At 33.5% G+C, this 72,089-nt stretch overlaps 5 protein-coding genes across 10 annotated transcripts in view; all 5 read left to right on the top strand.

Annotated features, from left to right (window-relative positions):
* The window catches only part of LOC132738591 (uncharacterized), a 29,663-nt gene extending 571 nt beyond the window's left edge, over window positions 1-29,092 (top strand). Inside the window, exons 1-3 of one of the 5 annotated variants that reach the window (XM_060726126.1) lie at window positions 3,193-3,643; window positions 24,762-24,870; window positions 25,063-29,092. In XM_060726126.1, the coding sequence (XP_060582109.1) occupies window positions 3,436-3,643; window positions 24,762-24,870; window positions 25,063-25,372 (627 nt within the window). In that variant the 5' untranslated portion in view covers window positions 3,193-3,435 and the 3' untranslated portion in view covers window positions 25,373-29,092. Of the gene's footprint in view, window positions 1-3,192; window positions 3,644-5,282; window positions 5,588-18,622; window positions 19,127-22,849; window positions 23,749-24,761; window positions 24,871-25,062 lie in introns of those variants that run through there. The other 4 variants (XM_060726125.1, XM_060726124.1, XM_060726123.1 and 1 more) reach the window with 4 other exon arrangements.
* A 7,326-nt stretch (window positions 29,093-36,418) lies between these two features.
* On the top strand, window positions 36,419-54,282 carry LOC132738590 (uncharacterized). 2 transcript variants are annotated; one of them, XM_060726122.1, is made up of 7 exons: window positions 36,419-36,560; window positions 44,406-44,521; window positions 45,387-45,498; window positions 46,175-46,246; window positions 47,438-47,590; window positions 49,906-49,966; window positions 53,842-54,282. In XM_060726122.1, exons 1-7 carry the CDS (start codon window positions 36,499-36,501, stop codon window positions 53,890-53,892), a joined length of 627 nt encoding a protein of 208 aa, XP_060582105.1. In that variant the 5' UTR covers window positions 36,419-36,498; the 3' UTR covers window positions 53,893-54,282. The 2 variants fall into 2 exon arrangements, with proteins under 2 accessions (XP_060582105.1, XP_060582104.1); XM_060726121.1 differs by having other exon boundaries at window positions 45,384-45,498.
* A 2,398-nt stretch (window positions 54,283-56,680) lies between these two features.
* On the top strand, window positions 56,681-58,820 carry LOC132738589 (atrial natriuretic peptide receptor 3-like). The gene is made up of 2 exons (XM_060726120.1): window positions 56,681-57,594; window positions 58,686-58,820. The coding sequence occupies exons 1-2, from the start codon at window positions 56,940-56,942 to the stop codon at window positions 58,799-58,801; spliced, it is 771 nt and encodes a 256-aa protein (XP_060582103.1). The 5' UTR covers window positions 56,681-56,939; the 3' UTR covers window positions 58,802-58,820.
* Window positions 58,821-59,656: 836 nt separating this feature from the next.
* Window positions 59,657-64,012, top strand: LOC132738584 (receptor-type guanylate cyclase gcy-28-like). Its single transcript, XM_060726114.1, has 5 exons — window positions 59,657-59,677; window positions 60,366-60,501; window positions 61,095-61,186; window positions 61,617-61,710; window positions 63,710-64,012. Exons 1-5 carry the CDS (start codon window positions 59,657-59,659, stop codon window positions 63,853-63,855), a joined length of 489 nt encoding a protein of 162 aa, XP_060582097.1. The 3' UTR covers window positions 63,856-64,012.
* Window positions 64,013-64,479: 467 nt separating this feature from the next.
* On the top strand, window positions 64,480-71,825 carry LOC132738588 (receptor-type guanylate cyclase gcy-28-like). Its single transcript, XM_060726119.1, has 7 exons — window positions 64,480-64,527; window positions 65,603-65,714; window positions 66,383-66,587; window positions 67,112-67,247; window positions 69,015-69,106; window positions 70,440-70,533; window positions 71,524-71,825. Exons 2-7 carry the CDS (start codon window positions 65,644-65,646, stop codon window positions 71,667-71,669), a joined length of 744 nt encoding a protein of 247 aa, XP_060582102.1. The 5' UTR covers window positions 64,480-64,527; window positions 65,603-65,643; the 3' UTR covers window positions 71,670-71,825.
* The last annotated feature ends 264 nt before the right edge of the window (window positions 71,826-72,089 follow it).

Genomic DNA, 72,089 nt, shown 5'->3' with positions numbered 1-72,089 from the left:
TCTAAATCGTGAATATAAGGTAAGCACTAGGGTAACCTTCAAATATGAATATATATCAATAACTACTATGATTTATGTTGACATTCAGCGACTCTTAATCATGTTTGGTGAAAAGGCAAGAAGGTATAATAAATTTGAGTTCAGTAATTATGTACATCAACAAATGAAGATGGGACATTTGAAATTTTTATTTCAAAACCCTTCTGGGTTTTATTTTAACACTGATATATACGACAGCATAGTATTTTAACATAGTGTACAAATATGTACATAACGTTACATAAAATACCATAATCAAAAGTCGCATAATGTTTATGTCAGGGGTTATGCCAATATTATCTGCATGGGATCCTTCCTTGTGGGTCTTTACTGGGACATGAGATTTTAACTCCTAGGTATGTCCAATGTGCGCTTATTGTTACTTCATAGAAAAATGTTCATGACTTTAAGACCGACCGTCTCTCTTGGTTGTATCATACGGACGGTCAGCAATGCTGCAAGAACACAGATTATATTAACATCTTTCTCCCAAAACGTTTGTAAAATATGTAAAGAAACAACCTGTTAATACAATCTAAGATACTAAACTTGAACAAACACTTGAAATGCCGTCATCTGAAAGAATAGATAATAACCTTGTATGTGACAGTGACATCATTCCAACCATATCAATACTGAGCTTTTAACGCTAAATGATAACGAAGGATAGGTCTAACATAGTTGAACATTCATCAGGGTTTATTAATTAAAAATGCAGTTTTTGGACTACACCAAGCAATAGTTGTATCATAGGTTGAAAAGCTTTCTATTGAAAATATGTCAAAGTTAAATCGCATACCGGTAAAGGTACCTGCACTCCAGAAACCGCACTGTCCGTCGGGGATACAAATGGTTTGGAGTTTACTTATTGTGACACCAGAGAAATGGATAACGGTAGAAAAATCATATGCATTGGCTGCATTTTTGTGGGGTCTCATATTGTGACGACAGGAAACGTGTTTTATTTTTGCCTATGATACAAAAGAGAACAAACATCAAAAACGCCCGGATATCTGGCAATCTGAAAATCGTACAAATCAGACAGAAACGTTTTTCAATGCTCATTCAATAACTTATAACCAATATATATCTGTAATGATATTTATACTTATTTCCCTCTGATATGTTTTAATTAGAAATGGAAACACAATATCTGCTCCAGATGAACTGTAAACAGGTAACTAGTTAGTTATAACCAACGGAAAACAAGGTTCGATTTTTACTTAAAAATTACATATATACATGTATATATGAGCCGCGTCACGACAAAACCAACATAGTGGGTTTGCGACCAGCATGGATCCAGACCAGCCTGCGCATCCGCGCGGTCTGATCAGGATCCATGCTGTTCGCTATCAGTTTCTCGACTTGTAATAGGGTTTGTAAGCGAACAGCATGGATCCTGATCAGACAAAATGTTCGTGTTTGCCGCTAATTAAACAGCACCTTTAGTGCCTTGATATGATTATGTTATCATGTAAAGTTTATTTTACATTTGATCATGTCACAGTTATGGAAAGAGCTCGAGACTGCTGATCAATGACTAATAAGACTAATTAACAAGTTTTCATATATACATGAATATATGATATAAAAAAATTAATGTCAACATGAACTATATTTTTTTTTCATTTAAAGTAATTAATGTATGAACATAGTAAGCAAAAAATAAACATAACGCATGTTCAAGCACATGAAATAACGAAAACCCGTAACCAATTTAAAACTTATGCAAACTAAGTAGGTTAACCACGACCAAGTACAAGTATCTTCTTTAAAGACGATTTTACGGTGTTCCGTGTAGTGTCACCATCGTATGCTGTCATTTGTTCTCAGAAAAAAACGTGCTGGCCCTAACGGAACGGAACACCGTAGATTTTAGATTTTGAATTTCTAGAAACTCTCATGAAATCTCTTTTACATAAAGTAAGTAAAGTAGTAGTCTGCATAAACGATAGGTAATGCAACGTCATCCTGAAATGACACTGTTACTTAAGTTACTTGTTAGTATGATATTTCCTGTAAAAAATAACCACTGTAATACTATGTATCTGCACGTACATTAAAATTTTGTCTTAAAGGGAGTCTACTGAGGTTTGTTTTGGTTGAAATAGCAAGATTGAAAATATTTTCACAATGAATGTTCCTTTTTTATGTTTGTCTAGACAAATAACTTGTGTACATTTCAGATCATTTTCTCACTCCTTTTCTCCAGAATTATTATTGTTCCTTTTAAAAATTACCAAAATTTGAAAAGCGTTGCAAAGCTTTTCGCTCAATACGGATTAAGAATAGCACAAAAAATACGATTTTCAAAATGCCAAAGCTGATCTATAGGAGAATTCATAATTTTATTTTAAGGCTTTTGGACCTCAGTGGTTTTCCTTTAATATTACAAAAAGGTCGCTGGTCTCTTAAAATATATAATCTATCTATTAGCAAAAAAGATGCACAACATAAATTAAACATTATCATGCGATACACTGACAAGTCATTCAGCATATTTTTACTTTATTTTATATCTGTAATATAAAACTTTTGACACAAGCATTAATGAAACTGGAGACTATTTATGCTTTTTATTTGGACGTAATCTAGAAAATAATAGTGTCTACATTGTAATCTGATGTGGTCACGTGACTTTTATTCCATATATTTTCAGTTTGTAACATTTATTCTTACATAGAATAATTTCTACAAACTTCTACATGTTCAGGCTAAGAAATTGATAAATAAAAAAGTAAGGTGTTATATAATTATCTTATAACTTCACAGAATCACTGAAATATAGGTAATGATATGATATGATTAAATCATTCATAGATAATATATAATAAATTAAAATGGACATATTTTAATTATAAAGTTATTAAACTTTACTCTATATCATATAAAATATAAAGAAGGCATGGCATGTTTAAATGCTGAGTTCCCGTTATCAGATAAAATATATACATGTATAAAAGCAATGAGTCTTATACGGACGTGACGGCAAATATTGCTGAATATATGATATATACATTGACTAGAAATATAAATATACAGTTAGGTATGTAATTAATGCAGACTCATTCTTACTTACTAGTACAAGGTTCATACATATGGCAGTCATTCACCTATCATTTATTCACGACAACATCGTCAGCCAGTTATGAAAATTATGAAAACGAATGACGTTCTCCATATGTGCCCTGAACATTGAAAGAAAACTTTAGGCAAGAACAGTGTAGACTTTAGGAAGGTTTTTATTGGATTATTTTTCAATATTGCTGCAATTATTTTGTATTAACGTATTCAGAAAGCTTTCTTTGTTCACATATGTTGGATTCTATTTACCATGTCTGTCCATGAGAAAATTAACTGAGTGATAATCTTCAAATCATATTAGTCCTAAGAATGTCTCAATATGATCACGTGTTCCGGTTGTTGTTGCTAGGAGATCATACTGTTGGGAAAACAGCAGTTATAAAATCGTTCCGTTCTGAAAACCTTGGAAATTTCAGAGGTCGTCGTAATTCTGTTCCATTGAGACCCTTTGTCACTGTAGATATAGAAATGTATCGTAGAAACAAACATTTGATGATAAAAGCTGTGGACACTGGAGGTAAGTACACCAACTCCTATACTAAGATCAAGAAAAAAATTAGACTGACAGTTGATATATTGTTACAGTTTCTGTATCTTGTTTAAATAGAATCGAAATTGTTTATTTTCACAGTTTTGGTCACAAGAATCGATGTGTGATGCTCTTTTGCGGGTATTTGCCCTATAGAATTTTAAGTATCTTTGCTCCTTGTCGCGTAATGCGTTGAATGTCGCGTGTCGGGTTAAGCAATAAAAGCCGAAAATCAAATATTCCTCTTCTTTGCGCTATATAATGTTAAGCATCCTTTCACTTTGTCGTGTGTTCCATCGACCCTCGTATGTTGCTTTGTTTGAACGACGACACTGATTCGTTGCGACATACGATACGACATACGATAAAAGACCGACGACAGTCAATTTTTACTGCAGTATCTTTCCAAAACTAGAAGCAACAATGCGACATTCAAGTCATCGAACAATGTGTTTCGTTTTCGTTTTGTGTGTCGTGCCGAATGCGCCTAATATCGAGTGTCGCCCAGGAGAAGGTGACGATACTCGATATTCAGTTTAGCGCTAACCGGATTCCGTAGTATTCAATGTAGCTCTTACCGTAGTTTTCAATAAATTAAAATTATCATTGTCATCGGAAAGATTCAGGGAACTTGTGTAAAAATTGTACCTGTTTTGAAGTCATATATTTAACTTGAAGTATCGCTTTATCACAATGTACATAAGTATTTATAATATTTGGTAAACATTCTCCTGATTTTCTTAAAGTTATTGAACACATAACTTTACAAGACTAGTTATTACAGTTTGCTTATTTACTTTTATTCTTATTTCTCAATTTAGGTGTTCTCTTTCGGTACCACATACGATTCTGTTTGTCCGTCTGTCTGTCCTGCCAACATATAGAGGTAGCATAATACCATATGTGTTCACCTTTTATCAACTAGTTATTGACAGACTTTGCCCCTTTTATACTTTATTTATTTGTGGTCACTTACTAAGGTTATGGCAGAACCAATTTGATGTTGACCCCGACACACAGACGGAAGAACAATACGATACTATTATACATACAAATGTTTGTTCCAATCGATCAATAAAGAAATAAAAATAAGTTAAGTCGCGATAACAAGCCTCTTTAATTTCAATAGAATTATCATTTTGTGAGTATGTGTACTCAACAATGTACATGTCTCTGTTTGCAAAATTTCTTCTGTTTTGTATAATTTCGTCGTTAAACATGGTTCTAAGAAGGTTAGAAAGATTATAAAATGTCGTAATGTCACAATATAACAATGCCCCACTACCGTATGGGGGCACCTTGTTACATTTTTTTATTTGTCTTTTGATAATTTAAATACAGAAACCATTACTTTACTAGTATTACATATAAAAGTTTATGAAAGTGAGTTTAATTTGAACAAAAGATCGAAAATAAAATAGGTTGATTTACATAAAAAGGTGTATAAATAGAGCAAACGCACCTGTTAAATACAATAGTTAAAGTTTACAATAGGATACCTTGTACAGATAACATTGTGGAAAAACCCAAGTTTATATAAGTAGAATTCAACTGAAATGACAGTAGTGCGTAAACATTTTTCAACTTGGATAAATTTATCATTGATTTATCAATAATAAAAAAAAGACATCAATGCAAGGACGTTACTCGCTAGTTGTTTTCTCATGTGGAATTATCATATATGTATATTAATTCAACATTGACTCTGTTTCAAATCGTTCACCATGTCTCATTGTGAACACGTGCTCCGAATACCTGTGCTAGGGGATTATAACGTCGGTAAAACTACCGTTGTTAATTCATTCCGTCAACGGTATAGAGGAAGTCAAAGACACCGCCGTCATTCTGACGTAGTAACGTCGTTTGTTCCTACAGAAATACAAATGCATCGTAAAAACAAACATCTGATTTTAAAGATAATTGATACTGGGGGTATGTACATTAACTTTAAAATATTTCTTTTTGTGTCACTCTCAATGCCGTTTTTTTTCTTTTTTCTAATTTTTCTATCATTTTAAACAAGATTACTATACATACCTTACACTTTAATCTAATTTTAAATACTTATGCTACATAAATTAATAAATGTACAATATTTGGTAAAAAGGTATAGGGGTTAAAATTAATATCTATGACCTTTCATATTTTGAACAGGAAAACATTGTGCTCAAACGATTAGTTTCAGTAAGCAGAAAGAAAATAAGATTCTATTATTATATACCGGTAGTCGATCATCATTATGTAATGAGTCTTAAATGATTTTGAATAAGGCGCATGATTTACTGCGGAATGACACGATTTACTTTGCGATTCGTCAATAAAAACAAGAGTACATTAAAAACATTCACATACACCAGCTTTACACTTCATGAACAATTCTAAATTCAGGGTTTGTTGCAAAACATTTTTATTCAAATTTTCTTTAAATTGAAAGACAATTTTTTCGTATCCGGAACTGTTTCGCATTTGGACAAAACGCATCGGTGTAAAATCTTTTGCATTGCACTGAAATGAAACATCTGCATTTTCCAATATATCCATTTGTTAACACTGTGAAACTAGGACCTTTTAAAGTTTTTGTATTTTCTTTTGAGATGATTTGGATAGTACGGACATAGTTCTGGTTTTTCAAAAAACTTAAATAGCCGCCTTTTATATAGTAAAGCGAGATCACACGTGTGCTGTTTTATTTTGGTTCGATTTAGTAACGGGTCATTGCCTTTAATGTCTTATATACTACATTTATGCTGACCATTCATTCGTAGCCATTTTACGCGTGCGTAAAACCTCGCTTGATACTCTATACAACGATGAATGTATAGTTATTAATGCATTTCCTATTCCGAAGATAATTAAGGCTACTGTGTATTTAAATGTGGGAGAGAAAGACAACAACAATAACAACAATAACAACAACAACAAAATAACATCTTAAAGGTTATATGAGCCTTTATACTGAATTGTTTTATCAACGGTATATTATAAATCAATAAAAATCTCGTGACTATGAAAATGCAAGTTTGGTGATTCATTCACCTTGTGACCATCTGATGGGCGGGTCAGTGTCTGATAAGAATTTGTTTACACTCCACGTGCACGTACGTTTTTACTGTAAATTCTCATTTAACTTCAAATATTTACAAATATTTAGAAAAACAAATTAAGCAACGCTTTATTTCAGTGATTTTTTGCTTGTTTAGGCTTATTTTTCGACTTGTCTTTTCACCTTTCAATGTTTATTAGATGATATCGATTATATCTAAAAATAAACGCGATCTACAGCCTATGTGAAAATAAGCCGGTATGCTATCCAAAATCATTTTCATTGCGTTCAAAAAGGCCCAGCAACTAACCTTCTGTTCGAAGCATCCATAACTGTTCTACAAATCCCAGTGAACACAATTTTGAAATTCGACAAATTATTAAAGAAAAAGAAAAAAAGAAGTAAATCATATAGTACATTTGGTTAGCATTCACAATTAGATGATTTGGATAGTACTGTGTGGAGGTGACACGTGTGCTTTTTGATCTTGGTTAAATTTGGTAAAGTGTCTAATGCCTTTAATGTCTTATGTATGAGCTGCGTCATGACAAAACGAACATAATGGGTTTGCGACCAGCATGGATCCAGACCAGCCTGCGCGTCCGCGCAGGCTGATCAGGATCCATGCTGTTCGCTACCAGTTTCTCTACTTGTTATAGGGTTTGCAAGCGAACAGCATGGATCCTGATCAGACTGCGCGGATGCTCAGGATGGTCTGGATCCATGCTGGTCGCAAACGCACTATGTTGGTTTTGTCATGACGCGTCTCATATTATGTTTGTGCTCAAATTTGGTGTTTTATTGTTGGCCATTTGCTTATTAAAATTTTACTTATCGTTGAATCGGTTTATAATTAATTAATCTCCAAGGCATTAGGATAAACCACTAATTTACCACAGGGTTTCGCACATTACGAAACTGTACCCGTCTGTCACAGTATAAAACGAGTACGGACGTACTGTAAATTTTGTGTAGTAACGATTCCCCTTTAATTTCAACGAACATGGCAATTTATTTGGTTCTTCTTAAGGTATGGAGTGCATAGCTGGCTATTCCTTCGCAGTCGTTTTGCGCGTGCGTAAAACCTCGCTTTTTATGACATAAATTGTATTTACTCATATTTAAAATCTGGGTCCTCGATTTTAACCCGAGTACAGTCTTTACTATAGCCAGTCTAACCTGTATTCTCGTCAATTACTGTCGCGATAAAATGTAAAATTGACTACCAATTTGTATTTTGTGAAAATGTTTACAGTTGTAAAATAATATAATGTATTGTATACCTGCATCTATTTTATTTCAAAATCTGATCTTGAACTTCGCGTTTTTTTTTGTTAAAGTTTATTTTTGGCTACATATCATGACTTAACAATTTAGTTCTATACATGTATGTGGAAAACCTTGGAGATGGGCGTCTCGATCTTAAAGTACGTGATTTCATCAACAAATACATCCAACAAAGGCGTAATTCATTTTGAATAGCTTAAGCAAAACTTTGATGAATCTTAAAGATTTTTACGCTTATCGTTTGCAATCTGAAGAGCACTTAACATGTGATAACACAAGTCATAAATATCCACTGAATTCACCACAATAACTGATAAGCCGCTACCAAAGTTAGGTGCTTATCTAACTTGTTAGGTCATTGACAGATATAAAAGATGTCTTTGCCCATGTTATCATTACAAAGTTAGATAAAGGTTGTATATTTAAATTTATTTGAAGGTCAATGTTGGTAAAGCTGAAACGACTCACGACAAAACCAACATAGTGCGTTTGCGACCAGCATGGATCCAGACCAGCCTGCGCTTCCGCGCAGTCTGATCAGGATTCATGCTGTTTGCTTACAAACCCTATAACAAGTAGAGAAACTGAAAACGAACAGCATGGATCCTGATCAGACTGTGCAGGTGCGCAGGCTGGTCTGGATCCATGCTGTTCGCAAACGCACTATGTTGGTTTTGTCATGGTGCGGCTCATATTTAGTAAGTCCTGTAAAAGGCTTATAGTGGAACATCTGCTGACGTCAAGCGTGTGTGTCTTGTTTATTAATTGACCATTACTCGTGCTATAAATGGAAGAACAAAACTGTTGAACTTGAGACTGAGTTTACGAAATGTACTTGTTTTAAATCTTAATTTCGGCTTGACAGTTAAGACTTCAACATGCTTGGTAGTCTTCTTGTCACTTGTTTCAATTTCATAAGTTGGTCCTTCCAGGAAAGTATGATATGGCATGATTTGCTATGACATAAGCGTTGTGATGTTTTATTGTTAATGTGCCATTTTTATATACGTTTTTTGTGTATCACATATCATATTTTTACTTTATGTAAATATTTGAGTGGTACATACCATGTGTTATTACCTTTTAAGCTGTATTATTTGATATATCACAACAAAAACAAAGCGCCAACCGCAAGCGGGGGCCTCGCTCTACTTTTGCAAACAAATCGGAGTAAGAATATTGATGTGAACGGTTTTTAATGGCTACTTTTTAAAAGAGACAATTAAATTTTCTTAATTGAACTTGGCGGCCAGGGTTATTTTAAGGTCAAATTCATACTTAAATAATTCAACATGTCGGTTTATCATAAGTTTGTATTGTTCAAGTATTACCCACATCCTTAAATAAATGAAAAAGTTCTGACAATTCAAGCAAAATCTAATAATTGATGACAATTTAAGCAAAATCTAATAATTGATGACAATTCAAGCAAAATCTAATAATTGATGACAATTCAAGCAAAATCTAATAATTGATGACAATTCAAGCAAAATCTAATAATTGATGACAATTCAAGCAAAATCTAATACTTGATGACAATTCAAGCAAAATCTAATAATTGATGACAATTCAAGCAAAATCTAATAATTGATGACAATTCAAGCAAAATCTAATACTTGATGACAATTCAAGCAAAATCTAATACTTGATGACAATTCAAGCAAAATCTAATACTTGATGACAATTCAAGCAAAATCTAATAATTGATGACAATTCAAGCAAAATCTAATACTTGATGACAATCAAGCAAAATCTAATACTTGATGACAATTCAAGCAAAATCTAATAATTGATGATCAATTCAAGCAAAATCTAATAATTGATGACAATTCAAGCAAAATCTAATAATTGATGACAATTCAAGCAAAATCTAATAATTGATGATCAAGGTCATACTTGAATAATTCCATAATTATGCTAGTTTTGTCATAAGTGGTTGTATTTTTTATGAACAAGCCGACTCCATCAATTCATAACAAACTTACGGCAATTTTAGCACAATTTGACTGTCAAGGCCATTTATAGATCAATGTCATACTTGAATTAAACAACACGCCGGTTTTGTTTTAAGTGTTGTTTTGTCCAAGTATGAATCAAATTCTTATAACAAAGTTATGGCCACTTTTAGCAAAATTCAAAATTTGACATTAAATGTCAAGGTCAAATAGAGATTATCCTATCCAAGAAGTAGTTATGTTAAATATAAAGTTTAAATTAATATATCGAAAAATATAGCAAATGGAATCCAATAGTATTAAACACGCGTTCCAATACTTCTGGAATGAAAAGCATGGAACAAATGTTAGAACTTTGCTAATTTACATTGTTTTAATTCTAAACTTTAACTTAATTGGTAAATGTATAAAATGGTGCCCCGTATTAAACTGCATTGTTGTTAAATGTTCTGGACTTTCGGGATCATTGATTCTAGCATGCTAGTGTTGAAGATTGAATACCACGTAAGCCGGTGCTAGGGGGCGTGAGAGATGATGCGCTTTTACATTATATCTCATGAACAGATTGAGAACATTATATCTCAGCAACTTTCATACAATTTTATTGTTAACATTGCTTCCGAGGGATCACGTATAAATGTGATAGTTATTCAACTTTAAGGACAGGTATTTTTCATAATTGTATATTTGTAAATACTTGTCAAATACAAAGTGCGATTTTGAAATCAGATTGTATAGTTAGTGAGGTTTAAACTCGTGGCAGTGAATCACCGATGTATTCTGTTGCATACATTAAATATATCTGAGACAATAGATAGGCTAGTTTTCTGTATCTTTACATGCTACATGTTACATGTAAATGATTATTGAAAGTTTAAACATATGAGTGTTCTAGATACTGGACAATGTCAGAAATATGGTTATGCAAGGTCACAAAATGTAAAAAAGAATTTTTTTACAAATTTAAAACGTATGGTACGTTACATATATATCATCTACATGTAGTAGATTGAAAACTATATCATAATATAGATTTATTTAAACTTTGCCCGATGTTAAAATTTGATTAAAGAAACGCTTTAAGCGAAATAATTGGAGGCCAGCGACATACTTCGTTTTTCGAGTTATCTTCCCTTGAGTTTTGTTTTTTGTTATTTCATGTCAATCTAAGGGCAGGCAACTTACATACAAGTGTTTTGGTATCGGTCTTTGTTTTTCATTTTTACCCATGGACACAATGTAAAATTTCATGGAATATTATTAAATTAATTATGTTTCCATTATTTAGTTTAAGTACGGAGAGTGAAATTTGTTCAACGACCTGCCATACTATATAATTATAGCCAATTGATATATTAATTAGTTCTAATCATTATGATATATTTTGTTTTGTTCAATGTTCCAATGCCTCGTTATCGTATTTTATTGCACGTGATGTTCGTGAGGATGAGACCGACTCTATGTTTTCGAGCTTATATCGAAAACATACGATTTGATAAATTGACGTACGGACAAATGAGATGATGTACTTTAAGTAATATCAATGTCAGATTTTATCAAGATCGTACGGTATCTAGAGTTATTTTTTTACCAATACTATCATAAACCGTCATACAATTGAAATGCGTGCTAGAAAGAAAGAGTATTCTGTCCGACCATAGCAATGAACCTACCATTATAACGCCAGGTCAATGCACACTCGTATAGTCTGGTTAGACTCGTTCCTGTTGATTGCTCAGTTATTATACAGTATTTTGTCATGGCAATAATAGACATCCTTAAATTTAATTCCGTACCAAAAAATCAATCCTATCAAACGCGAAAAGATAACAAATTGTTATCCGCCGCCGAGGGAATCAGGAGGGGGGTATTGTTTTGGCGTTGTCCACCCGTCCTTCCGTCCGTCCGTATCTCGATATTTGCATTGGTCAGACTGTGTACTTTCTGTGACAGTTTCTCAGAAGTGTGTCGTTACACAAAGACAATTCCATGGGTCCATCAGACTTTTACCTATTTATAGGACTTTTTGCCCAATCCATAATTTGTTGTTTCATATAGGAAGTTATACACACCACTTCGGGCATTACAGGGCCTCCGATGCTGCTCTTAACAACAAACAGAGCACCTTTGTTGGCTGACTGGTCGGTCATTTCAAAGCAAGGAGTCCTTCTGTGTTGTATACTTTTTAAGTTAGTAGTGTAAATGTAAATATAAGATAACCAAGTTCAGTGTCTCTATTATCGGCTAAAATACGATATAACGCTTATTTTAAGACCATGATTTTTCATCTTTATCGGTATCTGATAATGAAAATATGTTTATGATACAATATAGAACCTACCAAAAATCATAAAAAGACTGCCCAAGTTTTTCTAAGAATTGAGCGTTACCGATACATCCTGAATGATATTTATAGAAATTTCCGTTGAACACAATTATAAGTTATTTTGATATGTTCACTGAACATTTGTTTACCTCTGGGTGGGCAAAATGTCACTTTAAGATAAAACATCATATCACCGAAAACAATAGAAAAGCTGTCATAATCATTTTATTATATCAGTATAGTTGAAAAACAAAACAAATTTATTGTCCAAATGTCAAAAAGTCAAGGCTAAGCTTCTGTGTATCGCCATCCCTTTGTTTACTTTTCAAAATACATTGCAAACACTCACGCAAGGAAATGACCAAAGGTACTCGTAATGCATGTTTACTTAATAAAGAAGTATACCGCATATAGTATTTTAAATATTTTAAAAATTTGTTTATTGTTTCATTTTGTTAAAACACAATAAGGAAGAAAATGAACGAATCCGATTTGCGTGTTTAATTATATGATGTAAAATTTGCAAACCAGAAAACAATATTTTTCCTATCATGTTAATCTTAAACAAACTTATCAAATGACAAAATTTCAAGAACTGCGATACTTATGACAATTTTTTGTTTAGGATGCATATCTTGATTTTGAATACTGAATGGTATAATATTGCACAACATTGGAATTCATGTGTTCATTAATATTATCATGATGACCCCAATTCAAACCATGCAAGTTTATACCATACAGCACTCAAAATTGGAATATAATACATGTATTGCATTCTAACATGCAAACGCGATAAAAGGTTTTCCAATCCGATGAGAAAAGAAATGTAGATTAATTTATCATTTGCGCAGATATTTTGACTAGAACACATTTTGACAACGTTGATTTGAAACTGTGATTGTGTAATTTATGTACACCTGGGATTCCGGGACGAATGAAACATTATATTTGTGACGCACTCTTCCGATCTTTTTTTATTTATCAGTGTAAGAGTGAAATACTACGGGTCCATGGCTAACAGAACTGTTACTGGTAATGGTCAATGTATCAAGGTAGAGTTGAAATTTCGACAGAGAATTAATTCCAGAAATAGTCACAGGTTTTACAACGTGCCTAATGTAATTACACAAATACATGTGACATCAATTTCCAAAATCATATCGTAAAAGTTGATTGTTTCAACACAATAAAGTGACATCTATTGTATTAAGATTGATATGTGAAATTCGTTTATCTAGTTAGGTTATCAAAACGTCTTTACAAATGATAACAAACTCAACGATTAACGTATTGATTTACAAGAAGAACATGATTATTCAATCATGAACATATACATCATAAGTAGACACTTGAAAAAGCTACGTAATGTTTATTTATTTCTTGATGACTTGAAGTTTTCCTAAAATCTTATGATTGAAAATTTATCATGAAAATTTATTACACTTGTTTGTTTATAGCATGTGTATCGCACGTAAACACTTTCAGTCAATACTTTGGAAAAACTGCGTAATGTTTAAAAAAGGAAACATATTTATAATAATGTTTTTATATTAACTTACGTAATTTAATGATATTTCAAAAAGTAAAACATTTATTATATAAACTATACAGTTCCGTTGCGGTAGAATTAAACAATCTTAAATTCAGACAGCTAAATTACTCGTGTAAGAGTCAGAGAAATTTATGATTTCCCCTTTGGTAAATACATTTAATAAAGAGTTCCGTGCTCAATTTGAAGCGGTGCTAGGATGAACGAGAGATGTTGCAACTTTCCCACAACTTCACAAAATCCGAGGCCAATATTTTCAACCTTTTGATTTCTATTCGGTATTCTCGATGGATGTCTTTTTTCCAGATTTATTTATTTTATGTAGATTGTTCTGGCTTTAAACTCGTTACATAGAAGTGTCATCGTCATCGCCAACATTAATTCAAATACCATAATGATTATAATCTGCTACGACAGCAGTAAAATTACCCCTGGTATTGGTGATCCAACTAGCACGTCTAGATAGACAATTACTATAGTCATTAATCTTTTATTTCAAGTGGAACTTAAAGATAACTCAGTCATTTTTAGAATGATCATAATTGTGTTTAAATTTCTCCGGCAACTTTCAGATAACACTAATCAGATCTTGTAGCATACAGTGTCTAAATAACGAAGTATGATCATTGTCCCTGCAGTTATAGACACAAAAGTTGTAAAAGGGTCTTTCTTGGACGTGCTCCATAAAGAATAAAGCTGTTCTCGTCTTCGTTTGATAAACAGGTTTTTTTTCGGCCATAGACTGTCATTTATCACCTTTACCGCCTTTATTACCTTTACCGCCTGTGAAACACTTTAGAAGAACTAAATAGAAGTAAAATTTTCATTGGTCATTTTAAAACTTTCAGACTGAAATGTGAAAATTTTATATGCTAATTAAATTTCAGCAAAATAATTATTTAGTAGTTTTATTTAAAGAACGTTCAAGAAAGGTCGATCTAGAATTAATTTTGTTACATAGTACAAACAAACAAAATTTCAAGGGGCTTCAAAATCGAACATCTTCGACATCGGCTAGGATGTCATATGTTAAAATATATCATGTAAATACGCAGTATATTATATAAAATATACGTATTATTCTATATTTACGTATCACCAATTTGTAAACAAGTAACAAGGTAGTTTTTTAAATCATAATTGATCATTTGTTTATTATATCAGAAAACCATTGTTTGAATCAAATTTCGAACGATCAGGTTTGTTTACTACATAGTAAAAGTAGATCAAGAGTAGATTATAAACTGATATAAGGTCAAATATCTTTCACTCGTAATTTTAAGTGGTCATAACAAATATATCGTAAAGTCATAGTTTTGATTGTTTTGATTACGTGTTTAATATGAGCTTACTTCAGAATCAGAAACAATGGCATTTTTAGCATGTTAGGTATTCCCAATTCACAAATATATACTTTTGCTTTACTTAATCTAAAAATAGAAACGCATTTTCTTTGATACAGCTCTAAATGTATGTTAATGCAGAAACAGGCAAAGAAATTGCTTGCTTACAATGTAGTGGCATAACTTTTGGCATGAAAGGGACTTCACTTAGTGTTTTAGCATGACAGGGCTTGAAATATTTTTTCGAGATTTTTATATCATAAGATGGCATTCTGGGCAAAGAACTTGGGTGCAACATTTCAGGCCATCCCCCACTCCGTTTCTCTAGAATAATAATTTTTATTATGTAAACGTCCTAAAAAAGTTGCCGCGCTTTTGACGTGTAAAAAGCTATATCACTGCTCCCGTCCGTTTACAAATTTTTTATTTCGATTTTAAGAGATTGGTGCATGCACAAAATAATTGTTAAATGGTTAAAAACTATTTAAAATAGCAGCAAAATAGTTTATCCGGAACGTTTTGTTATATTTACATACATTTTCAATGTGTGTTGAGTTATAGGATCATTCTATGTTACAACTCATTCGAGAATTGACTATAGTAATTTTGAAAAATTTATGAATTTTAAAGTAATACTTCATTGGATAAAGTTTTATATCCTTTAACTCAAACCGAGCAAAGAACCGCACTTAAGATCAATTTTCCATTTAATTCTTAATATATTTCTCTATCAGCTTTTTCATACTTTATCGTTTGAAGGGCTCTAGTTGATTAATGTAAGGTTTTCAAAATTTATGTTAATAGACTCTTGGACCTTAGTAAAGCTCCTTTAATGTTTAACCCATTGCTTCATGAGCATTTTGTGAAAAATGGCTGTTTTCATTGAAAAGTCTCCCGTTACAAGTTCAAATTGCTATAATACTATAAAAACTGCTTCAACACTAATCAAACTTGGCACAAATGTTGACTGGACCATTGTCCTTGCAACAACATGCTCAGGCTTAAATTTTCTGTTACCATGGCAACGAGGGGACATCTCAAAATTGCCAAAAATCACTATTTTGCGTTGATTTTTTCCATCAAAATTGATTTCAAAGTGCTGCAACTTCTCAATGGATTGAGATAGAGTCAAATGCTTTTCAGCGTTGGTTACACGTTACCTTATGATCAATCTGGGGTCATTTACAGCCTCTCACAAGTCCAAAATTTTCTTGGCAATGAGGGGGACTGCCGCCTCCCTTCAAACCCCACAAACACATCCCCCTTCTGGCAACCCCCTGATTTATCTTTTGGATGGGGGGGCAGCGCTGAAAAAAGTGGTCACTTTTGGTTAAGCAACATTTCTCAAACAAAAACAAGTGTTGGGGGCCTAAATAAGGCATTTTTTCATCATTTGAGACAACAAAAAGGGGGGGGGGGGGGAAAAAGGCGTTAAAAGGCGTGTATATGAAGTAATGGGTTAACAGAAAATGATGAAAATACTTGAAATTACCCTAAATCGCGTTTTTTCATGTTTAAACATGGCCTGTCATATAAATTTGAAGAAAAATTGTTGTTTTGTAGATTTTTTTATTTTTTTCATTAACAGAAAATGATGAAAATACTTGAAATTACCCTAAATCGCGTTTTTTCATGTTTAAACATGGCCTGTCATATAAATTTGAAGAAAAATTGTTGTTTTGTAGATTTTTTTATTTTTTTCATTAACAGAAAATGATGAAAATACTTGAAATTACCCTAAATCGCGTTTTTTCATGTTTAAACATGGCCTGTCATATAAATTTGAAGAAAAATTGTTGTTTTGTAGATTTTTTTATTTTTTTCATTAACAGAAAATGATGAAAATACTTGAAATTACCCTAAATCGCGTTTTTTCATGTTTAAACATGGCCTGTCATATAAATTTGAAGAAAAATTGTTGTTTTGTAGATTTTTTTATTTTTTTCATTAACAGAAAATGATGAAAATACTTGAAATTACCCTAAATCGCGTTTTTTCATGTTTAAACATGGCCTGTCATATAAATTTGAAGAAAAATTGTTGTTTTGTAGATTTTTTTATTTTTTTCATTAACCCATTGCTTCATGAGCATTTTGTGAAAAATGGCTGTTTTCATTGAAAAGTCTCCCGTTACAAGTTCAAATTGCTATAATACTATAAAAACTGCTTCAACACTAATCAAACTTGGCACAAATGTTGACTGGACCATTGCCCTTGCAACAACATGCTCAGGCTTAAATTTTCTGTTACCATGGCAACGAGGGGACATCTCAAAATTGCCAAAAATCACTATTTTGCGTTGATTTTTTCCATCAAAATTGATTTCAAAGTGCTGCAACTTCTCAATGGATTGAGATAGAGTCAAATGCTTTTCAGCGTTGGTTACACGTTACCTTATGATCAATCTGGGGTCATTTACAGCCTCTCACAAGTCCAAAATTTTCTTGGCGATGAGGGGGACTCCGCTCCCCTTCAAACCCCCCCAAACAGAAGGGGGCACATCCCCCTTCTGGCAACCCCCTGATGTATCTTTTGGTTGGGGGGCCGCGCCGAAAAAAGGGTCACTTTTTTTAACAACATTTCTCAAACAAAAACAAGTGTTGGGGGCCTAAATAAGGCATTTTTTCATCATTTGAGACAACAAAAAGGGGGGGGGGTGAAAAAGGCGTTAAAAGGCGTGTATATGAAGTAATGGGTTAAGGACCATAGCCTGTTGCAGTGATTGTTATGATACCTTTAGTTATAAACATATATAAGCAATACAGATGTTATGATTTTAGTGCAATTAATAGTCGATACATAATTATATGTTAACATTTAGTCAACTACGTATTGCAAGGAATATGGTTACATTTTAACCTTAAGTTTGGCAATGAATGCTAATATGTTAATACTTTAGCGACATTTCGTATTGTAAGGAATATGTAAATAGTTTGGCGACATTACGTTTAACAAGGAATTCTTTCCGTACATTTAAAACCATTACATATGACAAAATCATAACATTTAATTGTTTTATCGACATTGCGTTTTGCAAGGAATATGATAATATTTTTAGCATGAATATGTTAATATTTTTACTATTACGTTTGACATGAAATATGTTAAAATTTTAGCGACATTATTTTCAGCAATGAATAATGTAAACATTTTAGCGCGGTAAACGTAACCAGTGTTTATTTTATATTCGTCAGAAAATATAAACATTAACAAATATATATATATATACAGGTAAACAAATACTTGTTTCAAAATAAAGTTAAAATAAAGTATTACTCAATCGCTATATTATTTTGGATGTATTGTTTAATGGTGTATATTTATGGCAGAAAAGAACGTTATCTTATAAATTAAAAATAAAAGTGGAAAATTTATTAGGGTGGCGAATCAAAATTAGATTTAAAGTGACGAAGTGTATATAAACATCTGTAAACATATCTGCCGGACTAATTGTAACTTGCTGCTGAACAAGTATTCAAATTACATGATAGATAAATAGACACTTATTTTCATCAATATGTAATTAATGTGCGTTTATTCTTCGACGACGACGAAATATCTATTATAACTCGAATAACAAACTAAGTTTAAAGTAATCTCAATAGGGAAAGACTTTGTGTTGACTTTAAATGTAAAACCGGATGAAGTTGATTTTCAAATATCACAAAAGAAATGTTAACCAGTTATAGTTGAAATGGGAAAATTTCGTTGTTGTATCAAGGGAAGCGAGCCGAGTCTGGAATCAAAACTTACAATGTCATCTACTTGTGTCATAAACGTAGTGATGCTGGGTGATTATTCGGTCGGGAAAACATCAGTCTTGTGCCGACTGGGAGGAATTAAAAGACCTCACAATTTGCATCCAGAGAAAATTGAACCTTTAGGTTATGCCTCTCCACTTACTTTGAAATTGAACCTAACTGTCCGTGGAAAAAATGTTCGAATAAATTTAGTAGATACAGGAGGTAAGTGCTTTGTAACTTAAATATTTTATGCAAAGCTAAATTAGGAGTAGCATGAAAGCGTGTATGTTTAAGTAGTTAAAGAATCCTTATTGACATGTTATATAAAACAAAGTCAAGTTTACAAGTGTATTTGGGAAAATCAGCATGATATAGATCTACAAAAATATTATATACAAGAATACAAAAATATGAAATGTTCAATATGTTTTTATACTATTTAAACAAGTGACACTATACTACCAACACTTGTTAAATTTTATTCATTAATGTCTAACAAAAATGAAATTAGAAACACTGCAATGTACCTGTTCTACCTGTTCTACGCATTAGATAAAAGACAAAGTTTCTTAGATATTTTTCAATGAATACTGAAATACTGTTAGTTTTGTATTTAATCATGTCTGTATCACTCACTGTTATCACTTTTGTTCAAAATTTCATAGCACATTTAATAAAATTAGCAACATTTCTAATAGTTCTGGCATTTTTGCTACTGTAGACAACAGAAAATAAAACCTTTTCAAAGTAGATAAGAAATAATTGACGTTATTTTCTTGAAAATAAACAGCGAAGTAAACGGTGATATTCATCATCCATATGACTGTTACACAGTTTACAATTACGATCATTTTTATAGGTTATATTGGATCTTTGAATTAATATTTTGTCGATAACCTAAATCGAGAAACTATTCGTCTATGAGAATTTTTTTATTACATCTAAATATTTTCTATTATTAAATCAGTCGCAACTAAATTGTTAAATTTAAGTTTTGGACAACAAAGAAAAATCTGTTATCTTAAATAAAATCTAAGAGATATTTAAAACAAAAAGAAAAACAGTTCCTTTTTGTCAAAGTCGCGTATGAAGTCTCGTTATTTTGTGTATGAAAAGATATATTGCATGTATTAAGAAAACATTATCATTCTATTTATATACGGGTAGCGTGCTTGTATTATTTGTATACAGAAATCAGATAAATATGAAAATGTTTTAAATATTATGAGAATGGCCTTTTTTTAGATACTGGAAATTGAATCGTTCACATTCAACAAATTGTATAAATAGAACATAAAAAGTTTTTGTGAAAGTACATAATAAATTATATACCTCAGGCATGATAAGGTTTATAAAAAACAAACATGTATTAAACCATGCGACGTACGTGTAAATAATAAATGAAACAAAATAACGTTGAGAAAATAACTAAAGCACGTGTCGTGGTTATTAAATATCAATTATTGACATGGAGTTTCAACTGCTCAACATAAGTTAAACGAATGGAAAAGTAAACGCTGCAAACACTTCGCAACTGTTTTATTGATTTACAAATGGTATTTCTTATCAATGTTTTTACCGAAAAAATATGGTTTTGCAAAAGTAATTTAAATTTCCGTCAGTGCAATGTTTTCATTTAAACCAACATTTTCATCAAAAAACACGGACTATGTCAGCATGCGGAAGGCTCTGCTGCCCAATGCATTTGAGATGAACGAAGTTTGACACACCTTGTTTACAATTTAAATTGTCCAATACAACTGTAAACTTTTCAAAAATTCACAAACAAAAGACGTTTCTGCGGGAGTGACAAGATTTTACTTCCCTGTAATGATAAATTTCAAAATTATTGTAAAAATACTGTTTGTACTGATCAAGGCCACTGTGCAATATGTGGCAGGTTCGGTAATATACTGCTGGTTATCGCATTTGTGTAAGGATGATACAGCAGTAACCGTATCACCCTAGGTTGTGTCTTGTTTCATAGCTATAGTTATTGCACTTATAGAATTCGAGTAAAAAAACGCATCGCTGTTAAATTAACAAAGAAAATGAGGACATTAGTCCGTATAAAATGTATTGTAATCTATATGCTTGTTCCTTTTTAAATTTTAAGTGAATAAAAAGCAATATCATATTTCACTAAAATCACGCAAGTAAATTTTTTTAAGGAAATTAATCCTTTTGTACGGATAGAAAACTGGCTTGGTTTACATATACTGTCGTATGATGACACATGTATGTGTTCTTTATTTACTTATATAAGTTTGTAATATGAGCCACGTCACGACAAAACCAACATAGTGCGTTTGCCACTTGCATGGATCCAGACCAGCCTGCGCATCCGCGCAATCTGAACAGGATCCATGCTGTTCGCTTACCAACTCTATAACAAGTACAGAACCGATAGCGAACAGCATGGATCCTGATCAGACTGCGAGGTGCGCAGGCTGGTCTGGATCCATGCTGGTCGCAAATGCACTATGTTGGTTTTGTCGTGACACGGCTCATATAATTTTCATCTGGATGGCGTCAGCGGTTCGGCAGACGAGAATTATAGCCGCCTAAGCGGTTAACTGCTAAAAGTTAGTGATGTACAATCGAGAAGTAGACCTTACAAAACATGCATTAAATATCTTTTTATATAGATCGAACCATAGCAACGAGGAAAATAGTTCGCGCATGCGCGTCTTGCGTACGGCAAAATGCATACATTGAAGACTCATTTTTGTTAGAATAAATTAAAGAATTCTAAAAGCATTATGATCTCATTAATGGGATAAATTAACAGTGAAGAAACTTTTTTGAAATAAGACCACTAAACTCAAACAACTATTTGGGAAATTATTGAAAATATACGAAAGTTTATATCTATTCTCTCTAGTTTTTCTTTGATGATCTCTCGGTCGGTTTAAAGTGTTTTCTGCACACATTTAGATTTTAATAACTTAGAAAAATATTAAAATCATGTTTCACTTAGTTTGTATATAGCAAATAGACATAGCCACAAAATGAAATAATTTTTGAAAGGGAAACAACTTTTCATTTTACAATTTTGGCCTGGATCCATGCTGGTCGCAAACCCATTATATTGGTTTTGTCATGGCGCGGCTTATATATATCTAAGGCGTTGATGAGACAAGTGTTTGATTTGGAGACAACAGGTGAGATAACAGATAACAGGTGATATTGTAAGATAACCTTTAGGATAAGATACAAAAGGGTCAAATTACACACACGAGGTTATCTGGAGAACAATTGTGAGTTCAATAATTTAAGGTATCTTATCAGAATATAAACATCGGAAAGAAGGACGACTGTTGTAAGTCATTATGAAATAGAAAATAAAATGTAGCTAAAAATGAGTAACGTACTGTATCTCTCTGATGTTTCGATCTGAAATCATTTATAACTCAGCGTTCCTTATAGATTTTTGACATAAGCTTTGCGTAACTAACGCTGTTTCGCTTATCGACGTCACTAGCGTACGTTGTTTACTGGCGTTTAATCGGTGGCACATTCAGCAAACAACCGTTTATACACGGACATATACCGTGTCAAAAATCTTTATAACGAAAGCATTATATAGCATAATATCTTTATTTGAGGAAAATTAAAAACTTACGTCGTAAATATTCAGCAGCCGTGAAGTATAGATTATCATCCAATGAAAATCGAATTAAAGAAAGCCTAGTTTTATAAATTCGATACAACTTTCTGAGTTCATTTCTAAGGCGCGTGCATTATATCGTGTTGACATTGATGATATTAATTAACATCACTCATTCATTAAGTGATTGTTCGTAAATTTGGATATAGATCTAATATGAAAACCATGTCAACTTTTAATTGTTTGATTGTGTCACAATTTTTATAACTTAGAGTATTTTATCAAAGAATCAACACAATATCGGTTGAGACTGATTTATCGTTTCGGTCAAGTCGGGATTCACGCTCTCATACGGGTGACTAATACATATTCATCCGTTATCAGCAGTGGTCAAACATCATCGATTTGTTAGAAAGATCACATTGACCGAAACGTGAAATTATCAAACAAAGAGTTATAAAAGTTTGGGTGTCGGAGTAAACTGTAGTGTAATTTGTAAACCCCAGTCAATTTGTTGAATTTATTGTTCTATAATCTCATTGTAACAACTTGATGTATTCGGGTTTTGTTTATATGAAATTGTCAATATACACATATTAACAAATATAAGACTTTGAAGCCGTGTGAGTTGGGACATATTTTGAATAATGAAAGTAATTTGACTGACGCTATTTGACATGGAGGAGATATAAAACTTGTTTAAAGCCATGTAATTAGAAAAAAACCTTTTATTTCATGTTGTGAAAACGTGTGCTCTTATATTTTATAATTCAAATTTTTTTCTGGTGGATTGTAAGTGAAATTATGGTTTTAATACGCCGGAAATCTTATTCTGAAAGCGACAACGACAGGATAGGCAGCGGTATCAGGATGGGCCGTAATAGGACATGCAGTTCTTCTAGTACCACACATAATGATCAAAGTTCTTCGGACAGTAACACGAATGGCATGAATAAACCTTGGATGAAGAAGATGTTTACATCTTTATTTAAACGGAAAGCTCAAAATAGGGACCAAGACTATGAGCTGCCTCCAGATTATTATTTTAAAACTGTGCTGTTAGGCGACTGTAATTCAGGAAAGACAACTCTAGCTTTTAAATTCAGTTGTATTGCAAGTAAAACGAGTTATCTTAAAAGACCGACAGGATTAAATATTAATACAATGGAATATATTGACAGTATCATTCATGTAGCGGAAAAGAAAGTCTTAATTCGCCTATATGACACGGCTGGTAAAAAAACTTAATCTAAACATAAGTTATCATCTTAACGTTAAAAATGTGATTAATCTTTTTTCATTTAAACATAAACTGCAACGATCACTTAATATTACGTATGTTTTCATAAATCTATGGTCTATATCTATTTCTTAATCGGCTTTTATGACAGAGCTACAAATTATTTTAAGGTGTATATGTCATGTTTCAAAATTCATTACTCTTTTTTTGAAATCTTCAGTGCATGTGTCCTCGTTATAGCGGTCATCGTTATAGCGCGGTTCTCATTATACCGTACCTCGTTAAGTAAATGTTCTCGGTTATAGCTGTCTATCGTTATATAGGGTCTTCGTTATAGCGGCCTTCGTTATAGAGTTGTTCGTTATAGCGATCTTCGTTATAGAGATGTTCGTTATAGCGGTTTCGTTATAGAGATGTTCGTTAAAGCTGTTCAAATTAAATATTAAGTTGAAATATAAAATTATACATTTGACTTAAGATATTAGTTCTTAAAAATACGATATTGTGAAAGCTAAGAAAACCAGACAACATTGGGAATACTCAGAAAATGTAACATTTATCCTGCTGATTAGCTTTTGTGGCCAGTATAAAAAAAGTACAGGCTCTATACTGAAGGATGACCAGTTTCCAATCTTAATCTTGATATACCCTTAATTTGAAAATGGACCGATCCGAGATTAAAAGTAGAAACAGTCAATTTAAGATAATCAAGTTGATATACTAAACTTACAAATCTTTATTTACATATGCATTCTGACCGGCCATAAAACTTTATTTTACAACTAGATATTCAAATTGAAGATTTATCTTGTTTACACAAAATAAAATTAATTTTAGAGAGATTCGTAAAAGCTTTATGACGCAATTTGCTAGTTTTAACAGATTGAAGTACTTTCTCAAAACAAACCCCATTCCCCCATAAAAAGCCCCGCTAACTCTCAAAGATAAAAGATAATAGAATAAAAGCAAATAAAATAAATTTCAAATGGTTTATGATTTATTTTCAGGCCAAGAAAAATTTCGCAGCTTAACAGCGTCCTACTACAGAGGAGCGCACGGGTGTCTCGTGCTGTTTGACGTCACGAAGGAAAGCACGTTCAATAATCTCACTTACTGGTAGGTACAATATTCATGTATTCCCGTAATTGATGAAACACTAATCATAAATTCAAATTCGTTCCCTATTATAAATGAGAAAAAAATATAAATTTATTATATTGTTGTAAAGTCGATATTGCGGTGAACAATTTTTTTTTAATTCTTTGTTTATAAATTTAAATGTAATATTTTTTTCTTATTTATACACAGGCTTCATGATCTGAAGGAGTACTCCACGCATCCCGAAATCTCTACAGTCATTGTTGGCACAAAGTGTCACGTGACGCCAGAAGAGCGCGAGGTATCACATGAACGTGCTGTGAAATTCGCGGAAAGTGTCGGATTACCTTATATGGAAGTAAGTGCAGAAGAAAACAAAAATGTGACTGAAGTGTTTGAGAAACTAGCTGATTCGATTCTAGAAAACCTCACAAAAGATTCTACACCAAATATGCAGCAACCAAACAGAGTTATTTTGTCAAAACAGCAAAAACCAAAGAAGCAATGGTGTTCATGCTAAAGAAAAACAACATTTACAAAAAATGTGTTTTATATCATTTTTCGCATGGGAAAAGAAGGTTTGCCTTGTAACATTTCTGGAATTATGTAACATATTCACAGTCATGACTGTCATAGTATGTGAAAAAGAAAAAGTATTTACACAAGCTATTCAGACTATTTAAACACTGGAGTAACAGCTGTTGACAAAGATCAACAACTTCCGTGAAGTTATCATTAAATTAAATTGGTAGACAATATTTGTAAATTTGCAACACCTAAGAAAAATCTATACAAAATGCTAAAAAATAACTGAAATATTGTTTTAGCCCACTTTTATCTAGTCAATTATGTATAAGTATGAAAAAATATGAAAATAAGTATTTATTTACTTTGCGCCTACAACGAAAATAACATTTTAATAACAGGAATAATTTTTGTTTTTCGACATGACGACGCTGTTAATATTTTCGAAATTTTATTGTGCCATTTAACTGAGATCTCGATGTGAAAACTGTCAAGTCATTCGCTGAGTCTGCTTTTTCCCCAGAAAAATCATTTTAATTTTGCAAAATGGCCCCAAAATGGAAATCATTTAAACGTTTTTAATGTCAAATTGGGATAAAAATCGCACAAAAATGTTTGAAAACTTATTCTGATTAAATTTCTTTATTATCTTTTATACATGTTTTTTACGTTTTAGAGTCCCAGATGATCTATTTGAGAATTTCAAATTTAATATTTTAAGACTAAGGACCCCGGTGGAGCTCCTTGTATGGTTAAAAGTGTAAAGTAACTTTAAGCTTCTGCATTTATTATAGTAACTGCGTGTTTCGTTCATGTTTTTGAATTAATGTATAAAAACTCATATAATTTTGATCTCATTATTTAATATTGGTTCATGTTAATATGTCTTTCATCGTGTATAAATCCAATATACAATAATTCAATAAGATTAATGTCATATATAACTTAAGCTGAATTAAATCAACATGCAATGGTAACATTACCCCTAACATATGTATGCTTGTTTATTTAATGTAATTTGTAAACTTCGTTTCATGTATTTATGTGAAATTTAAGCCAATGATGTAAAAAGACCAAACATTTGTTCATTTGTTTTTGTTATCTTTTTTACTTTGGCTTGTTTAAACATATTTTATTGCGGAACATACATGTAAAGTATACAAATGATAAGTATATAACAAAAAGCAACTGGGTTGGATAACAAGTTCTAGCGACATGTATTTTAGCTTATGCATCTTATGACAATTGTCATCGATTTTTTTTGCCTATTCTTTTTTCATTTGTGTTTTCAGTTCATGGATTCAGCTACATCGTTTAATATAGATTCTTAAATGTATATAACAGATACATTGTATAATAATTAAGAAATGACGAAATAGATTGAATAGCAATAATGAAATTGTTTCTCCTTTTCAATCTTTTTTTAAATTTGATAATTGAAAAAATACTTATGATGAATTTAAAAATTATGTTGTAAATATTTTATTCTTATTAACTATAACACCGTGGATATGCTTGTTCATTAAAACAGCTCGCCTTCAGATTTTAGATACCTGCACTCCAGACAGTGAAAAAGTAGAAATTAAAAATTGAAATGAACTTTATTCAGTTTGAGAATTGACATCATGACGAGTGAATAGGTTAAAGCCAAAGAAGTTATGATTTCTTTCAATTATATGATTTTCCTAGGAGGAACGATAAATAACTCACGAGGCTCACGGAAATTCTGTAATTACCCATTGAGATTTACCTGTTACGTTCAATTGATGAAAACAGATGAGGCAGTTTTTTTTATATTTAAGGGAGAAACTTAGGATAGAAAATAAATGCCCCCCCCCCCCCCCCTGCTTATTAAAGGATACATTATTCAACGTATGTTAGGGTATAAAAAAGGCCGGGTACGAATATACCGAAGTTTTATAACCAATGTATGTACTGGCTATATTTTTTTTACATATTATGACGGCAGGGAACCCGTTGTGACAGACAACAGAATGAATTCCAAAACACTTGGCTATTTGATTTCTACTCGGTGCAATACCCCCTCGTATCAATCAGAAAACCTGGTGTTTTGATGCTCTTTCAATTACTTAGGGTTTTGGATGCCTATTTCTGAGGAGTATTCATTTTCAGTGAGGACACATAGAGCGTGGGTTCAAACCACAGAAGAGGCAGTTTTTTCTCTCTTTTTTTCTTTTGTTTTGTTTGGCCAGATTTTAATTTTTTCATATTTTTTTTAATATAAAATCTGAAATTAAGAAAAAATTAAAGTTTAATGCATATCTTTTTTACTGTGAATTGTGTGGAATTTGAAAGGGTAACAACTTAAAATGATTACAATTTTAAATTGGCATGGTAAACTTTTTTTTTTATATTTTTCACAAATGTTTAGATATGTATCAAGATAATTATAACTAAATAATATTTATACCCCTATTTTATATGGCAAAATCTAACAGGTTTTCTTACCCCACTCTCTTCTTATTTGATGTAAAATAACAAGTACCTGTATCAATAAACCAAAAAAAAACCCAACTTTTCATAGACATTTGTCCTTGATTTTATTTGTAGTTATTAAAAAACTATGGCTCTTTATTAGAACTTTACAACTAAGAAAAATATGAAACAAGCTAAACTTTTTTTCAGATAATGAAACCATTTTCTTTGTTGTTGTATAAAACTGATATTAAAGTTATACTACAATTGTCAATATTTCTTCCAACAAGATGTTAAACTTTTGTAATGTTTTGTATTTATGTCCACAATATAGTACAGTTTATTAACATAAAGTTTTAAATGCCTTTTGAAAAGGTGTTTATTATACATCTAATACCTTAAAATATGTTAAAATATACTAAAAATAACACCCCCTGCAGTAATTATTAATATAGTATTCTGTTATATTTTGCATGCAACATGGAATAGTTATATACACGGTTAATATTTTTAACATGAATACATTAAGCTATCAATATGTTTGTCTTTCTCTTTAATAGAATTATAAAATCTCTTCATTCTTTTGGGTGGGGTGCAGCTGCAAAGTGTTTCAATTGAATTCGTTTTGAATAGGGTCATTTGGTGTGCAGTATATCAAATCATCATTAGCAACGCCCAGAAACTTTGATATGTTTTTCAATAAAATTTGAATAAAAGCACTATGAAATATTAATTTATCTATAGGGTCTCACATATGAGAAATTACATATGAGAAATTAACATTATCCGGTATCTGTATATTTATTTATTGCACATTGAAATTTCATTTATGATATGAAACCTGTTTTGTTTAGTTAGTAGCCTTTTTATTTATTTGTTTGAGATTTTGCTACGTTATTGACTGTATTTAACTGTATGCAGATGATAGGAATTTGCATTTCTTTTTAAATCTAAAAAAATCTTTTGAACAAAAATATTTCTTTAAAAAATATTATTAAAAAAACTTTGTTCAAAGTCTCTAGATGATGATGATGATGATGATGATGATGATGATATAAGCTAAGACCAATAACTTATTTGTTAAATTTTGCATGATCAAATATGCTATATAATATTTGCAAATTTCCTTTGAATTTTGTGTTTCGTGTTTCATTGGCAATTACCCAGCGATGAAAATAAATTACATGTATGCATGTCACAGTAAAATATTTATTATTAACAATTGTAAATATCAAGTTTTCTCTCTCTGATTTTTTGTTTTCAATAAATGTCAAAAATATTCTGTTTTTGATTCTTTTCTAAATTTATCAATCTTCACATCCCTCCTACGTTGTATTTTAAACATTCATGTCCGGGATTTTTTTATAATCAAAATCTTCTATATTTACTTAAATAGAGAATACTGAATGACTGTAAGTTCGATACTGAATTTATTGAAACAGTTGTATAAATTTATATTCAACGAGCTCAAAAAAAAAAAAAAAAAAAAAAAAAAAAAAAAAATGAAATGGCCTAAACTTATCATTGACTTTTTTGTAACGTTTACTATTTGTTACTATTTGTTATCAAAGTTTAATAGTTTGTAAAAGAGCGAAACCTTCTATATTTACCCTTTGCACGAAAATACTGTTTGCGATACATTCTACAAGACTAATCAAACCAGGGTTTGCTATTATTAACATACACATTACTTGTCCTACCTTTTTTACTAGACAGTTTCCGCTTAAGAAAATCGTATTTTTTAGCAGCATCTGACATGATTCTTAAACATTTTTCAGTTAAGTCATTAACAATAACTTCACTATAATTTTTAATTACATATACAAGTCAGATAGTTGCACAAAATATCATCTAAGACATCATTGTCAGATTCTTTCATAAAATTTGGCGCTTCTTCTTTGACCCAGATAGGTATCACACATTGATCCTCATCAGCTATTTCTATATCTTCATCTATAACTTTGATATACATGAAAAATAGAATTAGATGAGTCAACACAAAATTCAGTAGGGCGATATAAATCTGAATACAGAATATCGTAAGCCAGACTATCAAAGTGTTTTACTCTTGGAAAATTTACACCCGATAATAAAACAAAATCAATAGCATTGCCAGATATGCATGTGTTTGTACCAATGTAAATATCTTTTCCATACCGACCATTAGCAATATATAAGCATGCATTCCAACAAATATCAACAAGTCGTTTACCATATTATTGGTTTGCTTATCTACTGAATAACGATCAATTGGAAAACCCAGGTCAAGTAAATTGTTACGATTTAATGCATCAGTAATAACATTACTAAAGTTGTCTTTTACAATGCAATTGTCAAAATCCGTGATAAAAATCTGTCAAAATCAGACAAAACATCACTTCTGGCATTTAAATTACCAACAATACAAAAAAAAAAATTTCTACAATAGAATTTTCTAAAGTATCAAAAATTTCAAGCGAACTATGACGTGACAGATCAGGGGAAATATACACAATTCCAAAAATACAATTATCCCTTTTGAACTTAAACCAAAGAAATTTTTTCAGAAGGAAATAGAATCCATTAAGACATTTTTGACAAAAATGCCAACACCCCCAGATTTGCGATTAGCACCAGATCTGTTTATACCCTTAAAAGAGTAACCATTAACATCAAGTTCATAAAAAAACAACTCATTGTTACATTTATTATCTCGTATAAAATTATTCATATCTATACCTGTACGTAAAATGTTTTACAATGCATATATTTTACCACATCTTGACTATTGTTGCATAATTTACGGTAACTGTACGTCTTTTCTAGAAGATAAACTCATTAAGTTCCAAAAGAGAGTTGCAAGACTAATTTCAGACAAAGATTATGATACTCCTTCTGCTGAACTTTTTCTTTCTGAACTCCGCTGGATGACCTTTTCACAGAAGGCTGTTTTTTCAAAAAGCTATTATATGATGTTTACAATACAGAATAATCAGGCGCCTTCCTATTTATTGAATAATTTCATTTTATCGTCAGATGTTCATACTCGCATTACAAAGTGATAATCTCCTGTATGTATTTACATTTATGTATTTAAATAGTTTGAATATGTTAAATTTATATTGTTCCTTGTTGAGGGCCTCATGGAAGATTGATATGTTTTTTTTAAATGAGTTCTCTCGTTAAATAAAGTCTTTAATTATCATTATTATTACTATAACAATTATTATTATTATTATTATTATCAAAGTTTTTTTCTGCGACACATACAATGTCATACTCTTCAATAAAACTGATGAAAATCTGGAAACAAAGTGATCCCCTCAGAGATTTAATCATATCAAAATTACATGAAAATTGCAGACTCGGTTTGATTGAGTCTGTACATGAGGAATAATGAATAAGTGCAACATCCCTCACCCACCCATCCCCCTCTAGCACCGGCTTGTGCCGTACTAAATTCTTAACACTTTATAGTGCTGGCATCAATGATCCCGAAGGACCAGAAAAATACATTTACACATACGGCACTTGACACCTTCTGTTGTGAAGTACAAAAATCTGGAAAAAGTGATCCCTCGGAAGCATTAATCACAACAAAATTACATGAAAATTGCAGATTCGGTTTGAAAGAGTCTGTACATGAGGAATAATGAATAAGTGCAACATCCCTCACGTCCCATAGCGCCGTCTTGAGCGGTACTCAATTCTCAAAACTCAATAGTGCTGGCATCAATGATCCCGAAAACCAGAAAATTATAACAACACTGAAGTGAAGTACGGGGCAACATTTTACAGCTGCCACACGGCACTTGACACCTACTATTGTGAGTCAGGGTTTCTCAATTTTGTGCTTAATCCACAAACTTTATAACAGCAGCTTTGATTTTAAGTATAAAAAAGAGTACAATAAACACGGTCGTGTATAAAATTATCTTTTAAACATTAACTAGATGAAGATCGAACTACCCTCAATTGTCAAACAAGATTTATAACTGTGTGCATTACATAATTTGGCATTTATCTGCAGTGAATAAGAAGAATAACTATCTTGAAAGCAATGAAAACATGAAGAACAATTTTCAAATTCAAAGTTTGAACAAGAACAATCAGTGTAAGTGTCATTGCAATTATTTCCAACCTCTCCCCTGGCAGAGTCTATAAACTCATTCTCCTCACCCCTTATTTTATTAAAGCTGTCAGGTAATTGGTCTCAACATTGATATGAAAGAGGTCGTCTGGAAATGAAATAACCCCGTTCTCCTTGACATACTTTGTTGGATTATCATAAGTGCAGTGAATGTTTCCTTTTCTTATATACAGTTGGAGACGTTTGAAGCATTCAGGGGAGTGAGGTCCTCCGAAATAAACACATTCTTAAATTTGCCAGTTTTCTTCATGAAGTTTCAAAGCTTGAAAACTGAATGCAATTTATAGCGCGGCAGGGAACGCAAAATGACTTGCGGTTACCATTGGGTGGCATTTTCTTATATCTGCAACGCAAAGCATTTTATCTGTGCAAACACCAGCAACAGACTGGTCATTATCTCATTAGCTTGAAAAGAACTAGACTGAGACATCATTACTGGACTAGATCTATCCGAAGTAGGACTCCCAGGAAACCACTCAGCAGACACATCAACTGACTCGGTATTAGCATGGCTGATGACAGTAAGGGATCTTGGCACATTACCACCACCTGGATCTTTCTTTGCAGAACTGCCAACCGATTTAGCATATCTACAACATGCCCAGCTAGATCAACACCTTTATCAGGAAATTGGTTGGTTTAAACATATTTATTTAAGCTCGATTGTGTAACAAGTTCCTGCAAATTATATTAATCACTTTCGAGTCCAACCAGTACTGGTGTTATATGAAAAAACATGGTCGTGACCCGAGTAAGGCTCGAACCCATGATCTCTGCGTTGAGTTGCAGACACCTTAACCACTAGGCCACCGCTTAGGAATTAAACCATGGATACGAATACTAGTATTCTCCCTTCGTGTATATTGATCGAGTGTGTCTGTTGAATACAAATTTGTGCGAACACCACATTTGAGTTTCTCAAAAACCTCTTCCTATTAATACTTTTTTCTGGCAAAGCAAAATTTTACTTCAAACAATATATAAGTTTCTCATCTTCCCTGAAATGTTAATTATTATTAGTTATAGTGTACTGTAAATATAATATCATTTTATGACATAAATAATGTTGAATATATTTAATTGATAAATATGTTGTTTCTTTGGTTTTATTGAACATAAAAAGTCCATTTCCCTACCTTATATGGTTATGAAACTTATCAGTTACTCTACATATTTGACTTATTAGAACCACACTCTCATGTCCGATAATAACGGGTACTGTGGAAGCATGGCCGAGAACTTACGTTTGTTGAGAGGATAATATTTACTTAAACCACTAAGTCACTAGTCCTTTTCCTTCCATTATGATACTGCGTTTGATTTTGTCTCTAACTGGACTCTATAAAGCACACTTTGTTATTTATATGAGAAAAAAAAACTCCGTTGCGCAGAACGATATAGTCGCCTTTGCGTCGATAATAAGTCTATTTTAGCAAGACTGTAATTAAAATTAACAATTATTCTCACAATTTTCTTATTAAATTTAACAGACTTTCAATATGATGCTACATATAATATTTGTATTCAATTCCATTTTCAAAGTTTTAATTTAGGACGTGTCCTTTATAAAAAAATCTCCGTTGCGCTAAAATATGTATCCGTTGCGCCGCGGATAAGGCCATTTTCATATAATCTTTCAAAACAATATTTAATTCCATATTTTTATGCCCCCGAAGACAAAGGGAGGCATATTAAAATCGCATCGTCCGTCTGTCTGTCCGTCTGTCTGTCCCCACTTCATTCGTGTCTAGATTGTTACTTTGTCATACATAGAGGGATTTTGAAAAAGCTTGGCACAAATGTCTACCACATCAAGACGATGTGGCGCGTCCAAGAACCACGTCTCTATCTCGAAGGTCAAGGTGACACATTTTGAAGTTTCACATGATCACAAATACAGTTAATAGGTACACACATTCGTGTCCGCCCTATAACTTTGTTATGCATCGAAGGATTTCAAAATAACTAGGCATCAATGTTTACCACACCAAGACGATGTGTCGCGTCCAAGAGTTATGCCCCTACCTCAAAGGTCAATGTCACACTACCATTTTGAAGTTCACTTTACAATAAGAGTTAATAGGTACACGCAATCGTGTCCGGGCTGTAACTTTGTCATGCATCAAAGGATTTTACTATAACTTGGCATAAACGTCAACCACATCAAGACGATGCGTCGCGTCCAAGAAACACGTCCCTCCCTCAAAGGTCAAAGTCCCACTAACATTTTGAAGTTTCACTTTATCACAATAAGAGTTTATAGGTACACACATTTGTGTCCTGACTGTAACTTTGTCATGCATCGAAGGATTTTAGAATAACTTGGCATAAGTGTCTACCATATGAAGACGATGTGTCGCGTCCAAAATTCATGTACCTACCTCAAAGGTCAAGGTAACACTGCCATTTTGAAGTTCACTTTATCTTAATTAGAGTTTATAGATGCACACATTCGTGTCCGGACTGTAACTTTGTCATGCATTGAAGAGTTTTAAAATAATTATGCATGAATGTCAACCGCATTAAGGCGACATGTCGCGTTCAAGACCACTGTCCCTACCTTCAAGGTCAAGGTCACTTTTATAGTTTGAAGGTACTCATTCTCTCTAGAACTCTAGAAGAGTTTGAAGATACACATTCATGTCTGGACTGTAACTTTGTCATGCATGGAAGGATTTTAAAATAACTTGGCACAAATGTCTACAACATCAAGACGATGTGTCAGGGCTTAGACTCATGTCCATCTGACCGTCCGTCCATCCCCACTTACACAACAATCATGTCAAGACTGTAACTTTGTCCTGCATTGAGGGATTTTGAAATAACTATGCACAAATGTATATTATATGACAATAATGTGTTGCGTCCAAGAACCACCCCCCCCCCCTTTCAAAGGTCCAGGTCACACTTATATTCTGAAGGTTCACGCTATCAAAATTAGTGATTATAGGTTCACACATGTGTGTCCGGACAAAAACTTTATAATGCATCAAAGGATTTTAAAATTACTTGGCACAAATGTCTACCACATCAAGATGATGTGTTGTGTGTAAGACCCATGTTCCACCCAGGTCAGGGTCACACTGATAGTTTGAAGTTACTTATGCTCATAAAAAAAGTTTGTAGGTACACATTAGTTTCCAAACTGTAACATTGTCATGCATTGTAGGATTTTAAAATAACTTGGCATAAATGTCTACCAAATCAAGATGTTGTGTCTCATCAAAAAATCTTGTCCCAAGGTGCTAAGTTTGCTATAAATAGCATTTCATTTCACAAGAACAATATTCAGCAATTAGTTACTTTCATTCTTTTTACTTTTCATAAAACCTGCAATGCTTAAGAAACCTCTTCGGGGGCATCCGTCACTTGCGTGACAGCTCTTGTTTAAATAATAAAACAGACTTTCATTATACCACTTCAGTTAATATCTTTATTGATTTAATTCTTCAAATTACTATTTGCTCTTTTCAAATTCCGTTGCAAAAAACAAAAACAAAAAAACAACAAAAAACAAGAGGACCAAGATGGCCCTTGATCGCTCACCTGATCCATCGAACTCACCCGAACAATTTTTCATTTGAGATGACCCATGTTCGAGCTTATCCGAGCAATTACCTAGAATGGCATCCTGACAAAGTTTGATGATGATTGAGGCAAAAATATGACCGCTAGAGTGTTAACAAGGTTTTTCTACTTTTAGCTCATATGTGACCTTGTTTTTCCTCCGATATTACCTAGATAAGCATCCGGACAAAGTTTGATGATTATTGACGCAAAAATGTGACCGCTAGAGTGTTAACCAACAAGTGTGGACGACGATGGACTACAGACGACGGACTACGGACATTCAACGATCCTAATTAAAAGCTCACCCTGAGCTAGCTCAAGTGAGCTAAAAAGGATAACAAAAAAAATCAAACAAAAAACAGAGAGGATTTTTGGCATGATATATAATCTTTCAAAACATAACAAGTTGAAAACTGTTCATTTGAATATTCATTTTAGTTTACTAATTGTGATTTATTTAACAGCGTACAAGGTGTCCCCTATACTAAAAATATCCGTTGCGCAGACAAATTGTCCATTTCTCCGGCACACAATCCTTTAAAACATCAAAATCGCAGCTATTTGATATATGATTATGGTTTTTATACTGTTTTTTTATTTATTTATTTATTTATTTATTTATTTATTTATTTATTTATTTATTCAAATAACCTTAATTTTAATCAATATCATATAAGTACATACGTTGTGCCCATTTTGCTCAACTGATCTCCGTTGCCATTTCGACAGGTATACACATGTATGAAACATTTTAAAACAAACTGACTTTCCAGTGCTAAACAATTATTTAAGATGCTCAAATATTACGTATTGAAAATAAGGTGCTTTGCCGTTTGTTTGTTGCGCCCGTTGCGCTAAAAAAAACTCCATTGCATATTTTAGTGGTACTCGCCTTTCCGCTTAAATTAAATCTTTTCCTTTTTTAAACAAACCCGGAAGCGGAATAGCAAAGAAGAAAATCGCGGGAAAATTTGACAGCGTTGAAAATGGCGAAGACCAAAAATCGGATAGTAAAGGAGAAGAAACAGGCAAAAGGAAAGAAAAATGTGTACGAAAGTTGTATTTAGTTGTGCTTTATCTTACGAGCGTAAAGCTGTTTTGTCAAGGATTTGTCAAATTTTGCATTCATACACTTTAAACAGCTGTAAACAACTGGCAAAGGGTTAGCCTTTTGATACCATCCCTCGAACGGTACCATCTCTCGACCAAAGTGATAAATTTTATATTTGACAAATCAAATTTATGTTGTGCAGCAACTTGTATCCGCACTTGTATACACCATGCCTATTTTTTATCGTGCAAACCGTACGTCAAAATATGTTTGCATATTATTACGACCTGGTCACATGTCTTGAACTCCGCTATTTTAACCACGTTTAAAACACAGGGAAATCTGTCATTATTTTATTAAATCTAGATAGATCTATATATAATATAAACAAGGGATACAAGTCGTGGCCTCGCACTATCAGCACGGTTTCGTAAAATGCATTCACCTGTTCACACGTGTAAACTGTATAAAATATCCTCTTTTCCATCAAAGTTATTGTAGAAGTTAATATATGAACAAATCATTACCCAAGTTCTACTACAAACACTTAATTAAAACCTGTAACATTGCAGGAAATAGCTAACATTTCAATATTTACATTGGCTGTCAATTTGTCGTCCATTTTGCAGGTGTGTTTATGTTCCGAGTATTTTCATTGGCTGATGAAAAAACCGCTATTCGTCGCGGCTATATGCCGTTAATATCCGGATTATTATTATTCATTAGCCAATGAAATTGACAGTTACTAACAGAAGTTGGATTTATGCATTGGAACATACGGGCAACATCAAAATGGAAGCCGAGGATAGAAATTATCAAAACAAACATAAATTGTTACAATAATTTGTACCAGAAGTTAATGATTGCATCATTGATGGTGGTAGCAGAGCTCCAGATAGCGTGCGTATAAGCGTAAAATACGCATAGAAAATCTAAAATACGCATCACTTTCAAAATTCGTGCGTCACAGTTACGCACAACAAAATGAAAATACGCTCGTATGTCAAAATTTATGCGTGAAAGAATAGAAGTGTAAACATTTGATATGTAGAAAGAAAATGTTTTGAGCATAAAAATACAATATATTTCCCTTTAATTGCATTGAAAAGTAAAAATTCTGTTGTCAACAACGCATGTTAAAGGAAATACAGAAGGGAGGTAACTCCCGTAGATCAACCTGTGAAATTATTGATGAAATTTGTGCCAGATAATCATTGTAGGAGTAAACACAGTATTTAGTTTGTTTAGGCATCTATTGACATGCTTATGCCTCAATATAAACAATAATATATTTTAATTTCTTTAACTTTTGTTGATGGAACAAAATAACATGTTTTTCACCTGTAGTTTTGTACTCAATATTTTCGTACCCAGTCTACAGTTACGGACAATTTTCTCTCAGACCAATACTTTTTTTTAAAGGAAAGATAAAAAAAATCTTGTTTTTATTTCTTTAATTCTAATTTCAACTATAATTGTTCAAACTGGAGTACATGATAAGGTACATGCCAACAGGATTAAAGAAAGAAAAATATTGACTCCTAGAAAATAAAATTATTTCAGGGCTTCCACTAGTGGAAGTTTGGGAGTCATTTACTCCTTCATTTTGGCCTGTGACTTCCGAAAATCAATACTTTTCCTTCTTTACCTTATATAATGTGACTTCCAATATCAGAGATTTTGAAGTCTTTGACTTCCCAAATTTTGAAAATGGAAGCCCTGATAATTTTGCTGCGTATCCTAATACTTGATTCCAGTATACTCTGGAAAAGTCTGACTTTACATGGCATGTTTTGTATTGTTTTCACATTAAATCAGTATTAATTTGTAAAGGTTTTTCTAAAAAAAAGAAAATAAACAAACAAACAAACAAAGCAATAAGTCTAATTTGTTTATAAAAAATGCAAAATGCTTTTTTGACAGATTTTACCCCTTAAGTTTTTCAGAATTTGCATTTTACCCCTCACTCTAAATTTTGAGGGGTAAAAACCCCTTGGCCAAAAAAATTATCTGGAGCTCTGGGTAGATAATTGATATTTAACCGATTACTTGATTAAACTTTCTTATATGAGCATACGTTTGCATAAGATGTCGTTTAACACATGTAATTTTACAAACCGAAATTTTACGAATGTGTGTAAAAATGAAACATGAAAGGTTATTTTTAATAATATCTTGTCCATGTAACAAAGTGAGTCATTTTTTTTGAAATTATCGATTCTTTCATCAATGTCCAACAATCAGAAGAAAAAAAACTGTTGTATACTGCGTTGTATTTACATGGGTGCAAGTTTTCCGGCATGTGCCGGAAGTTCCGGTTTTTCACGTGCCGAAGGGATCATTTTTGCAAATCACGTAAATCCGTTGAGATATTTGGAGGGGTATGGTGCGGGTCTACTCTTTCAAACTGAGAAGTACCACCGATTAGAAGTTCATAATCGAGAACGCTATATAACATACGGATGCTCACGGTTGTTCTCGAAGCGTCAATAGTAAACTTTCGCGGAAACTGCCGATAGTTTCCGAAGATATACGAAATGTTTACGAAAACATGTATTATTAATCCCGGCATGCAATTTTATCCGTGAATTTATTACAACAATTTAGATTGGCGCGCTAATTATAATCATCCAATGAAAAAGCGGCTTCGTTACCGATTCGGCTACAGAGTAATATGTAAACAGAAAGTAATTGTACAATTTGTTAGTCAAAATGAAGTTTCTACACGAAGGATTTAATACAAAAGATATCGAGAAAACCTCAAAAAATAAATGGAGATGGGAATGGTTGTTTGTATGTGATCGAAACGGGGATAACTACGGAAACTGGCTGGAAAAGCCAGACGTTCCCGGCGTAGCTTTCTGCACTGTATGTAGAAAATCCATCAAGCTTCAAGTATGGATCCAGCGGGAAAAAAAAAGAATTAAATGCACGCAGACGATCCAAACCATATGAAAAACAAACTTACTGTGAAACATAACCAGGCTTGTTTTAATTATCTTTTTTGAAAACAATTTATTGTTTGTATGGAATCGGGGTCAGCTCAGCCCTAATTAAAACGTAAACTCGGTACAAATCAACTCAATTTTCAATTTATTTATATATTGGTTTGTTTTATCACTCTTTACTGTTGGAACCACAATATTAAATAGTGGAACCAATATATGAATGCACATTTCTTTTTGTGTTGAAATGTTTTTGTTTATATAATTAAGAAAAAGAGAGAGAAAAGAAGAAAATAATTATGTGAGCAATATTTAAAGTGAAAATACTATACTACAGTATGTATGTTATCTGGCATGTAATCATTCAAGGGAATTGAATTTTAGGCCTTTAAATGTGCTATAATGCAGGAGCTTCCGGGGACCTCCGGCCCCCTGGACCCCTGGCCGGGCGTTGCCCTGGACCCACCGGGGGCCCTTGCGGCCCCCTGGCCCCCAAACAAATAGTTCAGGTTTTTCAAAAATTTTAACTTGCACCCATGTATTTACTTTTTCCTGAATTGAGCAATTTTGAGTTGTATCCCTTGTTATATATATAGTGGGAAAGGAAAAAAAATATGACAGAATCCCCTGTGGTTTAAAAAAGTCCCTAAAATATCATAATTTCATAAAGATAACAACGTACGCTTTCCTTTGATGTGAGACGACTGGAATGTGTTTGGGCACTGTTTTGCGCTTTCATTTTCATGCCGAGAACCAAAACCCCGCAGCGGTTACTTCCCCTAATCAGTACAGAAACCAAATCAAGAACACTGACGGAAAGGGTCGAGTAGTTGCGATAGAATTTATTTTTTCCACCGATTTTCCTGCTGTAACTTACGGGAAACATTCCAGTCGTCATGAATTCGTAAAGAAGCTTGTGACACGGTTAGGAAAATGTAATTAAATGTGCAAAGCTTGGAAGTTGGAAGAAAGGTACGATCTGAAAATAACATGCATTTATTTATTAAAGGAATATATGCATAGACTGATTTACACCAGAAATAAATGGCATGCGATAACATAAATACCTGAAATATATGTAGGTCAGTTGTGTTTACATTTCGAAGCTTGGTATCTTCAGGAAATTGAAGCGTTGGTAAAAAATTGACTTTTTTAAAACGTTATGAAATTCTATTCAAACTTGTTCACGTGTTAGACACTTAACCGTCTCATGCTAATATAAGCACAAATTTAAAACTAATTCTTGTAATAAACAATACTTTTAGTTTTCAATATTCAGAGGCGGAGAAGGGCAGGGTCCATACTCCAAGTGTCTGTGGGCAAAACTGTCAAACCTGAATTTTATTTTTAGGCCATGTATATATCTGCTCTAGTCCTTATTATAATGATAAGACTTCTACGTTACCTAAGACAATTGGGAGGGTGGTGGTCAGATCCTATCCCCATCTTGAACGGCCCATGTAAACCACAAATGCACAGATACAACGTGTAGGAAGCTACGAACTTAAATTAGCAGGGCTTTTTAGCTCGCCTATTCGATAAGAATAAGTAGAGCTATTGCAGTCACCCGAGCGTCGGCGTAACCACTTATGTTAAAGTTTTTGTAATAGTTCAAATATTTTCAAAGTCCATTGACATATGGCTTTGAAACTTTGCACACTTGTTCACCATCATGACTCCAACCTGTAGACAGGAGAAGGTAACTCTATCAAGCATTTTGACAGAATTATGCCCCTTTTTCGACTTGGAATTTACGTTAAAGTTTTTGTAATAGTTCAAATATTTTCAAAGTCCATAGACATATGGCTTTGAAACTTTGCACACTTGTTCACCATCATGACACCAACCTGTAGACAGGAGGAGGTAACTCTATCAAGCATTTTGACAGAATTATGCCCCTTTTTAGCTCGACTATTCGATAAGAATAAGTAGAGCTATTGCAGTCACCCGAGCGTCGGCGTCCGCGTCGGCGTAACCACTTATGTTAAAGTTTTTGTAATAGTTCAAATATTTTCAAAGTCCATAGACATATGGCTTTGAAACTTTGCACACTTGTTCACCATCATGACCCCAACCTGTAGACAGGAGGAGGTAACTCTATCAAGCATTTTGACAGAATTATGCCCCTTTTTTGACTTAGAATTTACGTTAAAGTTTTGTTATAGTTCAAATATTTTCAAAGTCCATTGACATCATGGCTTTGAAACTTTGCACACTTGTTCAACATCATGACCCCAACCTGTAAACAGGAGGAGGTAACTCTATCAAGCATTTTGACAGAATTATGCCCCTTTTTCGACTTAGAATTTATGTTAAAGTTTTTGTAATAGTTCAAATATTTTCAAAGTCCATTGACATATGGCTTTGAAACTTTGCACACTTGTTCACCATCATGACCCCAACCTGTAAACAGGAGGAGGTAACTGTATCAAGCATTTTTTTTACTATCAAGCACTAAAAATAGTTGAGCGTTGCTGTCCTACTGACAGCTCTTGTTTTGATTTCGAGTCATTTCGGCCCCAAGATTATCAACCTCAAATTACCCAAGACGTTTCGGCCCCGGACGTTTCGGCCCTTTACCAAATCGGCTCCATATTTAGTTAATAATAAGTCAAGTACCTTTACTAGCTCCTGACTACTAAATTTCTCCTTGGGCTACCAACTTTTCACAGTAACAAGCCCAATCAGGCTACTGTATTTTCAGAGGCAATATATAAACAACTCTTTTGAACAAATGAATCGTGCTAGTGAAATGTCTTTTGGGCTAGTGAATATTCCAGTCTGGTAGTCCGACCAGCCTAGTGGATTCAAATCCAAATTTCTTACACTGTAATAGCATTTCAAAAATGAATGAAATAAAGGAATGAGAGAATTAATTGAATAATTAAATTTATGATTTTTTTGTGTCGCCTTGAAAGGCGACATATAGGGATTACTTTTATCGGCGGCGTCGTTGTCGGCGGCAGTGTCCCCTAAAGCTTGTCCAGAGCATAACTCAGTCACTTTAAGTTGGATTGATTTCAAACTTGGTATGCATGCTACTTTCAATAACACGAAGTGCAGTGCTCAAGGACCGGTACTCTGCACTTCTTAATTTTTGAGTTATTGCCCTTTGTAAATTTTCATACTTTAATTTTGTCCGGGCCATTTCTCCTAATGTATAACAGCTATGGACTTGAAACTTCATACGATGATAGATCTCATTAAAAAGAAGTGCAGTGCACAAGAATCGGTACTCTGCACTTCCTGAATTTTGAGTTATTTCCCTTTGTTAATTTTCATACTTTATTTTTGTCCAGGCCATTTCTCCTAATGTATAACAGCTATGTATTTGAAACTTCATAGGATGATAGATCTCGTTAAGAAGAAGTGCAGTGCACAAGAACCGGTACTCTGCATTTCTTATTTTTTGAGTTATTGCCCTTTGTTAATTTTCATACATTATTTTTGTCCAGGCCATTTCTTCAAAAGTATAAAAGCTATGGACTTGAAACTTCATAGGATGATAGATCTCATTAAGAAGAAGTGCAATGCACAAGAACCGGTACTCTGCATTTCTTATTTTTTGAGTTATTGCCCTTTGTTAATTTTCTTTATTTTTGTCCAGGTCATTTCACCTCAAGTATGAAAGCTATAGACATGAAACTTCATAGGATGATAGATCTCATTAAGAAAAAGTGCAGTGTACAAGAACCGGTACTCTGCATTTCTTATTTTTGAGTTATTACCCTTTATATATAATTTCATATTTTACTTTTGTCCAGGCCATTTCTCATAAATTATAAAAGATATGGACTTGAAACTTAATAGAATGATAGATCTTATTGATAAAAAGTGCAGTGCATAGAAACTGCTGCTCTGCACTTATTATTTTTTGAGCTATTGCCCTTTGTTAGTTTTCTTATTTCATTTTTGTCCTGGCCATTTCTCCTAAACTATATTGTTCACAAGGCGACACATCCGACTCGAGGAGTTCTAGTGTAATTTAATGAGGCTTTTTAAATAGTAGTAATCAAAACAAATAGAACAGAACATAAACTTTATTAAACAAAACATAGTATACAAATACTGAAAAAGATTTTCATCTGCTTAGGCCTAAAAAAAAAAAATTGTTTAGTTAGAGTAACATGCTCTCAAGAGATAGGTAGGGTAGGTCGGATTTTTTTATTTTTTTTATTTTTTTTTTATTCACCAGTATATTGAAATGTAGATATGGAAATTTCTGACATCCCTCCCGGGTGGCACAAATACATCCCTTCTATGTTTTCAAAAGACATTTTAGGTGTAACAATCTTAAACTCTCGGCGTTCTGCCGTTTGGTGAAGATCACACGCCGTTTTACAAATATTGACGATGTGATCCGCCATTTTGTAACTAAGAGCGACGATAAAACCTGTACCGTACCGTACCTCAATAATACGGTATTTTCATCGATTTTTTTTTTTTTGGACACGAAAAAAACGGTAGGGTCGGCGTATATTATTAGGTAGGGTCGGGTGACCCGAACAAAACAATTTTTTTTTTTAGGCCTTATTATCAACAAGCATTTTCTTTTAAACTTGAACAACAAAGAACAATACATGAAACAAACATTTATTATCAACAACTATTAAATTAATAGTAAGGGACGAGTTTCAGCAAAACAATGAATGACTAAGTTAAATAAACAATCGTATTTCATACATGTATTAAAGCAGTAAACTAGTCAGAGGGGGACTAAAACTCTAATTTTTCGTGCTTATTTTCAGTTGTGAATCCAAATTGTCATATTTGATATTGGAAATCGAAACGGCACCCACAAGACCGGTTTTTGATACATCAGAATGAATCTTTGCACCTCTAGTATTAGATCAACATTATTTCCATTTTTTTTTTTGAAATTTCTTTTATATTTAAGGAATACAAGTCCAGCATCAGGAATAACTAAGCAGCAGACGAAACCTGCTGGCGGTAGAAAACAGCCAAAATCTTTGTCAGATATGAGGAGTAAACAGTATACTATTGGAACTGCTGGTAAGTATAAATTGTGTTCATACTGAGATGCTTAACTGAGTTATCTCCCATCAGAAGTTTGGAACTACAATGTATATATCTGTAAAACTTTGTTAAAAGATCATTACTGATAGATATTATACACTTATTCTCATTGAGCCTATTACATCGTACATGTGTAATAGATAACCAAGTTTACAAGGTTCATTTGAAATTTGTACTATTTACCACTATTTATTTCTGGTATCTGAATTTCCATTGTGGGTAATACTAATATCTACTATATGATCACTTTTCCTGTTTAAAATTAGGCAATTATTATAATCACATAACTATTTGGATTCGTTTGGCATTTTTGCCAACATAGATTTATCAGCTAGTGTTATTTATATCTTATTCTGTATCTAAATTGCTATTAGCAAGTGCTGTATTAATTGACATGTTTATGACATAAAACTTAAACGAACATTGAATGTGTAAAGAATTGACAACAAAAACAGTCAGAAGCGTTCTGACCACTAAAGCAGTGGTAAGCTGTTGTTTTTCTTTCTCAGAAATTTTCTGGTCCATTTTATAATTTATTTCTTTACCTTAGTTATTTAATTTATTTGTATTTAAAATGTGACAATGGCATTTCTTTATTTAATGAAATTCCTGAAAGTAATTTACATGCCAAGACAATGTGATAATTAGGTTTCCAGTAAAGTTGCTTACTCTTTTCATCATACTGGGTTAAAACAGGTTTTGCAGTTACATTTTGAATTGGTAGCATTCTTGTGTGATGGGCAATTCAATTGTAATATCTTCATGTCCTGTGTTAAATGCTGTTACCAGAACATCAATTTTATCTCACCCAGCTGTTCAACATTTTATCGGATTTCAGCAGCTGATTCTAATGTGAATTACTACAAGTTTACTGGGAAACAGACAAAGAGCTGGAAACCAATGGGGAAACAGCTGAAAGATTACCTCTATCATTTGATTGACAGTAGTGTACGGTAAACTCATTATGATATTTGTAATGATGATGATGATGCTAGTAACAATATAGTGCTGTTGATGATGATGATGATGATAATGATTGCTAGAGGTGTGGTAGTGATACTGCTGCTGCTAATAATAATATTGATAGTTCTGCTGCTGCTACTGCTGATGATGATGATGAAGTTCTTTTCTTTAAAAACCTGTGATTCATGAATCTTTAGTACATGTATTTGTAACTAGGTCTTTTCTGTGATGATTAGGTTGAAACAACAATATGCTTTACACAAGTCATTCCCAGATACTGATTTCTTTAATTCATCAGACAAGCTTAGATAGTTACAACACCATCAGTTTAAAATTAGTAATGTAAATATGATAATGATGAAATGTTGCATCAAAGTCTTATGATGTTTCAGTTTTATATGAGAATCTTGCTAGAGATGGTGGTATTGCCTGCACATAAAAAAGCAAGATGTCTTCACTCAGATTACTAATAGTTAAACTTTTGGAGAAGTAGAACAAGCAGATCAGTACCTATACAGAGTCCAGCAGTATTTGATATTGCATTGTCTGTTACAATGATACTAAAACAAGGAACCAACCTTTAACTTTACTGCACAAATAGCCTTTGTTTTATTTTTCATTATAATAGGCTAGCTATAATAAACAAACCATTAATTTATCTTTCAGAACGGTAGGTAGTAAACCAAAGTTTTCAGACAATGATGATGTACAGACACTGTTAAATGAGTTAAAATTACAGTAAGTATATGGTTCCAATGGGTATCTTAGTTTTGCTTGTAACACATACATGTACCTAGCCATGAGGGTAACACAAATTTTCTAGACAAGGTTAGCCATGAGGGTAACACAAATTTTCTAGACAAGGCTAGCCATGAGGGTAACACAAATTTTCTAGACAAGGCTAGCCATGAGGGTAACACAAATTTTCTAGACAAGGCTAGCCATGAGGGTAACACAAATTTTCTAGACAAGGCTAGCCATGAGGGTAACACAAATTTTCTAGACAAGGCTAGCCATGAGGGTAACACAAATTTTCTAGACAAGGTTTTATGATGCACTGTTTACTTTGAAAAGGCATGGTTTAAAATGTTAAATTTTATTGTATAATAATATAGAGGATTACTTTTTAACTTTTCTTATATGATTGAAATATAATTGACAGATTTAACATCAGCTGCAATATTTTCAGGACTGGCAATAACCACAAGTGAATTCATATAACTACTTGTGTTCAAAAGTGAAATATAATTTGATCTTGCATACAGAACAATAAATATTTGTTTACTGATTTCATGATCTTAATTGGATATGTCATTTGAAGCCGCGTAATGCCACAATGTTCATTTTGATAAATACATGCAGTTCTGTCGATATTGTTCTTAACATGATATGTCCAGATATTTACATGTTTTTGCTTCCTGTAATCATGTACATTTTGTGACGCAATTTATGCCCATTTATGATTTATTCTTTCACTTTGCATTCAAATATTATTTGGCTACAATGAAATATTTTGATATAATATAATTTCATTGCCCCCTATATCAATAAGCAAAGCATGGGATTAGCAATGGTAGCTGGTTCAATGCATAGATCCCTGACCTGTCCAATCCTAGGTATCAGATTAGTGGATACAATAAGAATTTCACCACAACATATTTGTTTGTCAATGTTTGTGGGTAATTTATTTTTTTCAAATGAAAGGTCTGAGAAGGGTTCTATCAGTCCTTTGGCAAGGCAAAAATTTTTCTGTGACATTTATATGAAATTGACATAATGTAAACCACTTACAATTCATATATAAGCCTTTAATTAATAAGATTTTAGTGACAAATTCGTATAGCTAATCTTTTTAATAGCTGTGATGATCAAAGCATAGGGACATCTCAAGCTATTGTATTCACCATGTGTCTTATTGTCTCATTTCAGACTGAAAGCAAAGATGCACACCATTAGAGTACCTCATAAAAGACATGGAAATTACAGCAAAATCAAAGCACAAACAGATGAATTAAACGCAGAGTTAGAAATGTTAACCAATCAACAACTTCAGCTGGAAAAAGCAATTAGAGAGGAAGAAAGGTGTCTGTTGTTTGTCAACAGAATGTTTACTTTCATTAGCTCATATGACCACAGTCCACTATGCGTTTTGTTTGTGTTTTATTTAATTTCAATCAATTTGAATTTTATATAGAAAATAAGTTTGAACTAGAAGCATGACTGTAGTTTCATAACAAAACTAAGATTGTGAACCTAAAAAGTTGGACTCTTGATGAGCAATTTAGGGCTATTTATTTAATACACTGGGGCAAATGTCTGTCTTTTCCAAACATATGAGTGGGCAAAGGGGACATCTGTCCAGGGGCAAATATTGGTCCCTTTCAAAGATATGAGTGGGCAAAGGGGGCATCTGTCCAGAGGCAAATGTCTGCCCCTTCCAAAGATGAGTGGGCAAAGGGCATCTGTTCAGGGGCAAATGTCTGCCTCTTCAAAAGATATGAGTGGGCTAAGGAGGCAAATGTCTTCCAAAGATATGAGTGGGCAAAGGGGGCAAATTTCTTCCAAAGATGAGTGGGTAAAGGGGGCATCTGTCCAAGGGCAAATGTCTGCCTCTTCCAAAGATATGAGTGGGCAAAGGGGGCATCTTTCCAGGGGCAAATGTCTGCCTCTTCCAGAGATATGAGTGGGCAAAGGGGCATCTGTTCAGGGGCAAATGTCTGCCTCTTCCAAAGATATGAGTGGGCAAAGGGGGCAAATTTCTTCCAAAGATGAGTGGGCAAAGGGGGCATCTGTCCAGGGGCAAATGTCTGTCTCTTCCAAAGATATGAGTGGGCAAAGGGGGCAAATGTCTTCCAAAGATAAGTGGGCGAAGGGGGCATTTGTCCAGGGGCAAATGTCTGCATCTTCAAAAGATATGAGTGGGCAAAGGGGCATCTGTTCAGGGGCAAATATCTGCCTCTTCCAAAGATATGAGTGGGCAAAGGGGGTAAATGTCTTCCAAAGATGAGTGGGCAAAGGGGGCATCTGTCCAGGGGCAAATGTCTGTTATTTCAAAGATATGAGTAAGCAAAGGTGTGAATGTCTTCCAAAGATGAGAGGGCAAAGGGGGCATCTGTCCAGGGGCAAATGTCTGTCTCTTCAAAAGATATGAGCAAAGGGGCATCTGTCCAGGGGCAAATGTCTGCCTCTTCCATAGATTTGAATGGGAAAAGGGGGCAAGTGGCTTCCAAAGATGAGTGGGCAAAAAGGGGCATCTGTCTATGGGCAATTGTCTGAATACACATGGCAACAGTCTAAACTGTCAGATGTGACAGTAGTAATTACATGCATATGGTTTGACCCTAAAGTCCCAACTTTTATTAAAATATCAAAAATATACCAAATATAAAGCAAAGTTATTTCACATATTGTCTTACTGATAGGCAAATAAATTCAGAACCCACCCTTACTATTGATGCATAATTGTGTCAGCTAGAGTAACATTTATTACCCCCAGCTGAAAGGCGGCGAGGATATAGAAATGGTCTCAGTCCGTCTGTCCTTGCGTCTGACATTTTTGTCTGGAGCCTATCTCAAAAAGTATTTGAGGTATCAACTTGATACTTCATAGGTGGATAGATCATATTGAGGAGGAGTGCAGTGCACAAGAGTGATAACTCTACCCTATATAATTTTTCAGTTATTGCCCTTTGTTATTTTTCAAACTTAATATTTGTCCAGGGTATAACTCAAAAAGCCTTTGAGATATCAACATTAAACTTCATGGGTGGATAGATCTCACTCAGGAAGTATGCAGTGCACAAGAATGATAACTCTACCATTCATAATTTTTGAGTTATTGCCCTTTGTTATTTTTCATACTTAATTTTTCACCTGGAGCATAACTCTAAAAAGTCTTTGAGATTTCAACATGAAACTTCATAGGTTGATAGATCTCATTGAGGAGGAATGCTGTGTGCAAGAATGGTAACTCTACCCTTTTTAATTCTTGAGTTATTGCCTTTTGTTATTTTTCATTCTTTTGTCCGGAGCTTATCTCAAAAAGTGTTAGAGGTATCAACTTGAAACTTCATAGGTGGATAGATCTCATTGAGGAGGAGTGCAGTGCGCAAGAATGATAACCTACCCTGCATTATTTTGCAGTTAATATTGTCCTTTGTTATTTTCAGCCATCAGTATTCACATTGGTTTCAAATCTGTAACCACTTCAGCCATCAGTTTTCATTACTAAAAGACCTCTTTAAATTGAATTATTCTGCTCTACTACATATACATTCTTCCAATCAGCAAACACATTCGGCGGGGGATGGCCATGCTAACATGGCTCTTGTTATTATATAATGTGATTTTGTACCTTTTAGCTGCATAGTAAAATATTTTGATTAACTATATTACAGAGCAATAGAAAACCTGGAAGATATGGAAGATGCAAGAGTCCCTGTACAGCTTAAAATTAAGGTGATTATTTTTCGCCTTATGGAATAATTATATCCAATGAATTTTCAGCGTTTAAAGCATGAGATGTTCTAATAGAAATTATTATCAAATCCAATCTTATTAATTAATCTTCTTTTCCATTTCCAGTTTCCAGAAAATCCATATCAAATATATATATATAGTACTCCATTTTATATAGCCTCATTTTCATTTTCAGAATCCAAAATATCTATATCAAATGCATATTGTACTCCATCTAGTCTCATTTTCATTATCAGGGTAAAAAAAATCATATCAATTCCTTATTGTCTTGGAAATAACTGAAGTTGAATCGGAAGTTTTGTTAAAAATGTCAAAAATGTGAAATAAAGAGGTCATTACTCATTGTTGAGTACAAATACTGATTCTGTTGGACTGGTACACAACTGCAAAATCTAGATCAGATTTGGCTATGGCTAGTGCCTCCATCAATATATGTTGAACAGCTGTGTACTTGTTCAATAAAATTCAGTATTGTACTCAGTAATATCTACTAACCTTATAATGTAACAGTTAACTTTTATCACACAATCTAAATATAATTATCATTTCAACATGATTTCAAATATTTCCTTTTTAAAAAATGACTAAGCTCTTTATGATGTAAATATATAATATATGTGTAGTGATGAACATCCATATGTCCTATCAGTGATTTTCTTCCTGTATTTAACAGCTGAACCCCTAGCTCAAAATAGGTATATTTTCCCCTAAAAAAAGCTAATATTTTCCCCTGAAATTCCCTGTGCACTTCTTCACTAGAACCATTTCTTAACAGCATCTGACTTATTACATCAGCTAGAAGACAGAAAGCTGTCCCTATTGCCATGTACCCTATGTATATGATATATCCCTATGTACCATGCATGTTAAATTGAATTGAAATTGAAAATTTATAAAATGTATGGGTAAATTTCATTCTCAGTCATTGGAATTTGACTCCCTGTTTCTTATTTATTGCGCTATATCTTCCCCTTCAGAAAGCCACAGGTTGTTTTGAAAATTGGGGAAAAAAACCACTGCCTATACAATGTCAGATATAAGGTCAATAAACCAAATGACATGTGATTATGCCCCCATTTTGAAAAAAAGGGGGTATATTGCTTTGCACTTGTCGGTCCGTCGGTCCGTAGACCAAATGGTTTCCGAGTGATAACTAAAGAACCCTTAGGCCTAGGAACTTCAAACTTGGTATGGTGATTGGTCATGACCAGTAGATGACCCCTATTGATTTTGGGGTCAAGGGGTCAAAGGTCAAGGTCACATTGACCTTGAAAGCAAAAACGGTTTCCGATCAATAACTAAAGAACCTTAAGGCCTAGGAACTTCAAACTTGGTATGGTGATTGGTCATGACCAGTAGATGACCCCTATTGATTTTGGGGTCAAGGGGTCAAAGGTCAAGGTCACATTGACCTTGAAAGCAAAAACGGTTTCCGATCAATAACTAAAGAACCTTAAGGCCTAGGAACTTCAAACTTGGTATGGTGATTGGTCATGACCAGTAGATGACCCCTATTGATTTTGGGGTCAAGGGGTCAAAGGTCAAGGTCACATTGACCTTGAAAGCAAAAACGGTTTCCGATCAATAACTAAAGAACCTTAAGGCCTAGGAACTTCAAACTTGGTATGGTGATTGGTCATGACCAGTAGATGACCCCTATTGATTTTGGGGTCAAGGGGTCAAAGGTCAAGGTCACATTGACCTTGAAAGCAAAAACGGTTTCCGATCAATAACTAAAGAACCTTAAGGCCTAGGAACTTCAAACTTGGTATGGTGATTGGTCATGACCAGTAGATGACCCCTATTGATTTTGGGGTCAAGGGGTCAAAGGTCAAGGTCACATTGACCTTGAAAGCAAAAAACGGTTTCCGATCAATAACTAAAGAACCTTAAGGCCTAGGAACTTCAAACTTGGTATGGTGATTGGTCATGACCAGTAGATGACCCCTATTGATTTTGGAGTCAAGGGGTCAAAGGTCAAGGTCACATTGACCTTGAAAGCAAAAACGGTTTCCGATCAATAACTAAAGAACCTTAAGGCCTAGGAACTTCAAACTTGGTATGGTGATTAGTCATGACCAGTAGATGACCCCTATTGATTTTGGGGTCAAGGGGTCAAAGGTCAAGGTCACATTGACCTTAAAAGCAAAAAACGGTTTCCGATCAATAACTAAAGAACCTTAAGGCCTAGGAACTTCAAACTTGGTATGGTGATTGGTCATGATCAGTAGATGACCCCTATTGATTTTGGGGTCAAGGGGTCAAAGGTCAAGGTCACATTGACCTTGTAGGTAAAAACGGTTTCCGATCAATACCTAAAGAACCTTAAGGCTTAGGAACATTAAACTTGGTATGGTGATTGGTCATGATCAGTAGATGACCCCTAATGATTTTGGGGTCAAGGGGTCAAAGGTCAAGGTCACATTGACCTTGAAAGCAAAAATGGTTTCCGATCAATAACTAAAGAACCTTAAGGCCTAGGAACTTCAAACTTGGTATGGTGATTGGTCATGATCAGTAGATGACCCGTATAGATTTTGGGGTCAAGGGGTCAAAGGTCAAGGTCACATTGACCTTTTAATTAAAAACGGTTTCTGATCAATAACAAAAGAACCCTTAGGCCTAGGAACTTCAAACTTGGTATGGTGATTGGTTATGACCAATCAGATGACCCCTATTGATTTTGGCGTTAAGGGGTCAAAGGTCAAGGTCACATTGACCTTGTAGGTAAAAACGGTTTCCGATCAATAATGAAAGAACCCTTAGGCCTAGGGACTTCAAACTTGAGATGGTGATTGGTCATGATCAGTAGATGACCCCTATTGATTTTGGGGTCGAGGGGTCAAAGGTCAAGGTCACATTGACCTTGTAGGTAAAAATGCTTTCGGATCAAAAACTTAAGAACCCTTATGCCTAGGAACTTCAAACTTGGTATGGTGATTGGTCATGACCAGCAGATGACCTATTGATTTTGGGGTCAAGGGGTCAAAGGTCAAGGTCACATTGACCTTGTAGGTTTCCGATCAATTAACTAAAAACGCTTAGGCCTAGGAACTTCAAACTTTGTGTGATGATTGGTCATGACCAGCAGATGACCCCTATTGAGTTTTAGGTGAAGGGGTCAAAGGTCAAGGTCACATTGACCTTTTAAGTAAAAACGGTTTCTGATCAATAACTCAAGAACGCTTAGGCCTAGGAACTTCAAACTTGGTATGGTTATTTGTCATGACCAGCAGATTACTCCTATTGATTTTGGGATCAAGGGGTCAAAGGTCAAGGTCACAATGACCTTGTAAGTAAAAACGGTTTCTGATCAATAACTAAAGAACGCTTCAGCCTAGAAACTTCAAACTTGGCATGGTGATTGGTCATGACCAGCAGATGACCCCTATTGATTTTGGGGTCAAAGGTCAAGGTCACATTGACCTTGTATGTTAAAACGGTTTCCGATCAATAATAAGAGAACCCTTAGGCCTAAGAACTTCAAACTTGGCATGGTGATTGGTCATGACCAGCAGATGACCCCTATTGATTTTGGGGTCAAGGGGTCAAAGGTCAAGGTCACATTGACCTTGTAGGTAAAAACGGTTTCTGATCAATTTACTAAAAACGCCTAGGCCTAGGAACTTCAAACTTTGTATGATGATTGGTCGTGACCAGCAGATGACCCCTATTGAGTTTTGGGTCAAGGGGTCAAAGGTCAAGGTCATGACCAGTAGATACTTCATAACCTTTATTAATTGTTTGATCACTGGGTCAGACGTCATGCATAATAACCTTATCACATGACTAATTGGCTGCTGATAGGGGGCATACATGTTTTACAAACATATCTTGTTTATTTATTCTTTCAGGTACCAGAGGACACGTTAGATCTGCCGAAAATGCCGGAAACTAAATCTTGAAACAATTAGGTGATTGATAACTCCAAGGCATATTCATTAAAACATTAAGACTTAAATCCTGTGATAAGATCAAAAACAATATTTTTTCTTCAGATTTTTAAATGTTACAAGCTTAAATAGTGTGTATTCTCTTTACAGGTTTGCTTTGAAATATGTTGATTGATAAGACTGGATATTTAAGTATTTAAGGCCAGCATCAGCACTTTGTGCTATTAAACTTTTATGTAAATGTGTCTGGTTTATAAAACATACAAGTATGAAACATAATGTTTGATGGAGTGTGCTGTCTGTGGCCAAGTGGTTCAGTTCATATTACTTCAAATCTCCACCCCTCACTGCTATGGATTTGAATCCTGCCAGGGACTTGGCATTATTTTATGTGAGGAAGCTAAACTGAACGTCAGTGGTTATACTCAGGTGCCTGAAATAATGCACGGAGGGCACCTACAGTCTGCCTAAGCCAGTAAAGCTAGAAAGTCACCATATGACCTTTATAGTGTTGGTGCCAAATAAAAGCCAACAAAAATGTAGTTTTGATAAAGATAATTTTGTTATTAACCAGAATAAATGTCTTTGTCTATACCTATAAAGTATTGAGACATCTGGGTCTGGCTGTCTTCTGTGTTGGAACACAGACATCTACTCATGCCAAGTGAAAATGGGTGAAAAGAAGAAGATAAATTTTTACAAAATTTATATTAAAATTTCCTTGCATAAACAATAGGCTGTTCAAATTTTATATGAAAAGAGAAAGCCAATTTTGAGAAATTTAACAATTGTAATATTCAGTAAAATATAAAAAGATTATCCATATAAAAATGACTTTCTCAAACAGTTTGTTTAGTGAAGATATAGCTATTATAAAATTGTAATATTGAGAGGTTTTATATTATAGTTTGTACTTGTCATTCTCATGTAAATCTCTATTATGTTAAGTCATCTAAAATATATCCTCACTGGTCAATTGAGATACGCTATGCTCAGCTGTTAATATGATAAAGGATAGATGTTTCACCATAATTTTATATATGAATAAAAAACAACAACAAAGAGTACTGTTTGTGATGTCTGTTTTAACTTTATTATGATAGAGATTATTGTCTCCAGCTGATTACTAAACCTATAAAGCTCATTATTTATGTGCTATATAAACTTGTCTTCATTTTCAGCTCTTCCTTTTCAAAGAAAAAGGTTTGAGCTATTGCTACTTGATTTTGAGTTCAAAAATCATTCTGTCAGGGGAGGGCTTTTTGGTCCCTTGTTTAAAGCTCACCTGTCACAAAGTGACATGGTGAGCTTTTGTGATCGCTTTTTGTCTGGCGTCCATCGGTAAACTTTTACTTTAAACACTTTTACTTTAAACGACATCTCCTCATAAACTGCTAAGCCAATTTCATCAAAACTTCACAGAAATGTTCCTTTGGTATTCAACTTTGAAAATTGTTCAAAGAATTCAAAATTCAGATAAAAATGTGTATAAGGACCATTTAGTCATCATTTGTTGAGGGATTGAAACGCAAATGGCTACATTTGTGACACTTGTAATATGGGTAAAAATATGGAAGATATAAGTCACTAAAGATGATGAAATATCTGGACTTTGTCGTAAATTATCTCCTACACGCCTGGGGGAATTTTAATGAAACTTCATAGAGATGTTCACTTCTATGAGAATTTATGGCGCGCCCATGAACCAGGTCTGTAAGTCAATGTCACACAGAGGTAATTGAAAAATGGGGGTCAAAGTTCAGATAAAAAATGAAGACATGTATAGGGACTATATAGTCATATTTTGAGGGATTGTAACACAAATGGTCATTATCATGACTACCGCCATGCCACTTGTAATTTAGGTCAATTTATGCAAGGTCAAGGTCACTATTTAGATGATGAAATATCTGGACTTTATCAGGAGGCATGGACGAATTTTTATTATACTTTATAGAAATGTTCACCGCCATTAAATGAATTACTTCATACATGATCCAGTTCAAAGTTCAAGGTCACACTTGAGCTAATTGCTATGCATATCTATAATGCCCACATGTCCACCAAAAGCTTTTATGACGGGCGTATTTTGCGACAATGTTGCCCTTGTTTCAGAATGCGTTCTCTATTAATATACATCACGAATTGTTTGTTTCAGACTCAATATATTTAATTAAGAACTTTCAGGTGATTTAAAAACGGCTGTGAACAGATTGGTTTAAAGACCATAAAAATGGTAACATATAATTGCCCCAGTCGTTAGTTCCATTTGTTGTAAGATATATGAATATTTCTTATCGCATATTACGTCTGTATTTCAAATTGTATAGTAATTATTGTGATATCAAAAGTACATTTAGTGCCGATTTTGATATCATGTACTGTTAGTTATAAATTATATGAATAAATAATTAATAGAGTTTTCCTTGAGATGTTTTTGATGTTGTACGGGGGAAATCAAACTTTGCTACTTAACATGCACACAGATATTTGAACTCTTAACTAAAGAACCGGAAATTTCTCATATGATTGTTCAAACAATTAACCCGCGAGTATACATGTGATAAAAAAAATCTGATAGTTTGTATAAAAAGAAGTTTAACTTCCAAAACTGAAAAGGTCGGCTAGCTGGCTGCAACGCCATTATCAATATTTTTGACTAATCAAATGTGGTTTAGATATTTTTCATACTTTTTCTTCAAATCGCGTCAACAGTTTTTCTTGTCATAATAGTCAGCAAACTTTTGTTTAACAGTATACTTTATTGCTGACTATTACTCTACCTAATTGACATTTGTAGCACCAAACTAAATGAAACATATAAAAGGGCAAAAATAATGAGTTTTTGAAAGGTTACATGGATAATAACGGCATAAATTGTTGTCATTTTGTTATCTCGACCTGTTAGATGAGGGATTTACAACAGACGGAGGTCTTATCAATGATTGCCTTATGAGAATTGACGTTGGTGACGTGTGCACATAAATCACGTGACACGTTGTGGTGTGTTTCTAACAAATAAATTCATTATTTTATATCATTTTATATAGATAAACAAGATGGATTACAAGTCCAGTTATCTGATTTCACTGTTAGTTTGTCTAGCTAAGCCGTGCCTGTCAAATGAAGTTCAGATTGGTGTTATATTGCCTGAGAGTTCACATTACCCATGGAGCATACAGCGCGTTCTGCCAGCAATTAATATAGCGATTGAATATGTTCAAAATGATATTTTACCAGGGACAAGATTGGAGATTTTAGTAGCCGATTCGGATTGCTCGGAGACAAAAGCATCTTTGGCCGCCTTCGAATTATATCAGAAAAAAGCACATGTACTTCTTGGACCAGTGTGTAATTATGCTGTTGCCCCTGTTGCTAGATTTAGCACTAACTGGAATATTCCAATTATAACAGCAGGTGCGAGTGTTGTCGATTTTGACACTAAAAACGAGTTTAAATTACTTACAAGGATTCACGAAACTAAGACGCTTACAGCTGAAAGTGTCGTTCATTTCACTGAAGTTTTTAATTGGACTCACATTGGACTGATTTATGAAGAGAATGTTAGCTCTGCGAAATCAGAATGCTTTTTTACAATGCAGGCTATTTATTTCAAATTGATGAACCGCTATGGCATTGCACCTTATTCTCAAAAGTTTGACAAAAACTCCGACTTCGAGGATATATTACGTTCGGCATCTTCAAAAGCGACAGGTAGGTTTCTAGCTGGAATGTTTTTGTTATTGCTGTGAAATTACTTTATTTTTTATTTGTGCCAGTATCATGAAAAATGCTTAATTAATGTTGACATTGGTTTTGATACAAACTGGCAGTTTGTTCTTTTTAAATGGCCAACTTCTAGTAATTGGGAATGCAGCTTCCAATACACTTGCAGTTTGTGCATTCTATAATTCAAATTAGACATATTCAGTAAGAATTTGGTAGATAAGATATATTAGTTTCAATTAATTTCTACAATAAAAGTATTTTACTTAAAATGAGCCTTGTATAGCTTTATCAACTCTTGGTCTGTATATAGAAATAAAATTTGTTAATATAACGTTTTCGGATTTGATTACTAGTACACGTGTATGCTGTTCAGATACAAATAACATGATATTCATGCATCTTAAGATACATTTCTCAAAAAGTACCATTTCAAGGGTCAAGTGCAGGTAAGCCTGCTAAGCACGTTTGCAGAATTATGCCCCTTATCCGTATTACTTTTATCTAAAACTATCCAGCACTTAGAAAAGTGGATCAGGTTCTGTTTTTATCATGAATTCACTTTTGTAAGAAAATTTAGAGAATATTTTATGTGCCTGTCGATAAAATGCTATGTAAACTATGAAGATAAAAATAGTGAAACATGTTTTCATGACAATATAACATACACAATTTAATTGTTTCAAATGGAAGCAAAAAACATATGAGCCGCGTCACGACAAAACCAACAAAGTGCGTTTGCGACCAGCATGGATCCAGACCAGCCTGCGCATCCGCAAGAAACTGATAGCGAACAGCATGGATCCTGATAAGACTGCGCGGATGCACAGGCTGGTCTGGATCCATGTTGGTCGCAAACCCATTATGTTGGTTTTGTCATGATGCGGCTCATATGATAAGCGTTGTCATGTTTTTTCAGAAGACAATGAAATTTTGTTTGGAAAATTTCACGGTGAAACAATCTAAAATTACAAAGCACATATTTGTTTTTAGTAAACTTTTCATTTTATGTCGTCGCTGCTACACGTAAGTTTTAAATCATGCCTATTACTATCATTTTGTTAAATATCTTTTCTTAGTATTTATTGTTTGTGGCAATCCTGACTCTACCAGAGAGCTGATGATCAAAACACACAAGCTTGGAATGGACAGGGGAGACTATGTATTCATTAACATACATTTGGAAAACAGGTGATAACTCTTGTTACAGATGAATAATAAAGCTATGTACATGTATGACTATTATACCTACATATATATAAACAATTAAAAATCTATGCATGGAATTTATTATCCATCGACTTACCTGTTTTAAGATTTGAACAGTCCATTTGATTTTAAAAAGAAATCGGCGCGTAAATACAAGAGTGTAATTTCCGTAGTACTGAGCATGGTTTGACTAAACGGAAGTTCATGAATTTATTCTGATGACAAAGGTAATAAGGATTATTATGAATATCGGTATGTACCTAAGCACATAAACTGCATGTTTGTCAAACCTATAAAATACATCAGTTATAGAATTTTTGAAATGTACGTTTGATTTAATTGATGTGAGTAATGCAACATATATGTTTGTTGCTAAAACTTCTATACATCAACGTGACTAACATTCTTTGAATTCTTGCAATGTGTACCGCCAGTTTTAATTGCAAGACACCACTACAAAATATTCTAGTGACTAAAATATTTGTGGCGTAGGAGAAAATCCTCTAGAGCAGTTAAAGACTTAAAATAGCATTTTTTTGTGGGTTCAGTTACTGTTTCAAAAAGTTTACTCATTGGTCAAATGCATATAGGCTATCGTTTGCTTCTTTACATTTTGCTTTCTTTATCACAAATTATTTCACATTCATGTCTTCTGAAGGTGATAAGCATCTCAAATGTCTTAAAACCAGTATAACAACATTATAAAACAAACTTTTCAGAAGGAAACATATTTATTTCTTACTTTAAACTAAAAACAATGATTTGGGTTTAATTATCGTGCATAAGTAATGTTGTAATGTTATATAATAATGTATTTTTTCAGTGAGACAGTGACCTCGATATGAAGAACTACCTTGGTATCGTGAGTCATGATACTGATGAACAAACAACATGGAAGGAAAAAAGCTTATGACTTTATGAAATAAGTGTGCGGAACAAGCCAGTTATGAGTATAAGTCTTCACGTACGAAGTTAAAAGAAGAATCAAGGAATGTTCCCATATTACTTTGACGAGGAAACGTAGTTCAGTTGGTTCTGTTATTGAAGTTAGATTATTGTCAGTATGATCTTTTTTCATGTTATTCTGTGTTGCTTAGTGTTTATGTATATTTGGGGAGGATACTTCAAACAAATATTCCCTTTATTCCCTTTCCTATGAAACAAAAATGATTTCGTTTGAAACCATTGTAGATATGAAACATTTCTGGTACGTATCCAGAATAGTATATAGTTAACTAATAACAACCATTCAAGCTCCTTGTATATCATATTTTGCCAACTATGGTGTTCCGTTTTGGCCATCGTTTCTTCGCATTGATGACCTCTGATAAATCTAAATCGCGACGAAACGATACACTGAAGGAAGGAGACGAGACGCCAAAGCGACCAGACGATATGCCAAGAACATGACACAACGCGGTTTTAGGGTGTTTTTTATTGTTTTTTTTAGCAGACGTATCCAATGCAAAGAACAAATACAGTCCCACAGGAACAACATATATTACCCGTGATAATTAATGTGTTGAATGTTCTGTACTTTCTGTTTTCAGGTAAACAATTTTGTAGGGGCATTTCATGATGCTGTTGTGTTATATGCGCTTGCTTTAAATGAAACTATTGAGGCTGGTCAACCGATTTCTAACGGTACTGCTGTCACACATAGAATGTGGGACAGGACATTTAATGGTAAGTTGAATATTTCTCCTTTTAACACGCTAAAATCTTAAACAGACATGTCCGTCTTTCAATCTTATCATTTTCTTGGAAAATTTCAAGGCATGAACTTAATGCTTAGCGAACCAAGATCAGACGGCTCGGAGAAAAAAAAAACATGTTAGAAAATATAGAATATATATTCGCCAGCAGTTTAGAACCGTTCACCAGAAGGCGAGAGTCGACAATACGATAACGCGATGACGACAGTGCGTTGGCGACAGTGCGACAATGCAAAGACGACAGTACGACAATGCGATAGTGCGATGACGACAATGCGACAGTGCGATGGCGACAGTGCGATAACACTATCGCTCTATCGTCATCGTACTATCGCGTTATCGCATTGTCGCCATCGCACTGTCACATTCTCGTCATCGCACTGTCGCATTCTCGTCATCGCACTGTCGCATTGTCGTCATAGCTCTGTCGCACTATCGCATTGTCGCCTAAGTATTTTAACGTATAACCACGATGGCCCTAACGGTATTCCGTAGTGATTGCCATATACCTCGAGAAGAAAAACAGAGTTTTAATAAAAACATTTTTTCTTTTTTTTATTCTAGGCATAACAGGCACGGTTGCTATAGACGAAAATGGTGATAGATTGATGGATTATTCCCTTCTTGATATGGATCCACATACAGGACAGTACCAGGTTATATCATAAAGAAATAAATGAAACCCTTGTGTTGCATTTGTTTTGCTATTGTTCTATAAATAATATACAGCGTTTTTTTTATTGCTTTCTGAACTAAAAAAAGGCATACACATTTCCCCTCCTCAACACTTTGGGTTTCAATAAAAACAGAAATTTGGATTTCGATCACTATGAAATGTGAAAGCACAAAGATACAAAAAGGCTCAACTTTGTCGTATCATTTTGTAGTTCGCATTTCTTTTACATTCTCTGAAAAAGAGAAAGGGCGACCACTTAGAAAATTAGGTAACATAGAATACAACTGCCGTCCATAAATAGGCTAAAAAACAGAACCTTAACATTTATGTTTTCAATTTATTTATGGTTTCAATCTATTTATATGTGTACATAAAAAGGCAATGTCATATATTTTCTTTTTCATTTTAAGGTTGTTGCCAATTATTATGGAAAATCGAAACAAGTGGAATTTGTGCCAGGAAAACAAATTCACTTTGGTGCTGACAACGATGAACCTTCAACAGGTGATCCTTCATATTCAAATTAGGTGTTGCTTAATGAAGTATTTAGTTATCTGTTCTTTAAATGGCCTTAAATGAGCAAAAAACAAGCATTCAAAGGACGATGACTCAAATAGAAGCGCCTCTCATTTTTAGCTCGACTTTTCTATGAAAAGGGGAGCTATCCTACTCGCCCCGGCGTCGGCGTCGGCGTCGGCGTCGGCGTTGGCGTCACACCTTGGTTAAGTTTTTCGTACCACCCCACTTTATTTCAGAAGTATTACAAGTATGGCTTTGAACTTACCATACTTGTTCACCATCATAACCTCCATCTACAGACAAGAGTACATAACTCTGTCAAGGTTTTGACAGAATTATGGCCCTTTTTTGACTTAGAAAGTGTATTGAGCTTGGTTAAGTTTTTTGTACCACCTCACTTTTATTTCAAAACCATTGGAGGTATTGCTTTGAAACTGACCATACTTGTTTACCATCACGACCTTCATCAACAGACAAGAGGACATAACTCTGTCAAGGTTTTTGACAGAATTATGCCCTTTTTGACTTAGAAAATACATTGAATATGGGTAAAATCCACTTTTGCCTTAACCCTTTGAGATATTGCTTTGAAACTTTTAATGCTATTTCACATCATTACCCCCATCTGTACGCAAGAGAAGGTAACTCTGTCAAGGATTTGTTTTAAAAATTAAGGCCTTTTATCGACTTAGAATCTTGGTTAAGTTTTTTAGTACCAGTCCACTTTTTGACTGAACTGTTTGAGATATTAATTTGAAAGTTGGAATACTTGTTTACAATCATGATTCCCAAACATGTCCAGGAGAAGGTAATTCTGTCAAAGATTTTATTTGAATTATGGCCCTTAACTGTCAATGTTTTGTATTATAGGCAAGCACTAAAAAACTTAAAAAATCTAAAAAAATTCATTCCTATCCACTTGTTCACTTTACCATAAATTATTATTATCACACAATTCAGTAAAATAATTCTTCACTAAATATCTTAATGCTCATGGCCATTGTTCACTTTAAAAATACAGAGATTCTTGTATTGCCTTTTACTGCAAAAACTTTTTTTATTGGCAAGCAATAAAAAAGTCGAGCGCGCTGTCTTACGGACAGCTCTTGTTAAATATAATATTGCTTCTATTATAATCTCTTTAACCATGTTAAGTGTTTTAGAAGTAATTAAAAGATGAAATTTTATGTAACCCTGCCTACTAATGTTTGGATTTTGGTATATCGCTTACTATCATAATTACTATGTAAATTCTGGAGATTTTAGTCCGAAACAAAGAAAGCAGGACATACCTCAATCTGAAGTAACTAAAGATTAAAGGTTATGCTTAAATTAGGAAGATAAATTACTGTATTGAGTGCCTTAATTGTATATAGCATTATACTGCGTCAACTCCGGGACATATCACAGTCTGATGCTAACAACATCTTTGATAACATGCAGATAGCGCAAAATGTGATTGAAAAAACTTTTTAACGGGGACTCCAATCGCTTTGAAAAATGCATGAGAAGATTACTCTCTCTCTCTGAGACGAATCCAACGATATAAAAATCACAAAATTTTCAAAATGGTGGTTTGCACCCCCCATAAAACTTGGGTAAAGGGGAATATATTTTCCTTACTATAAAGCGAGCATTTTAAAAAATTTACATCTCCCAAAATTTTAAAACGTAAATAAAAACATCGATTGATCAAACTATACATATTCTTCATATCATCCTGCATATCCTGTTCTTTTCATTAAATCGACCAAGAAAAACTGAAATAGTCGATCTTGAATGTTTGAATGCGTTTTTCTCAAAATGGTAAAAATGGAGAACATTATAACATTAATTAATTGATTGACTAACTGACTGACGGACGGATAGATGGATTGATTGACTTAGTTGTTTCTTATGTAACAAGTTAGATGCTGCGCGCGCTTTCATTGTATTTAATCATCTGATTTTGTTTTTTTACATATCTTTAACCCCCATTTTTTAGATACTAAACAGAATAAGTCTGATAAACAACAGGGGATCAGTGAGATGTTGGAAGAATTGCAGAAATCTTTCGCTAAAGTCACCGCAGCTGTAGAAGAGCATAGAATCAAACTGGCAGCTATCACAAAATTGATAGACGAAGAATGAGATGACAGAAAAGATGAAGGCCGACGTTATGGGAAATACGAATACGAAAATAATGATTTTCATATTTTCTTATTGAGATTTATGACGAAGTTGTATTACTGATATATACAGTAACCTCTGTACATGTATATATACCAATTATAAACTTGAAGCATTATATGTGTTTTTATTCTTCTCGTTTAGCTACTTATCTGTTTAGCATAGATTTATAAAAGGTTCTTCTTAAGCAATTCAATTATGATTTTATGATTCATAAAGTAGGTTAACATTCCAGTATAAATTAATGTACCAGTGCTCTTAATAGTACGAGATATCCATTACCATTTTTAGCTCGACTATTCGAAGAATATGAGAGCTATTGTAGTCGCCCCGGCGTCGGCGTCAGCGTCCGCGTCGGCGTCTGCGTTGGTTAAAGTTTTTTGTAAATTCAAATATCTCAATTATTGCTTGAGATATTCAATTGAAACTTACAATACTTATTTATAGTAACAATGTACATCAGATTGACAAGTTGGACAACTCTGTCTACAATATTTACAGAATTATGCCCCTTTTTAACTTAGAAATTTTGGTTAAAGTTTTTTTGTAAATTCAAATATCTCAATTATTGCTTGATATTCAAAAACTCCGACTTCGAGGATATATTACGTTCGGCATCTTCAAAAGCGACAGGTAGCTAGGTTTCTAGCTGGAATGTTTTTGTTATTGCTGTGAAATTACTTTATTTTTTATTTGTGCCAGTATCATGAAAAATGCTTAATGTTGACATTGGTTTTGATACAAACTGGCAGTTTGTTCTTTTTAATGGACAACTTCTAATAATTGGGAATACATCTTCCAATACACTTGCAGTTTGTGCATTCTATAATTCAAATTAGACATATTCAGTAAGAATTTGGTAGATTAAATATATTAGTTTCAATTAATTTCTACAATAAAAGTATTTTACTTAAAATGAGCCTTGTATATCTTTATCAATTCTTGGTCTGTATATAGAAATAAAATTTGTTAATATAACGTTTTCGGATTTGATTACTAGTACACGTGTATGCTGTTCAGATACAAATAACATGATATTCATGCATCTTAAGATACATTTCTCAAAAAGTACCATTTCAAGGGTCTAGGGCAGGTAAGCCTGCTAAGCACGTTTGCAGAATTATGCCCCTTTTCCGTATTACTTTTATCTAAAACTATCCAGCACTGAGAAAAGTGGATCAGGTTCTGTTTTTATCATGAATTCACTTTTGTAAGAAAATTTAGAGACTATTTTATGTGGCTGTCGATAAAATGCTATGTAAACTATGAAGATAAAAATAGTAAAACATATTTTCATTACAATATTACATACACAATTTAATTGTTTCAAATGAAAGCAAAAAACATATGAGCCGCGTCACGACAAAACCAACATAGTGGGTTTGCGACCAGCATGGATCCAGACCAGCCTGCGCATCCGCGCAGTCTGATCAGGATCCATGCTGTTCGCTTACAAACCCTATTACAAGTAGAGAAAATGATAGCGAACAGCATGGAACAGCGGATGCGCAGGCTGGTCTGGATCCATGCTGGTCGCAAACCCATTATGTTGGTTTTGTCGTGACGCGGCTCAAATTATGTTTGGAAAACAATTTAAAAGTAAAAAGCACATACTAGTTTTAGTAAACTTTTTATTTTATGTCGTCGCTGCTACACGTAAGTTTTAAATCATGCCTATTACTATCATTTTGTTAATATCTTTTCTTAGTATTTATTGTTTGTGGCAATCCTGACTCTACCAGAGAGCTGATGATCAAAACACACAAGCTTGGAATGGACAGGGGAGACTATGTATTCATTAACATACATTTGGAAAACAGGTGATAACTCTTGTTACAGATAAATAACAAAGCTATGTACATTTATAACTATTATACCTACATATATATAAACAATTAAAAATCTATGCATGGAATTTATTATCCATCGACTTACCTGTTTTTAGATTTGAACTTAGAAGGAAATCGGTGTTTAAATACAAGAATGTAATTTCCGACAGTACAGAGCATGGTTACACTAAACGGAAGTTCATGTATTTATACTGATGACAAAGGCTAATGATTATAATGAACGTGACTTACATTTTTGAATTCTTGCAATGTGTACCGCAAGACAACACAGTGACTAAAATATTTGTGGCGCAGGGGAGAATACTCTAGAGCAGTTATAGACCCAATACGCATAAACACATCATTTCCGTTTTCAATAGCTTTTTTGTGTTTCCAAAAGTTTACTCATTGGTCAAATCCCTAGGCTATCGTTTGCTTCTTTACATTTTGCTTTCTTTATCACAAATTATTTCACATTCAACGTCTTCTGAAGGTGATAAGCATCTCAAATGTCTTAAAACCAGTATAACAACATTATAAAACAAACTTTTCAGAAGGAAAAATATTTATTTCTTACTTTAAACTAAAAACAATGATTTGGTTTAATTAATCGTGCATAAGTAAGTTGTAATTGTTATATTAATAAGTACTTTTTTCAGTGAGCACAGTGACCTCGATATCAGACTACCTTGGTATCGTGAGTCCGATACTGATGAACAAAACAACATGGCAAGGAAAGCTTATGAAACTCTTATGACAATAAGTGTGCGGGAACCAGCCAGTGCGGAGTATAATCACTTCAGTAACGAAGTTAAAAGAAGAACCAAGGCAATGTTCCCCAATATTAATTATGACGAGGAAACGGTAAGTTCAGTTGTTCCTGTTATTGAAGTTATGATTATTGCAGTTATGATCTTTTATCATGTTATTCTGTGTTTGCTTAAAGTGTTTTATGTACTTTGGGGAGGATACTTAAAACAAATATTCCCTTTCGTATGAAACAAATTGATTTCGTTGGAAAACATTGTGGAGATGAAACATTCCTGGTATGTATCCAGAATAGTATACAGTTAACTAATTACAACCATTCAAGCTCTTTATATCATATTGTGCCAACTATGGTGCTCCGTTTGGGTCATCGTTTCTTCGCATTGATGACCTCTGATAAATCTAAATCGCGACGAAACGATACACTGAAGGAAGGAGACGATACGCCAAAGCGACCAGAGGATATGCCAAGAACATGACACAACGCGGTTTTAGGGTGTTTTTTTTTTTAAAAAAAATTAGCAGAAGTACCCAATGCAAAGAACAAATATGGTCCCACGGGAACAACATATTACCCGTGATAATTAATGTGTTGAATGTTCTGTACTTTCTGTTTTCAGGTAAACAATTTTGTAGGGGCATTTCATGATGCTGTTGTGTTATATGCGCTTGCTTTAAATGAAACTATTGAGGCTGGTCAACCAATTTCTAACGGTACTGCTGTTACACATAGAATGTGGGACCGAACATTTAATGGTAAGTTGATTATTTCTCCTTTTAACACGCTAAAATCTTAAATGGATATGTCCGTCTTTCAATCTTACCATTTTCTTGGAAAATTTCAAGGCATGAACTTAATGCTTAGCGAACCATGATCAGACGGCTCGGAGAAAAAAAAAACATGTAAGAAAATATAGAATTTTTTACACTTCAAGTGACCATGCTAATGTTTTCAGTAAAGCAGTAAAGATTACTAATCTACAACTTCTGGCATTATTGTTGTAATAATTTGTACTCAACTTCTATACATCCGAAGGGCGGTATATTCAAATTCCACCGTCTATTTGTCTGTCTGTCCGTCTCCAGTTACACAACATTCAAAGATCAAGGTCACATTTACATTTTGAAGGTTCACATTTACACATGTTGTTAAAATTACACACATGTCCGGACTGTATTTTTGTTATGCATGAGAAGATTTTTAAACAATCTAGAATATATGTCTTACCACATCAAGAAGACGTGTCTTGTCCAAGACCCATGTCTCTACCTCAAAGGTCAAGGTCACAATTATTGTTTGAATGAGTAGAAGAGTTTAAAGGTACACATTCGCACTGTTACTTTGTCATGCATTGTCGGTTTTTAAAATATCTTCGCACAAATGTCTACCATATCATGTTGACATGTCGCGTCTATAAGCTCCATGTCACTACATGAAAGGTCAAGGTCACAGTTTGAGGTTGAAGATACACATTCATGTCCGGACTGCAGTAACTTTTTCATGCATTGAAGGATATCATAGAATAACTTTGCACAAGTGTTCTGTACGCAAAAGTATGTGTCGTGTGCAAAACTGTGTTGTCTCTACTTCAAAAGTCCAGGACACACTCGGAGGTTGTAGATTATTGAATCCTGTATGTATGCGAATATTTCTGTATTTGCAAACATTTGTGACTAGACTGTAATTTTCTTTTGCATGGATCAATTTCAATATAATTTGACACAAATGTCCAGCACATAAAGACGGCATGTCGCGTCGCTACGTACGAGAAATCTTTTCGAGGGCATTCATCACATTTGCGTGACATAAATTTAAATGAATTTCAATAATCTGGCATACCTTAAGATTAAGTTTTCTTTTAACATTTCTAATTTACCTGACGTTAAGATATCAGTGTTGTCATTGAGTTTCATGGGTTTGACTTATTTATAGTAAATATATATCTGTTCGTCTATAATTACATTTATATAGTATAATGGAAACTGTATCACTTATTTTCTAATGCCTTAGATTTCCTTCTTTACACAAGACAACGGCGATTTTAATAAACCTTAAATAATGGCTTTAGAGCATATTATATGCTTATTGACGTGCTGTATATAAAATTATTTGTCATGAAAGTAACCAAGTAGTATTCAGATTTCCTTACAAAATACTAACTCAATATAACTTTACTAGTTAAAAAAACAAAAACGTTCCAGGCAATTGGCAAATTAGTAACTTTTGAAAACCAAACAGGACACAAAAAAGTTAAATAAAAAGGTTTTTCTTTGGCATAATGGTACTAAAATTATCAGCTGAGTGTCATTTAATCCTGTAATGATGGTGTGTTATAAGAAATAAATCATATAAATTTCAGATTTGTAACTTTGTACTATCTGTTTCATTGAAAATGCTTATAAATGCATTGCATAACTGCTGATTATTTTATATAGTTCTTGATAGTTCAAATACATCAAAAGCATCAGTGTTTGAAGAAACAACAGAGTTTTAATAAAAACATTATTCCTTCTTTATTCTAGGCATAACAGGCACGGTTGCTATAGACGAAAATGGTGATAGATTGATGGATTATTCCCTTCTTGACATGGATCCGCAGACAGGACAGAACCAGGTTATATCATAAAGAAATAAATGAAACCCTTGTGTTGCATTTGTTTTGCTATTGTACTATGAATAATATATAGGTTTTTTATTGCTTTCTGAACTAAAAAAGGCATACACATTTTCTATCCTCGTCACGTTGGGTTCCAATACAAACAGAAATATGGATTTGTTCGAGAAGCTGGCTCACCTAGGATAGGTGGTAGAATCCAGGTACATGTAGAGGCTTATCTACGCCCTATTTCTCTATGAAATTTGAAAACACAAAAATACATAAAAGGCCCAACTTTGTCGTATCATTTGTGCTTGGCATTTCTTTTACATTCTCTGAAAAAGAGAAAGGCGACCATTTTGTGGACCAAAGCGACACATATAACATTTGTCGTGTAAAACTTTTGCATTGCATATATCCTGTCTCTTCTCCGCGACAAAGATTTAACAATGGAAATACACATTTATAAAGCTCGACAAAGTCAAACTTTTATGTCATTGATTTGGGGAATAGTTATATATCACCTTTTTCGCTTTATTAAATTTTCTCTTTTTCGAATTGTTGCAATTGTCGCATTCTTATATTATTACATTTTCGCTTTGTCACATTGTCGCATTTCCACGTTCCGATTGCACAAGCGCATTCCTGTCAATTGAAACAGACAAAGCTTACAAGATGTGAAAGCATATGATTCTGAATAAATTGTTGATATTAAACCATTTTTATTTCCATTATTGATCACATGCGTAACCGTAACGCAATAATGCGCAAGCAGAACGCATGACTTTTAAAGTGCACCTCGCGGTGTAAATGATACCGTTGCAATGAAATAATGTGAAAATGCAAAAACTATGGCAATTTCAGTCTACCAAATTACCTTCAGAAAAAAAATAAACGTTTATAAACAATACAAACATTCATGCTTCATACAAAACTGTTAATGAACTGTCCCCAATCTGAATATGTTCCTTTATTTCAAACCTGTGGTTAAGTAACAGTCTAGCGACATTTCTTGTTGCGTAGTCCACAATAACGTTTTGTGCTATATTTGAAACAACACAATTTCTTCTAAATAAACGTACGTGCGCTTAAATATCATCAACGGCGCGTTATTACCAATAAGGTATGCTACTGTTATACATCAAAGACAAATCACCGCATTAATCTTCAGACAGATTTAAATAACGCATTGGAAGATAAAAAGAAAATTAGGTAACATATAATACAACTGCCGTCCATAAAAGGCTAAAAAACAGAACCTTAACCTTTATGGTTTCAATTTATCTATGGTTCCAATCTATTTATATGTGTACATAAAAAGGTAATGTCATATATTTTCTTTCATTTTAAGGTTGTTGCCAATTATTATGGAAAATCGAAACAAGTGGAATTTGTGCCAGGAATACAAATTCACTTTGGTGCTGACAACGTTGAACCTTCAACAGGTGATCCTTCATATTCAAATTAGGTGTTGCTTATTGAAGTATTTAGTTATCTGTTCTTTAAATGGCCTTAAATGAGCAAAAACAAGCATTCAAAGGACGATGACTCAAATAGAAGCGCCTCTCCCATTTTTGTTATTTTCTCTTTAATCATGTTAAGTGTTTTAGAAGTAATTAAAAGATGAAATTTTATGTACCCTGCCTACTTATGTTTGGATTTTGGCATATCGCTTACTATCATAATTACTTTGTACATTCTGGAGATTTTAGTCTGAAACAAAGAAAGCAGGACATACCTCAATCTGAAGTAACTAAAGGTTAAAGGTTATGCTTAAATTAGGAAGATACATATTACTGTATCGATTGCCTGAAAGGTATATATAGCATTATACTGCGTTAACTCCGGGACATACCACAGTCTGTTGATAATAACATGGAGATAGCGCAAAAAAATTTTTTATTTGGGAATCAAATCGCTTTGAAAAATGCATGAGAAGATAGCTTTCTCTCTGATACGAATCCAACGATATCAAATAACACCAAATTTTCCAAATGGTGGTTAGCACACTATAAGACTTAGGCTACGGTATAATGTACATATATTGTTACCTTACTATAATAGCTAGCGAGCAACATATGTATCAAAATTGATATATCTCCAAATTTAAATCGTGAATAAATAAAAAATCGATTGATCAAACTATACATATTTTTCATATTATCCTGCATATCCTGTTCTGTTTTTTTTAACCGACCAAGGACAACAGAAATAATCGATCTTGGATGTTTGAATGCGTTTTTCTGAAAATGGTAAAAATGGAGAACATTATAACATTAATTAATTGATTGAATGATTGACTAACTGACTGACGGACGGAGAGATGGATTGATTGACTTAGTTGTTTCTTATGTAACAAGTTAGATGCTGCGCGCGCTTTCTTTGTATTTAATCATCGGATTTTGTTTTTACATATCTTTAACCCTCTGTTTTAGATACTAAACAGAATAAGTCTGATAAACAACAGGAGATCAGTGAGATGTTGGACGAGTTGCAGAAATCTTTCGCTAAAGTCACCGCAGCTGTAGAAGAGCATAGAATCAAACTGGCAGCTATCACAAAATTGATAGACGAAGAATGAGATGACAGAAAAGATGAAGGCCGACGTTATGGGAAATACGAATACGAAAATAATGATTTTCATATTTTCTTATTGAGATTTATGACGGAGTTGTATTACTGATATATACAGTAACCTCTGTACATGTATATATACCAATAATAAACTTGAAGCATTCTATGAGTTTTATTCTTCTCATTTAGCTTCTTATATGTTTAGCATAGATTTATAAAAGGTTCTTCTTAAGCAATTCAATTATGATTTTATGATTCATAAAGTAGGTAAACATTCCAGTATAAACTAATGTACCAGTGCTATTAATAGTACGAGATATCCGTTGATTTTTGTATTAGAATTACCATTATTACCATTTTTATAATCATTCTTACGAGTGCGAAGTTTAGCTGTTTATAAAATGAATCAATCAGCTCCCGAAAAATA

The sequence above is a fragment of the Ruditapes philippinarum genome, unplaced genomic scaffold (genome assembly GCF_026571515.1).
Source record: "Ruditapes philippinarum isolate M1 unplaced genomic scaffold, ASM2657151v2 ctg3474_1_1_1_1, whole genome shotgun sequence".
NCBI lineage: Eukaryota > Metazoa > Mollusca > Bivalvia > Venerida > Veneridae > Ruditapes > Ruditapes philippinarum.
The sequence above is the reverse complement of the archived record's forward strand: the minus strand, read 5'-3'. Positions and strand labels throughout refer to the sequence as shown.

What these genes read in the sequence shown, in the direction of transcription:
- LOC132738590 (XM_060726121.1), top strand. Translation starts at nt 36,499, where the DNA reads ATGGCGAAGACCAAAAATCGGATAGTAAAGGAGAAGAAACAGGCAAAA. An exon ending in GCAAAAGGAAAGAAAAATGT is followed by an intron (nt 36,561 to 44,405) that starts GTACGAAAGTTG and finishes TTTATATTTAAG; the next exon opens with GAATACAAGTCCAGCATCAG. An exon ending in GCAATTAGAGAGGAAGAAAG is followed by an intron (nt 47,591 to 49,905) that starts GTGTCTGTTGTT and finishes ACTATATTACAG; the next exon opens with AGCAATAGAAAACCTGGAAG.
- LOC132738589 (XM_060726120.1), top strand. Translation starts at nt 56,940, where the DNA reads ATGGATTACAAGTCCAGTTATCTGATTTCACTGTTAGTTTGTCTAGCT. An exon ending in GGCATCTTCAAAAGCGACAG is followed by an intron (nt 57,595 to 58,685) that starts GTAGGTTTCTAG and finishes ATCTTTTCTTAG; the next exon opens with TATTTATTGTTTGTGGCAAT.
- LOC132738584 (XM_060726114.1), top strand. Translation starts at nt 59,657, where the DNA reads ATGAAGAACTACCTTGGTATC. An exon ending in TGAAGAACTACCTTGGTATC is followed by an intron (nt 59,678 to 60,365) that starts GTGAGTCATGAT and finishes TTCTGTTTTCAG; the next exon opens with GTAAACAATTTTGTAGGGGC. An exon ending in GTGGGACAGGACATTTAATG is followed by an intron (nt 60,502 to 61,094) that starts GTAAGTTGAATA and finishes TTTTTATTCTAG; the next exon opens with GCATAACAGGCACGGTTGCT.
- LOC132738588 (XM_060726119.1), top strand. Translation starts at nt 65,644, where the DNA reads ATGATCAAAACACACAAGCTTGGAATGGACAGGGGAGACTATGTATTC. An exon ending in GTGGGACCGAACATTTAATG is followed by an intron (nt 67,248 to 69,014) that starts GTAAGTTGATTA and finishes TCTTTATTCTAG; the next exon opens with GCATAACAGGCACGGTTGCT. An exon ending in CAACGTTGAACCTTCAACAG is followed by an intron (nt 70,534 to 71,523) that starts GTGATCCTTCAT and finishes CCTCTGTTTTAG; the next exon opens with ATACTAAACAGAATAAGTCT.